Source organism: Delphinus delphis, chromosome 16, assembly GCF_949987515.2.
Source record: "Delphinus delphis chromosome 16, mDelDel1.2, whole genome shotgun sequence".
Lineage (NCBI taxonomy): Eukaryota > Metazoa > Chordata > Mammalia > Artiodactyla > Delphinidae > Delphinus > Delphinus delphis.
In genome coordinates this window covers 6,842,708-6,914,796 of record NC_082698.1, presented here as the reverse complement: position 1 = coordinate 6,914,796, position 72,089 = coordinate 6,842,708, and the positions used below count along the sequence as shown (strand labels likewise).

General features: G+C 42.3%; 1 pseudogene; it reads left to right on the top strand.

Moving 5' to 3' along the window:
* The first annotated feature begins 40,568 nt into the window (after window positions 1-40,568).
* On the top strand, window positions 40,569-40,980 carry LOC132439259 (cytochrome c oxidase copper chaperone pseudogene; annotated as a pseudogene).
* Window positions 40,981-72,089: the final 31,109 nt, after the last annotated feature.

The window sequence follows — 72,089 nt, the reverse complement described above, 5'->3', positions numbered from 1 at the left end:
TCATCATCCAAAGAGTCAATCTAGAGTAACGTATCCAGTAAAATATCTTTCAAGAAAACTGAGAGACTTTGCAGTCTCTCAGTAGAGTTCTTTTAGAATTTCCTTTTAGAAGGAAGTTCTAAAAGATGGACTTTAGGCAGAAGGAAATTGGTCCAGATGGAAGGTTCGAGATGTAAGAAGGAACTAAGAGTGAATAAAGTATGTGCAGCTTAACAAACATGGACTGAATAAAACAATATTAACAATTTTTCCCTGGACTGATAAAAAGATAAGAACTTACAAAATAGCACTAATGTCTGGAGGGGATGATCACAATTAAAGTGTTGTTAGGTCCTGTATTGTTTGAGAGGAGAGTAAAGATAGCTGTTAGTTACACATTTTGGTAAATTAAATGTGCGTGTTAAAATCTCCAGGGTAATGATTAAAATAATGAAAATGAGATTTATACTTTCTAAAGTAATAGAAGGAAAAGGGAAGAACCCAAGTAAAAAAAGTCTAAAAATAAACAAAAAATATATTTTGTTTAGGGATACAAATGCACGATAAAATTATTTAAAAATAAGAATGATAAACACCGAAGTCAGGACCATGGTTACTTGGTGGGAAGTGGAAGGAATCAGAAGATCAGGGAGGGACAGGCAGGGGAGTGACTTCAAACATAATTGGAAAAATTTTTTTCTTAAACTGGGTGATGGGTACATGATCACTGAATTGTTGTTACTTACATCTTAAATGTAATTCATAATTTTTATACCTACTCAAATTTGATTACAAAAAGATTTTCAAAAGGAAAGGAAAAAAATACTCCCAAACACTTTCCATTTTTTTGTAGACACTAATAACTCTAAGGACTCAGATTTCCATAAAGGGCTCAGCGTCTCCCCTAAGCCCTCTGCGGACAGATACAATCCTGCTCCATCAGCACCTCAGCGCACTGCACAGAGAAGGGGTTCAACACATGCTGCTGTGTTTGAGTTTAGATAGGAGCTATAGTTATCAGTAGGATGACTGTGCTCAGAAGTTAAAGGGACTTAATTTAATTATTTGAATTATTTAAATGGACAGTTTTTCATAGCAAAGCTTCAATAGTGTCGCATCTCTTTAGGGGGCTGTCTGGATTTGGGTTCCTCTAGAAGCAGATCCTGAGATAAGAATTGAAGGGATAAGTAGTTTATTTGGGAGGCAATCCCAGGAAATACTGTCAGGGGCATAGGGAAGCGAGGCAGGGAAGGGAAGGAAGCCACAAAGGAGGAATTATCGAGCCAGTCACTGGGGTGGGCTCAGTCCCTCTGTGGCTCCGTAAAAAGGGAGCAGTGTGCCTCAGAGTTAACCCAACCACGGGGCCTGGCCGCTGGGTATTCTCACCACCTCCCACGTCACCAGGTGAAGCTGCTTCCTGAGCATCCCCTCTTGCAAACTTCTGGCCTGTCCTGTGCACAGCCCAGACCTCTGCCTGGCTGGAGCTAAAGCCCCCTGGCAGAGAGCTGCAGTGTTTGCAGTAAGCCTCCTTCGGCTTGTTGAGGTGAAAACTCAGGAGGCATGGGCAGGACACCCACAGCATCTGCTAGAGCACTAGAGGCCTTTTGGGTAGAAAGCCAGACATGTGAGTGGTGGCAAGCCTGGCAAACCTGTCTCCCCATTCAGTCTTCGGGCAAAATTTAAGGGGTTAGAGGCAGAAGACTAGATTGGCTAGTCTCCAATCAGTCCATGTCAACTACTCCGGCTGCTGGAAGCCAGCTTGTCCTCTCTGAAAGACTTCTCTCTCCGTAAAGGGCTCCAGTAGCAGCATTTCTATTCTTTGAGTTCCCATCCTAGAGACATGGGATCCTGTCTCTGCTAAATGACTCCAGGTTTGCTTGATCAACAACCTGTTTTAAGGAAGCAAAACCAGCTTCAGCTGGTTCAGTGTTCTACGTGCTGCTTCAGCAGCATTTGGGACTGCTAACCAGGCCTCATCTCTTTGATTTGTTAGTTACAAGAACCAGTATGTTCCATTTATTATTTAAACAAGTTTGAGTTGGGTTTTTAAAAATTATATCAGTGCATTTTTTAGTATTTATCTTTGCTTGTTATTTTACTTTATTTTTTATTTTATTTATTTATTTTTGGCTGCATTGGGTCTTTGTTGCTGTGCGTGGGCTTTCTCTAGTTGTGGCGTGCATGCGGTGCGTGGGCTTCTCACTGCAGTGGATTCTCTTATTGCAGAGCACAGGCTCTAGGCACACGGGCTTCAGTAGTTGCTGCACGCGGGCTCAGTAGTTGCGGCACATGGGCTCCATAGTTGCAGTACTCAGGCTCTAGAGCACAGGCTCAGTATTTGTGGTGCACGGGCTTAGTTGCTCCATGGCATGTGGGATCTTCCTGGACCAGGGCTCTAACCTGTGTTCCCTGCATTGGCAGGTGGATTCTTAACAACTGCACCACCCGGGAAGCCCTCGAGTTGGGTTTTCTATCACTTGCAATGTGAAGAGTTTTCACTAACACAAAAAGTATAGTACACAATTACGATTAAATTGTCATAATCTTTATTAACTAAGTAAAACTAATCACTGAAATATATAAAGGAAAACTCAAGAAACGCAGGAGAAATAAAATCGTAATGGAAGACTTTAAAACTCCTTTTTAGGGACCAAAAAGAAAACAAAAGTGAGCATGTGGAAGTCTGAATACTATAATTAACAAGGCAGATCTAATAGATGTATTAACTTTACAATGTATACCTGTGCAGGTGCCAATGGTACACTTACAGATTTTTCATGATTAAACTGCAACAAAACTTAATGTGTTCCCTAAAGAAGAAAAAGTACCACAGTCTCTGCCAAATATTCTGGGAGCTCATAACAATGGTGGACAAGAAACAATCCCCCCAAGCCTCTAAACCAAACAAGAGCTGTCCTTTCTAAACCATTTTTTGAACCAAAAAGGAAATAAAACTTTTAACTATAGAATATCTGGGAAATAACTACAATAAGAGTACGACTTTAAAACCTTTGAGAGATAGCTGGAGTTGGACTCTAAGGGCATTTTCTATTAATTAAAATAAGAAAATAAATAAAAGAAAAAACCCACATAACTCAAGTATCCAAGTCAAGTAATAAAAAGAATCTGTACTTTCTGCTCAATTTTGCTATGAATCTGAAAATGCTCTAAAGAAAATAAAATCTGTTAAAGATTTCATAAACCTTAGGAAAATGGAAATAGAAAACTGAGACATAAAACTAAATATTGATTAATTATAAAATGGTATCACTAATAAATAAACACAACAGATATTTCTTGGGAGGTAAGGATCAATGCATTGTATTAAACTACTAATTAGCTTAGTCAAGAACTAAGAAAGAAAGCCCAAATACACAAAACTAGGAATCAAACAGGGAAATGAAACATGGAGACTGATAAAATTTGAAGGATTCTAAGATACCACTTTGCTTAATTTTATGCCAATCCACTTAAATATAAGAATGAAATAAATGACTTCCAAGGAAAATACCCAAGTCCACAATCAATGGAAAGATAATCAGAAGATCTAAATGGGCTGATAACCAAGGAAAGAGGAAGTAGTTTAAGAAGTCTTAGCCTACGCAGGTTCCAGACCCAGAGGGTTTCATGGGCAATTCATTTAGACCTTCAAGGAACAGATAATTTCTATGCTTTTTGAGCTCTTTCAGACCACAGAGAAACAAGAAACACCTCTTAGAAAGCCAGAATTTGTAAAAGACAGCATGTAACAAACCAGCCAGACTACTGACAAACAGCAGGACAATTTCACTTAATGCCTAGGTGAAAATTGGAATCCTCTACTGAAATACAGAGTCCATGGGATATTAAAGGAATTATGACCAAGAGGAAGTCTCAGTAGAAGGGTAAAGATGGTTTAATAGTATGAAATCTATTAAGATATTCCACCATATATTATCAATAGATACCAAAAGCTCATCTGATACGTTTCAATAGCTACTCCTATTTTTACAAAGCCCATGCTAAAATAGAAATAAATGGATACTTGCTAGATATAATTTTATGTGTGTGTGTGGTGTATGTGTGTGGTGTGTATTTTGTAACACAAAACAATAGCCAATATCCTGCTTACTAATAATACACTGGAAGTAACGCCCATTAAAGTCAATAAAAGACAAGAGTGCTGTTATTATTATAATTTGAGAGTTACCACTAAATTCCCATGCAACAAGGTTTTAGCAGTTTATACTCACATCAACTGAATATGAAAGTGCCTGTAAACCTACACTCTTAACTACATTATATATTATAACCCTTTTAAATCTTTGTCAACTTGATGTAGATTAATTATCATTTCCTTAAGTATCAGTAAGCTGAATTTTTACATGTTTAAAAGCCATTTGTACTTTTGTGACTAACCTATTCAAGTCCTTTGCCCATTTTTCTTTTTGGTATTGTTTGATATTGTTGAATCTGTAAATTAACAATATTAATCCTTTGTCATGGAGCTTATAAATATTCTTCTGTTGTCTTTAATCCTATGTTTTTGACGTGAAGAAATTTAAGTGTTTTTATATAATAAAATATTCAATCACCTCTAAAGTTTTCGGCCTTGGTGTTTATATTGAGAAAGGATCTCTTCCAAGAGCATAAAAATATTCCCCACTGTTTCTCTAACAGTTTTATAGTTATAGTTACAGTTTTACATTGAACCCTCTGAACCACCTGTAATTTATTTTGGTGTAAGGACGGAGGTAAGGCTACAAAGAGCTACCAAGTTTTCCCATCTCCACTTAATGAGTAATTCATTTTCACTCATTGATTTCAGGCATTGTCCTTAAACACTATTTTCTTTTGTAACCTCAGGTTTGCTTGTGTATATTCCACTTGTCTGATTATTGCTGTGCCAGTACATATTGTTTTAGAAGCCAGCATTATTGGTTCTAATATTTGCCAGAGAAAGTGCGCCATTATTCTTGTATTTCACATTTTTTCTTGTTATTCTCACAAGATGGTTCTTCTAGGTGAGCTCCAGAATTATTTTTTCAAGTTCCAAAAAAAGTTCTGTTGGCATTGTGACTGAGACTATTGAATTCTAGTTTGATTTAGAAAGAAGTACTGTATTGAGTATTTCTACCTAGGAGTGAAATATATTTCTCTACCTTAAAAATCATTTTTATGTTCCTCAGTGGAGTTTTATAATGCTATTCATGTATATCCTATGCATTCTTCACTAACTTTATTCTTAGGTGTATTATATCTTTGATATTAGTGTGGATTTTCCATTTTATTTCTTTAAATCATGTTTTGAAACTGGTTATTGCCTATATATTGAAAGCTATCTGTATATTAATTTTAACTGGTAACCTACATGGTAATATAAATAATATTATGAAAAATAACTATATTTTCTAAAAAAATTATAGTAAATAGAGTGGCATTGTTTTACATTTTTACAAATCCCTTTAATGTCTGGCTTAATGCAAGATGGCTTGATTCTCTTATCTGTTTCTGCAGTCAATTTATTGTATTATCACATATCATGTAGTCTCCGGAAAACTGTATTATATGCTAGTGAAAGAATGAGAGCGAAAAAAATCAAAAAACATCTTTATGTTATTATAATATTCTCAGGGACCTCCAGGGGTCCCCAAAACACACTTTGAGAACCACTGCTTATAACCACTATTATTAATTTTATTTACATAGGCTATAAAACACAATTAAAAAAAATTTACTGTTTGTTGAATGTCTACTTTGTGCTAGACCCTCTCCTGAAGTCTTCAGGATAATCCTTCAGGGTAGGCATTATTACCTCCTGCCCCATCTTCCTCTCCCTGGTTTAGAGATGAGCAAACTGAAACACAGAGACTCAACCATTTCTCCGAAGTCACACACTGGAGGACAGTGGTGCTAGAACCCATATCCAGGCTACCTGACTTCAAAGCTCAAACTCTTTCCATCATCCCTGTCTCTCAACATATTTCATTAAAAACACTATATTAAGGTGAATTAGACGACAGCAATTTCTTTGATTTCCTCCCTCAGTGCTCCGTTTAAATGCAACATGGTATTATGGTACTTTGTGTGGTCAGGACCCAAGCTGACCTAAGCCCTTCCCTGGCCCCATCTATGCAGGACAACCAAAGCTCCTCCACGTGCTTCACTGCCATTAATTCTGACGAATTGCTCAGAACATGCTTTTAGCATATTGCATCACACGCTTTGGCATAAGGACGATTATTCTGTAATAAATGAAAGGATCACATCCTCTCATGAAGAACAGGCAGCAGTGGAAGATCAATTTCTTAAAAAGATTTTCTCTTTATTACTGTCAAGGGGTTAGATCTAGGATAGTGTAGCATACAGATAATAAAGGTGAAATACAGGATACTTTGCAGATAACTACTATCCACTTTCTTTTTTCTGACAGTTATGGAGGGAAAGGAAAACCACAGATGTCTGATAAGACCCAGAGACATCCTTTCATTATGTGTCTTAAGAGACAGGAACAAGTGAGAGTAGAGGAGATCACAGGAAAAAATTAGGAGGATAAAGAAAAAAACGGAAGAGTCCCGTATTATATGGGTGGTTTCTGATTACTGCACATCTGCAGACAATATTTGAGATTTATTTCTTCTCTCTGGAGCTTCCTTGCTGGACTGAAGTTGATGTCTGGAGCTATGTATAGCTTCTGTGAAAGGATCCCCTGGCAAATTAAATTCTACGGTTTTGTCTTCATTCATACTACATACTTTATACATCTCTGCAAACAACCATTGGAATTTAAACTAGAAAGCAACAAAATAGTCCTGGCTGTAGGTCTAAACAAAACTGGAACATTTGACTATTCTGAAGTCATCCCTGATCATCTTTTTCCTTTAACACTTTTCCCATTGAAACGGTTCTTTCTCGCTTTTAGAATGATCAACAGCGAAGAATGAAAACAAAGATGCTACTGCACAGTTTCTCAAAATAAGTCTCTATGCTAACATCATCCATATGAAAATAGGAAGAAAATTACCATAAAAATTTAAAAGGAAAGGAAAGAAAAAAGGAAAAAATACAAATTAATCTGCACTCCTTGCCCGCATTGGCCTGGCCTTGAGAACATAGTAAAAGTCCTTTACAAATGACCACAAGTAATTGTGGGCAGATTCAACTTTTTAATGGAATTATTTCAAGGTCTAAACACAAGGTTCCCATAAACACAATTCCAAATCTCAAAGTACTCCAAAGGCCTTCACCCCAGTCAAGAAGGAAAAGTAAGACACCCCTCACTATATAAACATCACTAAGACAGAAGCACGCCATGCTATAATATCGAAGGTGGGGTTCACGCTGATTATAATTGATGAACTGACCTGGTTTCAAGTCAGTTTGGGATCTGGGAAGTTTCTAGATACACTTTAAGTTCAGGTAACAATTTGTTCTTTTTCTGTATTTATTTTTAAGTGATCAGTTAACTGAAAGAAAGAGAAATAAGAGTATAGATTACAAAGAAATTATGAAACAAAGCACATGAAAATAAACATAAATGTAACAGCAACTAGAGAAAAAAGGGAAAACAATTATCCATAATTTCACCATCTTAACACTACTATTTGTAGCATTTTAATTTTTTCCCTTCTGGTCTTTTTTGCTATGTGCTTATGTATGTACACACTCTCTTTTGTTTTTAAAAAAAAAATGGTCGTAAAGTGAGAGAGTGGCATGGACATATATACACTACCAAACATAAAACAGATAGCTAGTGGGAAGCAGCCGCATAGCACAAGGAGATCAGCTTGTGGTTTGTGACCACCTAGAGGGGTGGGATAGGGAGGGTGGGAGGGAGGGAGACGCAAGAGGGAAGAGATATGGGAACATATGTATATGTATAACTGATTCACTTTGTTATAAAGCAGAAACTAACACACCCCTGCAAAGCAATTATACTCCAATAAAGATGTTTAAAAAAAAAAGCAAAAAAAAAAGGTCGTATTCATATTGTGATATAATTTGTATCTTGTTTTTTAAAATTTAGCATTTAGTATCATTAGCACTCACAAAGTTCCTACATAATTTTAATAATTCATTTAGTGGATGTACCATAATTGATTATTCCCTTACGACTGTTAAGTGCATGTTGCATCTAAACTTTGTGTGTGTGTATATAGAATATCTTCATGCATACTGCTTTCCCTTTTTTCTCTTTCTCTTTCCTTTTTTCATCTTTTATTTTATCCCTAATTCCCACTTCCTCATTTCTTACTTTCTTCACTAAGGTTAAGATCCATCCACATTGCTGTGTTGTTGTTTCTGGCTGCAGTAAACATTCCTTGGTGTGCAATCATCCCACTCTATGTAAGCTGTCCACTCTCTAGGGCTGGGACCCCGGGTTATCTCCAACTCCCCTCCACTACCAATAACCCTGTCCTTTACATGTCCCTTTTGGGAACATACTTATAATGTCCCTTTTTTAATGTGTTTGAGAACTTCTTGGGAAGGTGTATCCAGGGTGAGATTGCTGGATCATAGGGCTTGTAATACTAACTTTGACTAAGAACAGCTGAGGTTGCTTTCAGAATGGTTGTGACTTTCTATGTTCTTACCAGGAGTACATGGAAATATTGTATCTCCATGTCTTTTCCAACACTTGAAGTCATCTCACTTTCTAATTTTTGCCAATCTTGTAGATGTAAAGTGGTATCTCATGGCTGCTTTAATTGTCACCTCCTGATTTCTAATAAATTTGAGTGCCTTTAAATTGGCCTGCTAGCCTTTTGGGATTCCTCTTCCGTAAATTGCCTTTCCATATCTTTCCCCCATTTTTCTACTGGGGCTGTCCTTTTCTTTAGATTTGCGGGAATTCCTTCACTATCCCAGATATCTTTTGTTGGTTTTAGGCACTGCAAATAAATTCTATGCTATCATCTTACTTTAATCTTTATCTATAATGTCTTTCATGGACCAGAAATCCTTTCTTTTGATGTAATTAAATTCATCTTACACTTTACGATTTGTGCTACTGAAGTTTCATTTATAAAGTCATTCCCTTCTCCTAGATCATAAATACACTGTCGTATACTTTATTGTATGGACTTTATGATTTCATATTTACAATTAGGTTTGATCTGTAGTCCACTTTTGAATGTGGTGATAGGTAGGAATCTGATTTTTTTTCTCCATATAGTGAGCAATTTCCCCAATCCTATACAATAAAATAACCTGTCCTGTTCATATTGATTTGTGCCACCTTTGTCATATATTAGGTTCTCATATATACATGGATCTGTCTCTATCACATTAGTCAGGCTGTTGTCTGCTCTTATACTAATTTCACATTTTGTTTCTTTGTAGTACGTTCAAACCAATGTTAACTTTTCTTTTTCACAGTTAATTTATCTAATCATGGATTTTTTTTTCCTATTTATATGTCAGAATAAGTGTCCTGAGTTCCTAAAAAATTCCAGATGGAACTCTGGTTGATATTACTCTGAATTTACACAGTAATTTGGGACAGTTGACATTTTTGTAATATTAAATCATCCTACCCAAGAGCATGAAAGTCACTCTATTTATGCAACTTATGATCTATGCACTTTATTGGAGTTTTAAAGTTTCCTCCAGAAAGCTCTTGTATATTCTTTGTTAATTCCTAGGTACATTGTAGTTTTTCTACTGCAAAGAGTATCTTATTTTTAAAATTAAATCTTCTAGTTGGTTATTGCTGGTATCTCCTAATCTAGCAAACTTGCTGAACTCTTTTATTAGTTCTTTTACTGATTATTTTAAATAAAAATAGTTAATAATTATTTCATCAAAGTTTTAAAATTTAGTTGCACACAGTTGTTCATAATTTTCTTTCATTACATTACATTTAAAATTTCTATTATGACTACTAATTCTGTCCTATACGTTTGATATTTTGCTTACTAATTTTGCTCTTTTCAAGTAGATGAGTATGCCATCTATACATAATGACAGATTAATCTCTTCTCTTCTAATCCTATGTCTCTGTAGTGATGTGAGACAATACTAGTTAAGAGTGGGCTTTCTTGTCTTGTTTCTTTCTTAAAGGGAATGACTAAAATTTCTTCATTGAGTATAAGTTTTGGTGGAGGTTTCTGACACATAACCTCTACTAAGTTAACACGTACTCCTATTCCTAGTTTGCTAAGAACTATTTTAAAAACCATAAATAAGTGTGTTTTTGTCATATAATTTTTAGGAATCAATTTTGATAATCAATTGCTATTTCTCCTTTAATTCATGAATGTGCTGAATTACATTCATAGGTATTCTGAGGATGAACCATCCTTGCAGTTCTGATGTAAACCCTACTTGATGATAATTTATTAGCTTTGGTTCAGTTAATACTTTACTTGTCCATCTATGTTCATAAGTGAAGTGAACATGCAACTTTCTTTTCCTGTGTTTTTCTTATCTAGTTTGGGAATCAAGCATACACTAGCCTCATCAAATCATGTAGGTAGCCATTTCTGACTTCTGGAACAACTTGTTTAAGATAAAAAGGAATTATTCTAGGACTTCCCTGGTGGCACAGTGGTTAAGAATCCGATCCCTGGTCCAGGAAGATCCCACATGCCGTGGAGCAACTAAGCCCGTGCGCCACAACTACTGATCCTGTGCTCTAGAGCCCGTGAGCCACAACTACTGAGCCCACGTGCCACAACTACTGAAGCCCGCAGGCTCTAGGGCCCGTGCTCCGCAACAAGAGAAGCCACTGCAATGAGAAGCCCGAGAGCACACCACAACGAAGAGTAGCCCCCGCTTGCTGCCACTAGAGAAAGCCCACGCAGCAGTGAAGACCCAATGCAGGCAAAAAAAAAAAAAAAAAAAAAATTATTATTCTATAAAAAATTGGCACAACACCTTCATAAAACCATCAGGTACTTTTTTTTGAGGGAGGGGAGATGAGGTCTTTGAACACCTTTTCTATTTATTTAACATTTATTTCATTAAAGTTTTAAGATGTACTTGCACACTGTTGTTCAAAACTCTTTTTTATTACATTTTAAAATATGCACTGTGCCAGTAGTAATTTTGTCCCTTACAGTTGATAATCCCTTTTTTCATTTCTTTTTTTCTCTCAGTCAGTATTGCCAAGGCCTGTCAGACTTATTAATCTTTCAAAAGAAGTTTTGTTTTTCTTTAATCTTATTTTTTTAATTATATTAAATTATATTCTATTCATTATTTCTCACCTTATTTGGTTTGGTTTGGATTGCTCTGTAAGCTTGTTTTCCAATTTCTCACCTTAGCTTTACTTTAATTTTTTGTTTCACCTTTAAAGTTTGGTTTTCTTTTTGTTTTTGTTTTTTTTTGCGGTATGAAGGCCTCTCACTGTTGTGGCCTCTCCCGTTGCAGAGCACAGGCTCGAGACGCGCAGGCTCAGCAGCCATGGCTCATGGGCCCAGACGCTCCGCGGCATGTGGGATCCTCCCAGACCGGGGCACGAACCCGTGTCCCCTGCATTGGCAGGCGAACTCTCAAGCACTGTGCCACCAGGGAACCCCTAAAATTTGTTTTTATTGAGGCATAATTTACATACAGTGAAATGAATGATGTTTGTGTATAGTGTGATGAATATTGACAATTATATACTCCTATATACCCCAAACCCCAATCAAGATATAGAGCATTTCTGTGATCCCAGAAGTCTCCTCCTGCCTTTTTCCACTCAATCTTCACCAGCCCCCTAAGAGGCAAATACTACTATGATTTCCATCACCACGTATCAGTTTTGCCTTTTCTTCAACATTGTGTAAATGAAATCATACAGCAGGTACTCGTGTTTGGCTACTTTTGCTCAGCATGTTTTGAGATCCACCCTTATATTACTAAAATGTATTCACTGTATAATTAAAATCATGATTTGTTTATTCATTCACCTGCTAATGGACATTTTGAGGGTTTTTTTTCCCCTCCAGATGATCATGAATAAATCTTCCAAGAATATTTTGTACAAGTCTTTTTGGGGACGTATGTTTTTGTTTTCTTGGGTAAATCCCTGAAAATAAAATTACTGAGTCATAGGTCAGATATACGTTTAATTTATAAGAAACTACCTATGTGTTTTCCAAAGTATTTATACAATGTGACACTTCCACTACCAATGTAGGAGAGTTTGAGTGCTCTGTATCCTTGCCAACATTTAATGTTGTTAGTCTTTTTGACTTTAGCCAAGCTAGTGAGCATGAAGTTGGTTTCTTGTTGTGCTTTCAATTTGTATTTCCCTCATGAGTAATGACATTAAACACCTTATGTGCTTATTCACCATTCATTATCTTCTTTTTTTAAGTATCTGTTTATGTACTTAGCCTATTTTTAATTGGATTGATTATATTTTTATTATTGAGTTGTGGAAAATATTTGCACAGTCTGGATTCAAATATTTTGCCAGATATATGTATTAAGATTATTTTAATCAATCAAAAGAAAAGGCAAGTTTTCAGTGACTTGCCTTTTCTTTTTCTTGATAGTATCTATTGATGACCAGAAGTTTAAAATTTTGATGAAATACAATTTATCAATATTTCTTTCATAGTTTGATCCTTTTTTTGGTTCCTGCTAACAAATATTTGGTAAGATATTCTCCTGTATTTTTTTTTTAAATAAATTTACTTATTTATTTATTTTTGGCTGCATTGGGTCTTGGTTGCTGCACACGGGCTTTCTCTAGTTGTGGTGAGCAGGGGCAACTCTTTGTTGCGGTGCATGGGCTTCTCACTGCGGTGGCTTCTCTTGTTGCAGAGCACGGGCTCTAGGTGCATGGGCTTCAGTAGTTGTGGCACGTGGGCTCAGTAGTTGTGGCTCACGGGATCTAGAGGGCAGGCTCAGTAGTGGTGGCACCCTCAGTAGTGGTGGCTTAGCTGCTCCGCGGCATGTGAGATCTCCCCGGACCAGGGCGTGAACCCGTGTCCCCTGCATTGGCAGGCAGATTCTTAACCACTGCACCACCAGAGAAGTCCCTCTCCTGTATTTTCTTAAAATTAAGTTTTATATAGGATGAGCAAGAGGGTAGCAGTACATTGTTTTCTTCATATACAGTCAGTCCCTGACTTAAAATGGTTCAAGTTATTTTTTAAATCATTTTATTGATATTTTCAAAGAACTAGCTTTTGGATTCACTGATTTCTTTTTACTATTTGTTTAACATTTTATTGATTTCCATTTATATCTTTATTATTTCCTACCATTTACTTCGTATTTGTTTTTCTTTTTTCCATATTCTTAAAGGGGAAGCATAGATCATTAAGATTAGACTATTATTCCTTTCTAAAACAAGCATTTAAATTTACACAATTTTCTCTAACCACTGCTTTAACTTCAACCCCCAAAGTTTGATATGTTGCATTTTCAATAAAATTCAGTTTAAAATTTTTCTAATTTTTCCTGTGACTGTTTCTTTGCCTCATGTGTTATTTAGAAGTGTATTGTTTAATTTCAAAATATTGGAGCATTTTATATTTGCAGACAGTGAGACTGACAAGGGCTTAATTTCCAAAATATACAAATAGCTCATATAACTCAACCAAAAAAAAAAACAAACAACCCATTTGAAAAATGGGCAGAAGACCTAAATAGGCATTTCTCCAAAGAAGAAATACAAATGGCCAATATGCTCATGAAAAGATGCTCAACATCACTAATTATTAGAGAAATGAAAATCAAAACTACAATGAGGTACCACCTCACACTGGTCAGAATGGTCATCATTAAAAATTCTACAAATAACAAATGCTGGAGAGGATGTGGAGAGAAGGTAACCCTCCCACATTGCTGGTGGGAATGTAAGTTGGTAGAGCCACTATGGAAAACAGTATGCAGGTTCCTCAGAAAACTGAAAACAGAAATACCACATGACCCAGCAATCCCACTCCTGGGCACATATCCAGACAAAACCCTAATTCAAAAAGATGCATGCACTCCTATGTTCATAGTAGCACTATTCACAATAGCCCAAACACAGAAACAACCTAAATGTCCACCAACAGATGAATGGATAAAGAAGATGTGGTAAATATATACAATGGAGTACTACTCAGCTGTAAAAAAAAGAATGAAATAATGCCATTTGCAGCAACATGGATGCAACTAGAGGTTATTATACTAAGTGATATAAGTCAGAAAGAGAAAGACAAATACCATGTGATATCACCTATATGTGGAATCTAAAATATGATACAATTGAACCTATCTACGAGACAGAAACAGCCTCACAAACATAGAAAAGAGACTTGTGGTTGCCAAGGGGGTGGGGGGTGGTAGAGGAGGGATGGATTGGGAGTTTGGGGTTAGCAGATGCAAACTATTATGTATAGAGTGGATAAACAACAAGGTCCTACTATATAGCACAGAGAACTATATTCAATATCCGATAATACAGCATAATGGAAAAGAATATTAAAAAAGAATGTATATATATGTATAACCGAATCACTTTGCTGTACAGCAGAAATTAACACAACACTGTAAATCAACTATACTTCAATGAAAAATGGAGCATTTTAAAGATATTTGTATTGATTTCTAATATAATTCTATAGTGGTTAGAGAACTTACTATGCATAATTTCAAATTTAGCAAGACTTGTTTTGACCTCTGTGTCCACTTAAAAAGAACTTGTATTTTGCAGTTGTTGGGTGAATTTTGTCATAAATATCATCAACTTAAGCTTGATAATGCTATTATCTCTAGCATTATCTATTTGCCAACTATAATAGCAAATGCTATTATAATAGCTATTATAATGCTATTATTATGTTATAATGCTATGCTCTTATTTGTCTGACGTTTTGTCTACTGGTCCATCAATTACTGAGACTGGAGTGTTAAAATCATTAACTATACTTTTTCCGCCTACTTCTCCCTACAGCTATTTTGTTTTTAATGTGTTCTCATGCTCTGATTGGGTTCATACACATTTAGGATTGTTAGGTCTTTCTGATTAGTGGATCCCTTTTCATTAAAAATCTCCCTCTTTATCTCTTGTAGTACTCCTTGTCTTTAATTTTATGTTTAATATCAATAGAGCCACACCAGTTTTCCTATAATTTATAATATACAGTTAAGATTTTGATATCTTTTTCTATCCTTTTACTTTTGACCCACTAATGCCTTTATAGCCTTTATCTTTAAGGTGAAACTCTTGTAAAGAGCAACTAGGTCTTGCTTTTTTTTTTTTTTTTTAATCCAATGGAATTAGGCTAAAGTCAACTGAGAATAAAGAATACATTACACCAAAATGGGTCCAGGAAACTAGTAGGAAAGTGAGAATTGTTTTAGTAACCAAGGTGTCTGGCTAATATGAAAAGAAGAACATTTTAAATCCAATTATCCAGGTGGCCTGAATTTACTAAGCTATTTCTTAACCTCTAGTTTCATGTTTTCTTGACAGTCCTGATTCAAGAATGCATTACAGGAGGGCGGAAGTCACTTAATTTTAACCTTTTAGGGGAAAAACAGCAAGTAAAAAAATCAAGTAAGAAATTTTTTGCTTGTTCCTCTTTAGAACCCTGCCCATTACTGAAGATGTGTTCACTGGATAATTAAGTACTCTAGCGATAATTGGGGCATTAAGACGCTGGAACAGAAAGACGAGATTTCATTATTTTCCAATAACCTGTAGTCTTTAGGCTGTGGTGCTCCTACAATCAATATTTTTATCTCTGTGAGGGCAGTGTGCATTCATTTTGTTACACATCTAGCATTTCCAAAGAGGCCATTGTTTCACACAAATAGAGTCAGCCCAGTACTCTGTTATTATAATGAATTCTCCTCCAAGAGGCATAAAGTACTAGGAAAATTGCAAACTTCTGTTTTAACCAGCATGATTTCCAGCAGTTTTAATGGATTTTTTTTTAAAAAAGAAGAGGGCTTCCCTGGTGGCGCAGTGGTTGAGAGTCCGCCTGCTGAGGCAGGGGACATGGGTTTGTGCCCCGGTCCGGGAAGATCCCACATGCCGCGGGCGGCTGGGCCTGTGAGCCACGGCCGCTGAGCCTGCGCTTCCGGAGCCTGTGCTCCGCAACGGGAGAGGCCACAACAGTGAGAGGCCCGCATACCGCAGAAAAAAAAAAAAAGAAGAAAAAAATCACCCTGACAACAAACAGTTGTGTTTATCATCTCTGCCACGAAATAGTAAAGATCTGACTGCTGTTCAGGTAATCAATTTCCATGAATTACTAATAACAGTTATAAGACCGATTAAGTCTCCCAGGCTCAGCAACTCAACAGTTGTGTGTAAGCTGTAATTTGCATTAAAAATAGTCATCTCATGATACAAATCCTGAGACCATACTAACTGCTAACTTTTATGTAAGAGATATGGTTTGTTATTTATACAACATGTGCTTGCACCTAATTGCACAACTAAAGCTTATCACAGAATTTTTACATATCAAACATTTTAATTTAACCTCAAAATTTAGTTTCTCAGCTCTCAACCTACCATGGAAATCATGTTTTTAAAATTTGCAGTTGTAACATAGTACAGACTGATTTTTTTGAAGGAGTTTGCTAAATAATTAGAAGAATATTAATTTAAAATTCAGTCTTCAAGAAACATACTGGATCATAACTTGAAGTGCTGTTTACAAAACTCTCCCTGAATTGTGTTAATGTTTGCTTCATGAAACAGGTTCTGTGCCTTGCTGCCTTTGAAATCTGAAAGAGGAAGATTTTGTTGTTTTTATTGTCTTCTGACTATATATTTGCATGCCTCTGACTTTGATTCACTCTGCTCTCTGCATGTGAAAAATGAAAAGGCCATGTTTATGTGACACTCACTAGGACAATGGCCAGGTCCCTCTTGGTAGCTGAAAATCTAGATCATGAATCTTGATGGAGAAAGATGTCATTCCATAAATATGTAGGATGTCCTTAAGCCGAGAGATCTATCATGTTGGCCTTATTTGTCAGATGCAGAAGAGCAAAGCTGTTCTCCTGAGATGCTGGGGGGTCCCAGCAGAGGCTCCCTTCTGGAAAGAAGACTTCCACAGGAAGCTGGTCAGAAGACTGTTTTCTTCCCGGCTATGCTTCCCAAAGAATGTCCGTCAAAGTGAAAGACAAAGCAGCATTATTTAAACTGTGCAGAGAAAACCCCAGAATCAATACCATCTACAACCCTAATCTTTTCAATAAGTTAGGCTGCGAAATTTGGTTAGAAGATCGATTTAGGTATGTTTTCATTTTAGGTGTGAAGTGTGTCTTATCTTGACGTGTGGAATTTCACCTTTTACTGTTAGTTATGAATACAAATCAGAGGTCAGAGCTGAAAATTTGGGCTTGGAGTAATTTCCCCATTAGTCCTATGTAATGCCAGCCTTCCAAACATTTAAGCATTTTGAGATAACATATACGAAATGTGCAGCATAAATTTCTAAACGTAGCCTTCTATGAAAATGATTACACATAATACCAAATGACTACAATTTATGGTTCTCTGAGAAAACAGGAGGAATCAAATTATTCTTGAAGTCAGATTTCACATGGCTATCAATGGGCTGTATGAGACCAAGTGACAGGTGAAAATGGTACCCGTCACCACCAAGTAGATAATGTGACCTTAAGTTCCTTTATACTCCACGCACTCCTATATTTGAGCGTGTTTTCTAAATTCTAAAATAGAATGGCCATGAGAATATACACTGCCCATAACCCAGTTATATTTAGGAAATGATACTCTTTGCTACCATATGCATTTGTGAATGTGTAGGGGAATATTTATCAGGGAGGTGGCCGTGGGGTGAGGGGAACAGTTTGGAAATTAAATTGTACAAGTTAAAAAAATTTTAAAAGACAAACCAGTCATCTATATTCTGAAGAAAGCTTGTATCTATTTTTGCTTTTCACTAATGAATGTTGGATACAACCATTGTAACTTAGACACATTTTCAACAAATTTTTTTTTGTCTTTTAATTTCAAAGTCTTAAAATGCTAAAGCAGGTTGGGATGACTGAAACTGTGTAGTTCAGGGTTCCCCTCGAGGCAGGAATTTCTTAGGGAACAAACATTCCTACAAATAGTTATCCAGAAGCCACTCGAACCTTCTGTGAGACCCACACTTCTTCCCTTGTGAGGCAGGCTGCACAACCGTTGCTGGCGGAAGAGTCTTCCTCGTTTGCCACGGAAGGTCCCTCTCTGTGACATGCATTCTACCATGGCGCCACATCCTCTTTAACAACAGAGAGGAGCTTTTCACAGGACTCTTCAACCTTGGGAGAGGGGATTCTAGCACCTTCAAACCTTCCCTTTTCCAGGCTAAAGAGGGTTTCACATTCTTTCCTTTAAAAAGCATAGTAAAGGGCTTCCTGGTGGCGCAGTGGTTGAGAGTCCGCCTGCTGATGCAGGGGACGCGGGTTTGTGCCCCGGTCTGGGAAGATCCCACATGCCGCGGAGCGGCTGGGCCCCTGAGCCATGGCCGCTGAGAGCCTGCGTGTCCGGAGCCTGTGCTCCGCAACGGGAGAGGCCACAGCAGTGAAAGGCCCACGTACTGGAAAAAAAAAAAAAAAAAAAGCATAGTAAAGGGAGCAAAACTGGCTCTCAACCTTGTTGGGTCATTGTTCCCTTGGAAAATCAGATGCAAGCTGGCTTCCGTTCCCTTTCTAAAGCAAATAGACACATGCACTTGCCCTTAAAAATGGATGGCAATCTCAGGGGTTGCAAGAGTACAGGTTGAGAACTGCTGGGTCTCGTAGGGGGTGCTCTGGTTGTCGCAGGGAGCACCAGAGGCCAGCGAGCAGCACTCGGCATGGAGGTGTAAGAGGGCAGCGATCCGCTGAGGGAGCACGGGGCACAGGGAGCCATGAGGACGTTTGTTTTTATTTTGATTCTTTTCAGTGAAACCACTGACACTGGGGTGTTTTGTTTGAAAAACTAAATGCAGATGAATTCTGGTTCACTAAGGGCTGTGGATATGCTGAGGATCTGACTGTGATTGCGGGTGCATGTTAGTGTCTGGCTCGGCCAGCATCACACATTAACCTGGCAGGAGGCCCCAGTGACTGAGAGCTCTCTTCCTTCCCGCCACCATCCTTACTGTTACATGGCCATCATCATCGGAAGAGCAGCCAATCTCTCCTCAATACAGCATCTTATGCTTTAGAATGAACAGCAATGATGCTACAGCCTCATAATAACAAGTAAGGAACAATTTCATTTTCCTTTTACAGATGAGGAAACCAATCCTCTGAGAAGATAAACGACTTGCTCAGCATCACGGGGGTGAATGGGTCCAGGACCCAGCTGGCCGGATTCCCCGTTACCCCACCCAGCTCTTTTATCCACACAAAGCCAACTCCCACCTACTAACCCAGTGAGCTGCACAATACTCTCACTAAAATAGAATGAAAAGAGCCATATCCAAGCCTTTCCAAACCTCACTTGTCTAAGGCAGTGTGTTCACACAAGTGGGTTTGAAGCCCTAGGAGTGAATCCTTCACTTCTGGTGCCAGAGGAACAAGGATGACCAGATGGGAGGAGCAGCCTTGGCAAGGGGGAGTGACCCATGGAAGGAGGTGATGCCGTCCCCTGCGAGGAGGGGATCTGCTTGACCCCCAGCTTCAGGAGAACAAGTGGCCTTCCCTGAGACTTTGTTCGGGGGGCCAGATAACATCTAACAGTAAACAAAATCCTTAAGAAATCACATCTTGCCCCTAGCCCCACCCAAGAAGTATGAGGATGACAGCCAGCTCCACAGAGAAAACAAAAACAAAAACACAAACACAAAACCCACACACATGAGGAGATGCGTTAGGCTGGCGACCAGCCGTGTGTAGCTAATCTCTGCTTTGGGGTGTCTGATGCCAGCGTCTGTTGGACTTCAGCAATGTCTGCTCCATATTTATGCTCTTCACTTTCTTTTCTGACCTTGAAGACGCATGGAAATACTTTCCTCCGCCACCGTTCGGAGCTTCAGAGGTGAAGTCCATTCACGGCAAGGAGGGAGAACTGGTTGTTCAGGCTTTGTGCTGGAAAGCTCTGTAGCAAATCAAATGCCCTCCCGATATGAGACAGAAGGCACATCCCAGAGAGGCCTCCTAGGCTGGCCAGAGAGTGGAAGTAAGTGCTCCTGTGTGCTGCCTTTCAGGCTCTCCAAACAGCTTGAGGCCACGTGACCAGGAGGCCTGAGCAGGGCAGGCGTGCCACTCAAGCAGAAACCAACCCATCAGGGCCCGTTGCAGAGACTCTGAGGGGGGACCCCATGTTTTGCCAGTTTGGGGATGGCCCTGGCCTCACCCCACACAACGCAGGATACTTTGGGTGCTGCGGTGGGGCTTTTACTAGGAAAACAGATGCAAGTGTGTTGTAGGTGGGCCCAGTGCAGGACCCTGCTCACTGCCGGCACGTGCCTCAGGCACGACTTACAGGAGGGAAGCACTGCCCACTGTCTGGAAGCGCCGGCTCTGGGGCTGCTGCGCACCTCGCTTCCTCAACCCAGGCTTCTGTTAGAGATGCCAGCTGAGCCTTGGAGGACGGACGAGGTGGTTAATCTTTTGTGTCAACTTGACTGGGCCACGGGGTGCCCAGATTATTATCGCTGGGTGTGCCTGTGAGGGTGCGTCTGCATGAGATTAGCATTTGAATCTGTGGACTCAATAAAGCAGTTTGCCCTCCCCAGTGTGGGTGGGCATCTTCCAATCCACTGAGGGTCTGGAGAGAAGAACAAAAAGGCAGAGGAAGGAGGAATTCGCCCCCTTTGCTTCCTGCCTCACTGACTGAACCGGGATATCTATATTCTCCTGCCACTGCACTGGAATTTACCCCACTGGCTCCTCTGGTTCTCAGTGTTTGGGGCCCCGACGGGAATTGTACCACTGGCTTTCCCGGGTCTCCAGCTGCAGACGGCAGATCATGGGATTTCTCAGCCTCCACAGTCATATAAGCCAACTCCTCATAATAAATAGATAGACAGATAAATAGACAGATAGAGAGATAGATAATTTCCTGCTGGTTCTGTTTCCCTGGAGAATCTGAGTAACCCAGAGGACTTGGGACCATGGGACTCTTTCTAGAGTCAGGGCTCAGACCTGGGTCTTCAAAACACAAAGCCAGCACTCTTCTGACTGGCCACACTGCCCCAGAGCCAGTAAGATGGCAATATTCACAATAGGACGGTCTCCCCCACCTACTCACAGGGCCCGAGATGACCAGAGAGGAGGCTGAGCCGGATGTGCAAAGCCCCTCAGATGGTTTTAGGTGAGGCACCAAGACGGGCAATGCTACCAGCGCACTCACTCAGGGACAAAGTGATTCCGTTTCCAATTCCCTCTGGATCACTTTGGTTCCAGTCAGGAACAAAATCCCAGTTGGGTGTTAGTCTTTAACACTTTTCCAACGCCCCAGGCTCAGAGCCTTCTGCAGACAACAGCTTCAGGCCAGCTGTTAATAACACTTTTTTGCGTTCACTGCATTTGCTTTTATAGTTATTTTTTTCCCCATTTGTGACAAGTGATACTTATTTTTCACTTACAGAAGTGACATAACATTTAAAAAACCACATATTATTTTACAAAAGGTAATCAATTTAAAGAAAAATTCTAATTAATTGAGAGGACAAATGGTGCACAAATTTCACCAAGGTTTGGAAAACACTAGTATTAAGACCTAAGGTGCAATCTTGGTTTTGAACCCTGGCTCTGCTGTTCCCTAATCATGTAGCTTTGTACAGATCACCTAATTATTGTTAAATAATGAGATACTGAAAACGGAGTTCTCCTTGGAGTATAAAATAATAATCAATTATTTATTGCTATTGTTATTGAATAGTTATATTTAAGAGTATCACATCTCAGTCATGCTTGTAGTTGTCATTTGTTGCTACGACAACTATGGGTGGACAAGCAGTGTGCAGACAGTGCCCAGATACTGTAGGATCTCGGAAGGAGGCGTGAGGGCTGAGACCCGGGCAGGGAGGGAAGAGGCTCACTGTCCTGCTTGGCAGTAGGAATTGCAGAGCTCTTCATCAGAGAAATGGATTCCTGATGGCATCACAAGGACAATACGGTGTTTGTCAGCTGGGCCAGGGACACAGGCTCCTGCTCTCTTGGGGAATGAAAGGGTCTCTGCCAAAGGGGGATCCAGAGAGGGGCTTCAGGGAAACCCAGAGCTAGATGCCTGTCGCTCTGTTACAGGTGGGGGTATGTCAGCCAGCAGCACTCCCCGCAACAGAAAAGCCAGCCCTTCACGGGGAGGGGGTCCCAGTGTCCATCCGAGTCCACAGGGAGATGCTTGGATCTACTCCTTCGGGCGCCTCTGGGAGATGCTCCCACAGCTTCCTGTTGGCCTTGTCCTGGGAAAACTTAGAAGAGGAAGGTTCTCGGCATATTGTGTAGCTCTTCCCACAGTTTTGGGGTCACGACTCATACTATTTTTCTGACTCATCTACTGCTTTGTTTCACTTTTTAAAAAAACAACTTTCTGAGGTAAAGTTGACACATAATAAACTACACATATTTAAAGGGTAAAATTCGATGAACTTTGGCGTATGTACACACCCACAAAACCATGTGCACAGTCAGGACAATGAACGTGACTGTTTCCCCCAAAGTTTTCTTAGTCATCTGTCCCCCAATCCTCTCTGCACCTCCATCCCCAGACAGATCTGCTTTCTGTCATTACAGATGAGTGTGCATTTCACAGAATTTTATATAAACAGAATATCACAGTATATATTCTTTCTTTGTCTCCCTTCTCTCAGCATAAAAAAATCATCAGTGCTGTTGTAATAGTTCATTCCATTATATTGCTGAGTCCATCATATGGATATATCACAACTTGATAATATGTTCATGCGTTGATGGACATTTGTACTTTTTTCCAGCTTTTGACTATTATAAATAAAGCCACTCTGAATGTTTGAGTACAGTCTTTGTATGAACATATGCTTTCATTTCTTTGGGGTAAATGCCTAGGAATGGCATGGCAGGTTTGTATAGCAGGTCTGTTTAACTTTTGAAGAAACTGCAAAAATGTTTTCAGAAGTAGTTGTATCATTTTATATTCCAACTACTCATGTATGAGGATTCATTCCGGTTCTTACAAATCCTCCCCAGCACTTGGTGTGGTCAGTCTTTTCCTGTTAGCCATTCTAGTAGACATGTAATGGTATCACATCATGGTTTTAATTTGTATTTCCCTAATTGAGCACTGATGCTAAGCACTTTTTCACGTGCTTATCTGTCATCTGCACATCTTTTCATAAAGTGTCCGTTTAAATATTTTCCCATTTTTAAATTGGGTTGTCTTATTATTCAGTTATAAAAGTTCTTTAAGTATTCTAGATACAAGTCCTTTGTCAGATAAATTTTTACAAATATTTTCTCCCAGTTTGTGGCTTGCCTTTTCATTTTCAAAACAGAGACTTCTGAAGAGCAAAAGTTTTAGTTTTAATGAAATCAATGTACTACATTTTTTTATTATATTGTGCTGTTTGTTTGTTTTTGTTATATTTAAGATATCTTTGCCAAATCTACATCATTAGGGTTTTCACTTACGTTTTCTTTAGAAGTTTTATAATCTTAGCTCTTACATTTAGATATATATTTCACGTTAATTCTTATATATGGTGTGAGGTAAGTGTTGGGGTTCTTTTTGGCATATAAATCCAATTGCTCCAGCACCATTATCCTTTCCCTATTAAATTGCCTTGGCCCCTCTGTTGAAAAGCAATTGATCATGTATATGTGGGTTGAACTTCTGGACTCTATTCTGTTCCATTGATCTCTACGTCTATGTTTATGGCATGTTTACGGCAGGACCACACTGTCTTGATGACTGTAGCATTTTTCTTTTTTTTTTAATTAAAAAAATTTTTTTATTATTTTTTTTTGGGTGTGTTGGGTCTTCGTTGCTGTGCACAGGCTTTCTCTAGTTGCGGCGAGCAGGGGCTACTCTTCATTGTGGTGCTCTCGGGCTTCTCATTCTCTTGTTGCAGAGCACGGGCTCTAGGTGCGCAGGCTTCAGTAGTTGTAGCATGTGGGCTCAGTAGTTGTGGCTCGCGGGCTCCAGAGGGCAGGCTCAATAGGTGTGGCACACGGGCTTAGTTGCCCCGCAGCATGTGGGATCTTCCCGGACCAGGGATTGAACCTGTGTCCCCTGCACTGGCAGGCAGATTCTTAACCACTGCACCACCAGGGAAGTCCCATGACTGTAGCTTTTAAATGAGTCTTGTAATCAGGGAGTGTACATTCTCCAATTTTGTTCGTTTTTTTTTTTTTCAAAATTGTTTTGGATATTCTAGGTCCTTTGTATTTCCACGTAAATTTTAGGGTCAGTTTTCCAGTTTTAACTTGCCTTCCTGCATGATGCTCGGTCTAGGCATTTTTGGTTTACTTGGGCACCTAGGAAAGGTGGTGAGTGCAGCCCCTCTGGTCCATGAAATAATGGGCTAGGGAAAACACCTGTGTCTCTGTCTCTCTCTTTCCCTGCACCCCTGCTCCTAACTTGTATAATTATTCAAGGAATACTTCTGGCAATTAAAATTCTTGTTATATAGTCATAGTCTATGTCAACCATGTCTTCATGGTTGAATCTCTTTGTCTCATCTGGATGCCAGCAATCAGGATTCGTGGTACAGATGAAGACGGTGGAACACTTATTTTAATAAGCTAGAAGACTTCCCGGCATGTTTTGAGTAAATTGTGCTACAGTCATGCAGAACTGGATTAATGTCTGTTTTATAAATAAGAACCAAATGGTATCACTTTGCCTGTAAAGTGTAACAGCCAGTGTCACCCGGTTACATCTCCGTCTGCTGTGTTAGGAAGCATTATCGTCCTTACTGTTTTATGTTTCTCTCTGAAGTACCAGGAAAGGACTTTATGTGACTCAGTCCAAGAGAGCTTTGTATCACAGCCTAGAGCTGACAAGCACGGAATCCAACCCCACTGGCCACAGGACACAGGGCTGGGCCTAGGGTAAAGCTGTGAGGTACCTGGGGCATGACATGTACTAGCCGTCGGGTGGCCCTGAAAGTGAGTGCCACAGGAAAGCTTGTACCCTGGGGGCCTCCCTCTCCTCACCCTAGTCCCGATTTGCAGGACAGTTGGCCGGGGAATATTTTGAAAACCGAAGTGGATCTTAGTCATCAAGGACTCGCGTTTTCAGCCTAGCGTCATGCATTTTCTATACTCTTTTTAAATTAAAAAAAAAAAAATCTTGGCCTCCTTATGCTTCTCCCACCTCCCAAGTCAAACCAAACCGAAACAAAAAAGACACAACTCATTCCCTGAACTGAGTTCACATAGTGGGTTTTAATTAATTTAATTTTTCATAAATCAAACTTTTCTTTTGGGAGGTTTCTACTTTGTGCCAGGCCCTGGGCTATGACAGGAAAGGCTGGGGTGGCCCCCGCCTTCCAGGAGGGAATAACCTCATAGGACGAGGAATAAACCCATAAATCATTAAAGGCAAAAGGGAACTGGAAGATGCTGCAAGAGAGGGGCAGGTGCCTTCCATCCTTGCTCAGGGCAGGGAGGGAGCTCTTCTACCTCCAGGGAGAGTCTCAGGGGAGAGGAGGTGAAGGTTAGCACCCATCAGTTTCTATCACCCGGTTAATGGCGCACAATTATGACAACACGGCATCACAGGTAGGGAACTACAGGCACCCGTATCTGCTAAGTGCTTTATGGCACTTTCTCCTTTAATCCCCGTAAGAATCTGATGCACGCACGTACACACACGTGTACACATGTATACACATATATATTATATCTAATGTATTGTGTATGTATATTTCCCCCACTTTACAGATAAGAAAACTAAGGCTTGGAGAGAGGCTAAGTCACTTAATTGGGATTTATCATTATTAGCAGCTAGTAAGGATAAAAGCCAAGACTTGAACCAGCAGTCTCATGTCATAGCCCAAACATTAGCAGAGAAAAACGTTTCTTTACGTTAAATGGACTCATGTTGAGCCTTGAGTGGAACTATTTTGGCTCTTTTTATTTGGAATGTTACAATATTTAAGTGTGTTGAAAGGTATAGCTCGAAGCGTACTTTCCATCCTAAAGCGTGCGCGCTGACGGTCGTGAGGCTTCTGCTCTCACACAGGCGTGCGGGAGGACAGACCACACCACCCCTTTGTCCTTACATGTATTCATGGAGCTAAATAAGACTTTACCAGCTACAATAACACCCGTCAGTTATCTGTGCTATAGTGTAAACAATGAAATTCTTATTATGTACTCAGAAACCACAAAGCCATTTCCATGGAAACTCTGTTTTCATGTCATATCTTTAATGAATAGGTAATGAAAGAAATGCTGCATTTACAACTTCATTACTAGTTCAAAAAAGTAGAAAGCACACACTCACACACATACAAACCCAGCCGTAAATTTGAATTATGGTCATTGTCATGTTTTAGAACACAGTGAACATCATAGGGGAATTTTCAAGGCTGTCATTTTGGATTGAGTGGATGGAGGGAAGACGAAAAAGAAAATATGTGGCCAAAAGCCTACCCACCATGCCAACAACTTGCAGTGTTAGTCTCACTCTTTATCTCATTATGATTTTAATAATTTTGGCACAGAATGAGTCCCCATGCCCAGGAACAAGTATGTTTGGGAGTGGAGAAGGGAAATGTCAAATAAAACCCTTGTTTCCTTCAGATACCCACAGCTGACCTGCCTCTTTTTTTAAGAGGATATGTTAAAAATGGTAGCCTTCTTTGAGCCTCTCCCATCACGAGAAGGTTGACGAGATAGGAATCTGATTTGCTGTTAAAGGATTGCTTTAATGTAACATAAAAGATTATCTATTCACTGCATCTAATTGCCGAGGGGAATCAGTTCTGTGACATCAGTGCAAGTATCTTAAAAAAGCCTTTTACAAGAATTATTAACAAAGAATGTGTAGCCTCCATTCTGATGGTCTGATCAAGACGTGTGAGCAGGTCTGAAGGGACAGTGATAGAACCGCAGGGTGACAGGGAAGAGGAAGAGGCCATGACGCCGCCTCCACACACTCAGCTGCCCACCACCTCCCGGACAAGTAGACTGGTGCTTCCCTGCCACTGCCCACACCCCTCTCCACCCCGTGCCATGGATGGAATGTGCAGATGGGGTAAAACATCTCAGGGGCAATTTGATTGGCACAGAAAATTATATAAAATCTTATTCCCATTCCATCAAACCGTCCTGTCTTCCGATCCTTGCCCAGGTCAAGTGTCTGATAGCTCAGGAAATGTCTCATGTTTCCCAGCATGGTTATGTACCATCAGGCGACCTAGAAATGACGTCCAGTAGTTCATGGAGCAGCACGTCCTCATTCACTAGACCCCATCATTTGAGGTTTGTGATAATCTCAACGATAACTGGGCTGAAACTCATCTTCATCCATTACTGAAGAGAGCATGCTAAGAAAATCCACAGGGAAAGAAAGATTTCAGAAAAGATACATATACTTCTTTCAAATGCCCTTGGTGGCGGGTGGGGGAATGCTCATTTGTCTAGAAAACATAACTTATCTGTTCATTAAAGTTCTTTCCCTGAGAGCTTTGGACAGGTGATTTTTTCTAGTGTAACTCTGAGTACTTGAAAATCATAAAGCTGCATTTCTTTAATAATCCTCTACGGATGAGAGGCATCATGCTGTAATAAAGAAAAATATTGTTTGGGCTCCCTTTGAACTTGCTGTGTGGCCTCGGAAATTCCCTCCTCTGGGTTGTTTCCTTATCTATACATTGAATGGGTAGGACAAGATGGTCTCTGAGGTTTAATGTCTTGTGAATTCATGTGCTTTTCACCAAACCCCAGGCTGACCCACCTCTACTAGGCTGAAGCACAGAGGTGGCTGTGTGAGAAGCAGCTGGACACAAACACTGCCACTGGCAGGACCCCCAGGGCTCCCGACCTCATGGAAGCTCCTGCTCCTCAGCTCTGTCCACGGTCACTGCACTCTTTGTCCACACACGCCCATGGGGAGCTTCAGCCTCCCTGGGAGATGCTGTCCTGTGTCTTTGAGGCACCTTGATGTGAACTTATAAGGGCTACATTGTCAGTATTATATGAGCCAGCCTCTAACACACCCTCCAAACTCAGGACAATCCATCCAGCCATTTCTGTGGGATAAACAGGAGCATCGACTCTGCAGGGGGTGGGGGGAGGTCACGGCCCTGGACTTGCTGTCAGACCTTCTGGGCTTGGGGTCCAGCTCTGTGGACCTGGACAAATCACTCCAAGCTTCTCTCTGCAAGTGAGAACACCAATACCTACCCCCAAATATGTCTCTAGGTAGATCTGAGGACCACCCAAGAAAGTGGGGGTGGAATTGATTAATAAACTGTAAAGTGAAATACAAGTATTACAGAAAAAACAGAGCAGACACACTCATCTCCCTCTTAGACTCAACAGGTTGCCAGCTGCTGTCAGTCCCAGCACTGACCCCCTGCGGGCACCTACCATATTCAAGTTAGGTCGGGTCATGGCTATATTCTGCCACATTCCTCTGTTTAACGCTTTCTTTTTCCTTCTTTCTTTTTATAGATTAGCCTTTTTCTTTCCTTAGTTCTACTCATAGCACCTTCCACAGTGTTGGGCAGAAAGAATTCCACAATTATAATACTTTACATATGTTTTGGTCATTTGACAACAAACAATTATAGAATCTATACAAAATACAAAGTGGTGGGCTTCCCTGGTGGCGCAGTGGCTGGGAGTCCGCCTGCCGATGCAGGGGATGCGGGTTCGTGCCCCGGCCGGGAGGATCCCACATGCCGCAGAGCTGCTGGGCCCATGAGCCATGGCTGCTGGGCCTGCGCGTCTGGAGCCTGTGCTCCGCGGCGGGAGGGGCCACAGCAGTGAGAGGCCCGCGTACCGCAAAAAAAAAAATACAAAGTGGTTTTTCCCTATAGATGAGGCACATTCTAAAGGGCAAAAGATCCTTTAGATGAGCACTTTCATTTCTGGAATTCTACCCTAAGGATATAATCCAAAATATATAAAAAATTTATATGTAAATATGTTCATTGAAGAGTTATTTATAATAGGGAAAATTTTAATTAATATAAATGTCCAAAAGAGGAAAAGGAGTCAATAAATTTGAGTGTCTCAACTATGTAGATTATAGTGCAGCCATTGGAAACAGTATCTGAAAGAGTAGAAGTGCTACAGTTTCACATGCAGGCAGGAAAAAAACAGAATGCAGAATTATAGACTCACCCCTAATCCATTTATTCAACAAACATCTCTTGAGCACGTGCCATGTACCAGGCATTGTTACAGGCTTGGAAGTAGAGCCTTGCACAAGGCATGTGGTCTCCAAGCTCTAGTGGAAGAAACTTCACACCAGCGTAGGGGGGAATGGGTAGAGATCTAAAATAAGCCAGCAAATAAACAAACAAGAGAAATGCCAGGTGGTGAGAGAGCTGCACAGAGAGAAAGGACTGGAGCCATCAGGGAAAGCCTCTCTGTGGATGGGATATCTGAGCTGAGGTCTGAATTACAATCCGGAAACACACCTGACAATACCAATAGGACAAGCACTCCAGGCAGAGGAAAGAGCCAGTGCAAAGGTCCTGAGGTGGGAACAAGGGTGGATCATTTGAGGAATAGACAGAGGGCACAGTGGCCAGGGGGACATTTATGAGTGAAGGTTGGAAAGGAAAGCAGGGCCATGTTCTGAGGCCTTATTAGTAGGGGAGTCAGCCAGGAGGCTGAGATGAAGATAGAAGGAACCACAGGAGAGGGTGGTATGTGGGACCCCAGGTGGGGGATGGAACACTCAGCTGAGGGCCATGCAGCAAGGGGTCAGAGGGGTGGGAACAGAGAAGAGCACGTTTTCACAACACGGAGACAGTTGAGGACACCAGTAAGAGACATGTATCTCCCTGACACCAAATCAGAAGCCTGGCTGGAGCAGGTCAAGGACATGGGGACAGAGACTGCAGTCAGTTCTTCCAAGGAGTTCTGATGAGATGGGAGTAGAGAACAGGGTAATAGGTAGAGGTGATGCAGGGCCCTGGGAAGCCTTTTCCCTGCCAAGATAAGCACTAGTGGAGCTCTTTTATGCTGTTGGGAGTGAGGAGGGAGACGCCGATGATTCAGGAGAGGAGAAGCGAGTCACTGAGAGGGTGCTCAGGTAGGAGAAGGACCGGCCTGGATGCACATGGTGGGGGGCAGGGGCCACTGGGTTGGTGGTGCTGGTCATGGGAAGATGGGGCCATGACTCTCACTGCTCCTATTTCCCCAACTAAGAATAGTTACCAGGTAAGACAGGAGAGCTGTGTGTGTGTGTGTGTGTAAGTGATTTCAGAAGGAAGAAGTTATGAAGCAGGGACACGTTGGGTGTCCATTAGGATTCGTCACTGTGAGTTTTACACTCTGGTGAGAATGGCCATCATCAAAAAGCCTATAAACAATAAATGCTGGAGATGGTGTGGAGAAAAGGGAACCTCCTGCACTGCTGGTGGGAATGTGAATTGGTGCAGACACTATGGAGGCTCCTTAAAAAACTACAAATAGAGCTACCATATGATCCTGCAGTCCCACTCCTGGGCATATATCCAGAGAAAAACATACTTTGAAAAGTTACATGCACCCCAATGTTCATTGCAGCACTGTTTACAATAGCCAAGACATGGAAGCAACCTAAATATCTACCAACAGATAAATGGATAAAGAAGATGTGGTACATATATACAGTGGAATATTACTCGGCCATAAAAAGGAATGAAATAGTGCCATTTGCAGCAACATGGATGGACCTAGAGATTGTCATACTGAGTGAAGTAAGTCAGAGAAAGACAAATATCATATGATATTGCTTATATGTGGAATCTAAAAAAATGACACAAATAAACTTACTTACAAAAGAGAAATAGACTCACAGACTTAGAAAACAAACTTATGGTTACCAAGGTGAAAGGTCAGGGGGAGGGATAAATTAGGAGGTTTGGGTTAACATATATACACTACTATATATATAATAGATAATCAATAAGGACCTACTATATAGCACAAGGAACTCTATTCAATACTCTGTAATAGCCTATATGGGAAAAGAATCTGAAAAAGAATGGATATATGTATATGTATAACTAAATCACTTTGCTGTACACCTGAAACTAACACAACATTGTAAATCAAATTTACTGCAATATAAAAAAAAATTTATGGCTGAGGGTTTTGAAGTCTCCCCCACCGCCAGCATGACTGTGAGCTTCTCTCTAACAATGTCCAGCTGCTCAGGTGGGCATGGGGTGGGAGGTGTGACCAGGATGCTTACATGTACCTAATGCCCAAACCAAAAAATGGTGAGGAGATAGACCAAAACGCTTGTGGTGGGTGTCTTTCAGTGGTGAGATCATGGTGAGATTTCTTTTCTCCTTTCAATTTTATATATCTTCCAAATTTCCTATATGGAGTTTTAATAATAGTGGGAAAATAATTATAGTTTTTAAAAGAAAAAATATGGATGAGGGTGGTTACAACTCCCCATATGTCAGATATTTTTCATCTGGCAGGGTTGCTCAGTGATGGTCCAGCAAAATATTCAAATCAGCTGGAGAGTATTTCCAATTCACTTTTTTTTTTTCGGTACGTGGGCCTCTCACTGCCATGGCCTCTCCCGCTGCGGAGCACAGGCTCCGGACGCGCAGGCTCAGCGGCCATGGCTCACGGGCCCAGCCGCCCGCGGCATGTGAGATCTTCCTGGACCGGGGCACGAACCCGTGTCCTCTGCATCGGCAGGCGGACTCTCAACCACTGCGTCACCAGGGAAGCCCTCCAATTCACTTTTTAAAAGTCAACTTTGTATTCTGTGTAATTTGAGATTTAAAGAAAAGTTGCAAAGATAGAGAGTTTCTATGTACCATTCATCCAGATTCCATAAATTGACAACATCTTACATAAACATGCTGCATTTGTCAAAATTAAGAAACTATCACTGGTGCAGTACTATAAACTAAGTCACAGACTGTAATTGAATTTTGCCGGTTTTCCCACTAACATCCTCTTTCTCTTCCAGGATCTAATCTGGGAAACCACATTGCATTTAGCCAATTAGCTCTAAAAGATTCCTTGGCCAATGTGCAAAAATTGTTAGTTTTATCTACTCCATAGTGTCACTGTGAGAATTAACTGAAGAAATCTGTAGGAAAAAGCTGTGTAAACTGAAAAGTGTGACACTGTACTGAATGATGATGATGATGATGATACAAACTTCACATTGTTAAACCCGTGTGCTGAAATTGAAGGGGAAATGAGAATAGAAACTTGCATTTGTAGACCATCTTGTACTTCTTTAAGTGCCTCAAAGTCTCATCTGCTAATAAAAAGCCATCATATATTGTTTACTGTATATGTCAAGCACTGTGTTGTGCGTATATTAGTTTCCTGATGCTGCTGTAACAAAGTGCCACAAACTGGGTAGCTTAAAACAGCGTAAGTTTACGGTCTCACAGTTCCAGAGGCGGAAGTGCAAAATGAAGGTGTTAGCAGGGTTGCATCCTTTTCGGTGGCTCTGAGGGAGAATCTCTTCCATGCCTCTATTTTAGCTTCTTGGGGTTGCCGGCAATCCCTGGCTTTTTTTGGATTGTAGAAGCATCATTCAAATCTTTGCTTCTGTCATCACAGGTGTTCTCTCTCTCTCTCTCTCTCTGTCTTTCTCTGTGGCTCTGTGTCCAAATTTCTCACTTCCTATAAGGGCACCAGGCATTGGAATAGGGCCCACCGTTATACAGCACAACCTCATTGTAACTGTTATGTCTGCAAAGACCTTATTTCCAAACAAAGTCACATGCACAGGTTCTGGGTGGGCCTGAATTTTAGGGGGACACTAGTCAACCCAGTACAGAGCTCTAATTCATTAACTCATTTCATAAGACTCATCAACTTTACGAGGCAGATACTTTTATTACTCCCAATTTATAGACAGAAAAACTGAGGCTTAGAAATTAGAAAGGTCAGTAACTTGCCCGAAGTCCAATAGCCTTAAGTGGCCATGAGCAAACCGGTCTCTCAAGCTCCGTCTTCTTTACCACTATCCCAGTGTTTCTCAAACTGGGGTTAAAGGTCATATTCTTGGGATTCTTCTAAGTCTCAACGATAAGTTAAAGTTTTTGTTCTTTTATTCTGACAATACTCTCCTAAAACCCACGTCAACATATTACGGAAACTTGCCATGTAACCAAATGCTGTGCCCAGTGCCCAGCCTTGTAATTGTGGGTAGGATGGAGTTGGGGTCAGGGCCAACCACGAGCAAACAGAGGACGGCACATGTAAAGAACACCTCTCGCCAGGTGAAGCCCAGATGATGTCATGACATGCCAGGCAAGTTCAGGATCCCGGGGAGGTGAACTTGGAAAAGCTACTGTGACAGGGGGAGGTGAGGGGGCATCAGAGGCAGACACTCAGGAGTCGAGACCTTGAGAACCCCCAGCCCCGCCTGCCCAGGAGCACCCCAAGGAGAGTCAGGCGGTTTAATTCGGGCACAGCAACATCATCTGCAACGTTAAACTCAAGCTTTTAATTGGACTTCTATAGTTTCCTGGTTTTGTTTGTATTGAATCTTTAAATTTGCTTTGGTTTTTATAGATGTATAAGAGCTATAACCATAAGGAAATTGTACCTAATTTATGTTTGCACATATCTGAGTAATATTATAATAAAAAGAATTAAGGTCAACCCAAGGAATTCATGAAGTTTTGTTCTAGATGGAGAAAAACCAGCCTCTGCTCTGTCTTGCTTCCCGGTTTCACTCCTGCCAGGACCTACCAAGGACAATGTGCTCTCACCCCACTTTGCGGGGAGGAAACCTTGTCCCCAGGAAGGCAGGTAAGTTCCCAAGTGACATCACACAGGTGGTTTATAGGAGAGCTGCGAGGACCCACCAATCGGTCAGGACTCCAAGCAGTATGGGGCAGAAAACTCAATTCAAACCAGCTAAAAATTTAAAGGGAATTTATTGGTGCATATGACTACATAAATCAGGAGTAAAGCTTACTTTGGGTTGGTTTTGTTATGGGGTTCAGTATATGACCAGGACTTGGGTTACCTCTTCTTCTTAGCTCCTCCACTATTTCCCAGGTCAGCTTTGTCCCCAGGGTCCCAAGATGGCCAACAGCAGCTTCCTGGACTTGGTGCTTCTCCACTCAAGCCCAGTGGGGACATAGCAGCCTAGAGGAAACCCCCATGCACCCTCTTGGCTCTGACTGGGCTGCATGCCCATATCCAAAGCAACCCTAGACCCAGGGGAAAATGTGCGCTAGTTGCCTTACATCTAGGTTATGTGCTCCTCTCAGAGCCAGGAGCGTGGATAAGGCCACCAGAAGTGCATGGACTGGGGGTGACATTCCCCAGAAGGGAACTGCGTGAAGTTACTGAGAAAAGAGTAAATGGAGGCTGGACACAAACCTAACAGACGTTAATGTGAAAAAACACAGTGGTTGCAAGCTCTTATCTGAGTTTTTATCCCAACTCTACCACTTTTCTTGTTGTGCAACCTTGAGCATCTTGACTTCTCAATACCTCAGTGTCTTCAGCTGTCAAATGCGGATCATGATAATATCTATATCTTAGTGTTTGGGGGGCAGGGTAAAAATTAAATCAGATAATACTGATCAGCCCAGCATCTGGGAAATAGAAGTCCTCACCAAATGTCAGCTGTTATTCACACCAGTTTTTAATCTGGTCCCAAAACACAGAGGCCAATAGTGAGGATAATAATGTCCAGGGTAAGGGCTGGTGGGGGATCCTGAGCTTGACAGGTGAAAAACCTGTACTTACTCAGAAGAAATACACCTCGCTCATCCCCTAATCATAAAACCTCTTAAAACTGGTGTTGGTGGAATAAACAAATGAAACTTAATTTAACTTAAAAGCTGTTGCACAGCAAAGGAAACCATCAACAAAACGGAAAGACAACAACTGAATGGGAGAAAATATTTGCAAATGATATGACTGATAAGGGCTTAATATCCAAAATATATAAACAGCTCATACAACTCAATATCAAAGAAAACAAACAACCCAGTGAAAAAAAAATAGGCAGAAGACCTGAATAGATATTTTTCCAAAGAAGACATACAGATGTGCAACAGGTACATGAAAATATGCTCAACATCACTAATCATCAGAGAAATGCAAATCAAAACCACAATGAGATATCACCTCACACCAGTCAGAATGGCTATCATCAAAGAGTCTATAAATAACAAATGTTGGCAAGGATGTGGAGAAAAGGGAGCCCTCCAACACTGCTGATGGGATTGTGAATTTGTGCAGCCATTATGAAAACAGTATGGAGGTTCCTCAAAAAACTAAATATAGAACTACTATATAATCCAGCAATTCCACTCCTGGGTATATAACTGAAGAAAATGAAACACTAATTTGAAAGAATACATGCACACCAATGTTCATAGCAGTATTATTTACAATTGCCAAGATATGGAAGCAACCTAAGTATCCATCAACAGATGAATGGATAAAGAAGATATGACATATATATATATAATATATATATACACATATATAACATATACACAATGGAATATTACTCAGCCATAAGAAGAGTGAAATTCTGCCATTTGTAACAACATGGATGGACCTAGAGGGTATTATGCTTCATGGGTATTATTAATTAGTATTATGCTTAGAGGGTATTATTATGCTAAGTCAGACAGAGAAAGACTATATAAATACTCTATGTTATCACTTATATGTGGAACCTAAAAAAAAAAACCACAAACAAATGAATGTATATAACAATACAGAAACAGACGCAGATATAGAGAACAAACTAGTGGTCACCAGTGGGGAGAGGGAAGGAGGGAGGGGAAAGAGAGGAGTATGGGATTAAGAGATGTAAACTACTACGTATAAATCAGATAAGCAACAAGGATATATTGTACAGCACAGGGAAATATAGTCATTATTTTGTAATAACTTTAAATGGAGTTTAATCTATAAAAATATTGAATCACTATGTGGTACACCTGAAACTAATATAATATTGTAAATCAACTATACTTATGTTAAAAAAGTGGGGTTGGTGGCAAGGTTTCCTTAAAGGTGGAGAAGTTCAGGTTCATAGATGTCCTGTGTCAACAACGCAATGCATGCCCCTGTGTGGGCGGGTGTGCATGGGTGTGTGCATGTATGTAGAACATGTGTGTGAGTATATGGACATGTGAGAGTGTGTGTGTGTGTGTGTGTGTGTGTGTGTGTGTGTAGGGGATCTGGAATAGTGATTTTTTAAAAATTGGGGTATAGTTGCTTTACAATGTTGTGTTAGTTTCTGCTAGTTTCTGCTGTACAATGAAGTGAATCAGCTATACATATACATATATCCCCTCCCTCTTGGACCTCCCTCCTACTGCCCCCCATCCCACCCATCTAGGTCACCACAGAGCACCAAGCTGAGCTCCCCGTGCTATACAGCAGGTTCCCACTAGCTATCTAACTTACACATGGTAGTGTCTATATGTCAATCCCAATCTCCTGATTCATTACCCCTTCCCCCCACCTCCCGGTGTCCACACATCTGTTCTCTACGTCTGTGTCTCTATTCCTGCCCTGCAAATAGGTTCATCTGTACCATTTTTCTAGGAATAGTGATTTGAGGTCCTCAGAGCAAGCTCAGTTTTGGAACCACGCAGGTAAGAGGATACCAAAGGGCAGGTGGTCTGTGGGGACAAAAGCCTATGAACCCTGGAAACTGCCAGAGGCAAACGTATGGCTCAGGGACCCCCAGGCCTCGCCTTTCTCCCTCCCAGTGAGGCTGTGATCTTGCTGCTACTGACTCTGGTTCAAGGACCAGAAGGACCCCAGGTGTAAAACTGTCCCTTAAACAGAAGTGACTGGAGAGAATGTGTGAGTCTCTCAGCATGTGGTGGGAATCTGAGTATAAACAGGCAGTGGAGTAGCAGGAATTCCTCTGTTTTCTTTGCAACTCTGTTGGGACCCAGCTGTGCCCTGCAGGGAATGAGGTGAATGGGAAAGGCCAAAACCCAAATCCAAACCCCAAACCAAAGCAAACAGCAAAATCTTTGCCAGTGCACTTCGCACCTGCTTCTGCTCTGTGGAGCTGCCCCGCTCCTCACACCAGGTTCTGAATCCTGGGGACTTTTACCAGGGTGTGTGTGTGTGCGTGTGTGGTGTGTGTGTGTGTGTGTGGTGTGTGTGTGTGTGTGTGTGTGTGGTGTGTGTGTGAGTGTGTGTGTGTGTGTGTGTCACTCCCTTGGCTGCCGAGGCAGTATCTTTCCCTAGGCTGCATGGGGTGATGTGCCAATGAGCAATATTCCTTAGGATGGGGACAGAGAACACTCTTCAGCCTTGTTCATCTGTAAAAAGGATGTTCTGTTTCAACTAGTTCCAGGTGATCACAGAAATTCACCAAGGTGATTTAGATGCCTTAAACATTCTGTTAAAAGTTTTGGTTTTCTAGATAGGGTTCTAATTCAACCTCATGTTGAAAATTTAATTAAAAACCATGAAAAGGAAATGCAGGGAATAAATCAGTGAGGGGGCTGCTCAGGCGAGCACATCTTTTTAACGGCAGGTTTCTTTCTGATAGGCAATCTGAGGATCTGCTGCATGAAGGATTGAGAATCGTTCTTAAAGATGAAACTGCAAAAAATAATGTGTGGTAATGCCTTCTCAGAGTCATCTGATTCATAACCAGGGTAAAAATGGAAGGGCATATTACTGCTGTGCACCAAAATTTATGTAAAGAAGGTTTATCGTTGCGCATTCATAGTGCTGAAAATTGGGAAATAATCTAACTTTCTAAAATAGGAAAACAGTTAAATCATGTTATTTTCACATGCTGGTCTTTCATGTAGTTATTAAGAATCAAATTTGAAAAATATTTAATGAAAGGCAAATACCTATGACTCAATGCCCAGTTTAAAAAAGGAGGGTTCAAAACTCTGTATATTGTATGATCCCAATTTTGTGTTAAAATATACAGAGAAAAGACTGGAAGGAAATCTTTAATATGATAACAATGGAAGTGAAATGTATGTCTTCACTGCTGAGTGGGGAAATTGGTGGTATTCTTCTTTCTTCTTCATGCTTTCTTTACAAAACTTTTGCAAATGCACATATGTGTGCATATATATATATACGTGTATACATCATACATATAATGTGATATAAACATTATGTATATATCACATTTATAATCAGAAGGCATTTGTTTTTTTTTTTTAATTTGGCCATGCAGGGCAGCATGTAGGATCTTAGTTCCCTGACCAGGGATCGAACCCGTGTCCCCTACGTTGGAAGCATGGAGCCTTAACCACTGGACCGCCAGGGAAGTCCCTCAGAAGGCAGTTTTGAAGATATTCAGAATAATGGGAAATGGACACTGGGGCTACAAGTACATATTATCAGTAGATTAAGAGCTTGGACAGTTATCTTGAGAACCCTCACTGAGCTGTGGGAAAATTCAAAAAATCAAGTCTTCCTGACTCTAAAAAAGCTTCCCTTCACTCTGCCTCTTGCTGATGACTGCAAAGTTTTGCCTTCCTCCTTCCTTTTACACCGAGCCTTCTTTTTTTTTTTTTAAACTTTTTATTTTATATTGGAGTAGAATTGATTAACAGTGTTGTGTTAGTTTCAGGTGTACAACAAAGTGATTCGGTTATACATATACATGTATCTATTCTTTTTCAAATTCTTTTCCTAATAAGGTTGTTATAGAATATTGTGCAGCGTTCCCTGTGCTGTACAGTAGGTCCTTGTTGGTTATCCATTTTAAATATAGCCGTGTGGACATGTCAATCCCAAACACCCAGCCGTCCTGAGCTTCCCACGTGCACCATCTCTCTGCACCTCCGCTTCTCTGACCTGGTGGTGATTTGACTTCTACTCCTCAGCTCCATGGACAGTCTTCTCCTTTAGAACGCTGGTGACCTCCTGATGTTTGAATCCTCATTTGTCTTAGTCAGCTTGGGCTGCCGTAACAGACCCAGAACCTGGTGGCCTTAAACAACAGATACTTATTCTCACACAGTTCTGGAGGCTGGATGTACAAGATCAAGATGCTGGCAGGTTTGGTTTCTGGTGAGACCTCTCTCCCTGGTTTGCAGATAGTCACCGTCTCGTTGTGTCCTCACATGGCCTTTCCTTTGTACATGCACACTCTTTGTGTCTCTTTCTCTTCTTAAAAGGACACCAGTCCTATTGGCTTAGGGGCCCACCCTTACAACTGCATTTAACTTTACCTCCTTAAAGGCCCTATCTCCAAATACAGTTACAGTGGGAGTCAGGGCTTCAACATGTGGATTTTAGGGGGGACACCATTCAGTCCATGACACCATCCTGCCAGCACTGACAGCTCTGTGTCCACCATCTTCCACTTAGCTTCTAGGTACCATGCTCTTCTGCTTCTGTCTGCCTCTCTGGTATTTCTTCTCTAGCTTATTCACTATTATACTTTTTTTTTTTTTTGGCTGCATTGGGTCTTAGTTGCAGCATGCGGGATCTTTGCTGTGGCATGCAGGGATCTTTCGTTGTGTCACAGGGGTTTCTCTCTAGTTGTGCTGCGTGGGCTTCTCTCTAGTCGTGGCATGTGGGTTTTCTCTCTCTAGTTGTGGCGTGCAGGCTCCAGGGCACATGGGCTCTGTAGTGGCACGCGGGTTCCAGAGTGCCTGGGCTCTGTAGTTTGTGGCATGCAGGCTTCTAGTTGAGGCGTGTGAGCTCGGTAGTTGTGGTGCGCGGGCTTAGTTGCCCCGAGGCATGTGGGATCTTAGTTCCCTGACCAGGGATCAAAACTGCATCCTGCATTGGAAGGCAGATTCTTTTCCAGTGGACCACTGGGGAAGTCCCACTATTACACATTTTGAATTTGCTTCTTAAATGTTCAGGCTCCTGGGGCCCTCCCTGGCCCCGCTGTTGTCTTATCCTGAGTGATCTCATCAATCTCTGGAGGTCTGTGTGCTGATGATGCCCAAATCTCCACCTCTGACTCTCAACTTCTCTCCCCAGCTCCTGTCCCAACATTCGTACTGCCTACACCAGTCATTCTTAACTGGGGACAATTCTGTCTCGCAGGGGACATTTGGCCATGTCTGCAGATGTTTTTGGTCATCTCAGCTGGGGCTGGGGGCGCTACTGGCATCTGTGGTTGCTGCTAAACATCCTACAGTGCAGAGGACAGAATGATCCAGCCCCCAAAGTCAACAGTACTGAGGCCGAGAAACCCTAGCTACACCTTGGCTGAAAGTGTCCCCATCTCCTCTGTTTCCCAAACACGAACCTTCCTTTCCAAGCTGTGCCCCTCACACCAAGGTCATCCAGATGAATTCCCAGCTCCCACACCCTCTTCACCCACTGCCTCAGCTGGGGGATCATTTAGTCTCCCTGATGCTGCAAATTCTTTGGGCTCAAGACTCGCTCCTCTCTACATGCTGTTTTTCTGCTTCTGGAAGATCTTTTTTTTTTCAATTTGAAAAATATGTCAAAGCATACATTGGGGAAAAAAATCATCACAATCTCACACTTGATAGGTGAAGTAAAGAGCCCTTCAGTCCCTCTAATTTCACCCCTGACAGATAACCACTGATGATAGTTTGGAGTGTACCCTCCTAGTTATTTTTTCTGAAAGGATATGACTATAGACATGCACACTTAAAAAAAATAAATAGGGGCTAATCGGCGGCGTTTGCGGAGGCTGAAGAGTTTAGGGCGTCTGTACTAGTTGCTGCTTTTGGCGCGAAAAATGCTGGGTCTGGCGGCCGCAAGCCCTGCCCCGTCGAGTCGCAGGAGAAGAAGCCTCTGAAGCCCTGCTGCGCCTGCCCGGAGACCAAGAAGGCGCACGATGCGTGCATCATTGAGAAAGGAGAAGAGAACTGTGGACCCCTAATTGAGGCCCACAAGGAATGCATGAGAGCCCTGGGATTTAAGATATGAAATGGTGGTCTGCTCTGGGAATTAATAATTCCTGAAAAATGAAGAAGATTTAATAACTTTGGGAGCTCTTTGATGAACATTGATAAATTTAAAAATATTTATAACTTATTAAAAAAAAAGAGAATATCCCTGGTAAAATATAAATAAATAAATAAAAGGGAATTGTGCTATATGTATTGTTCTGCAAATCGTTTTCGTCCTTTAAAATTATATCATTTCCCAGGTCAGTATATACAGCTTTTCCTCATTCTTTCTTTCTTTCTTTTTTTTTTTTTTTTTTTTGCGGTACGCGGGCCTCTCACTGTTGTGGCCTCTCCCGTTGCGGAGCACAGGCTCCGGACGCGCAGGCTCAGCGGCCATGGCTCACAGGCCCAGCCGCCCGCGGCATGTGGGATCTTCCCGGACCGGGGCACGAACCCGTGTCCCCTGCATCGGCAAGCGGAGTCTCAACCACTGCGCCACCAGGGAAGCCCTTCCTCATTCTTTTTAACAGTATCTGGTGGTACTGTTCCGCTCTTGTAATACTACAAACTTTTGTGATGTAAAATAACATGTTCATGACTAGGACTAATAAATTATTATGAAGGAACTATAACCCCGGTAAAGAGCTATGGGCCTAAACTATTGGCTAAGTCAGAAAATGTGTCAAAATGCACTGTCACTTGCAAAAAATTGGTTTGCATTTGAAAATAAAACCTCCCTGCCCCACCTTCCCTCCCCCCGCACCCCGCCCCGGGCTTTTTTTAAAGCTCATGTGCTACCTATTGGAGATTACTGCGGTAGTCTGACATTTATCAACGAAGTTTACAAAAGCTTGGAATGAGAAACTCTCTTCCTCAGAGAGCTTGCTAAAGAGGAGGCAAGCCCCACGCACCCCAGTCCTCCCTCCCACTCCCGTTCACCCATTCTCAGCCCATGAAACTTAAGCATAATTCTGCCTTCAGCGCACTACCAAAAACAAGTCATTTCAATGCATTTGAGAAGAGCGGGTGGACGGCCTTCTGAACTGTTTGGGAATTTCTGAGTTATGAGTCCCTGACATACACAAATACTACAAATAAATTACCAAACAAGCATGAAGTGCTCAGAATCCTTTGCTTCCAAGTATACTTGTTTATAAACAATTAGATTCAGCAGAACCATAGAAGGATATTTTTGTTCTATTCTACTGAATCCAACAATGAAGTCTGGTGGGATAAAGAAGTCCTTGCTCCATATAAAAAGTAACAAAAGCTCAGTGTACCTCAGCGATGTTTGTCTTAACACGATTCCTGGAATTTGTACTGTTTATGTTGAGAACATACTACTCAGTTCATTTATAAAGTCAGCTACCCAGTGGCCATGAGAAAAACAGTACCCTATAGAGTTTCAAGACTGAATTTCTTTCAGAAGATATGTGGGTGTTATTGAATCACAGAGACCCAAAACAGCAGATTAACTGACCAAAGCTACCTAGCACTACAGTTGGGGTAGTAAAATACCATAGGAATTTGGATTATGCACTCGAACCTAAAGGGTCTTTCAGGCTAATCTCTTCCTTTCGCCTCAGTGGTCTTTCTAATACATGTGGGTAATTGAAACAATCTGCATTTTGACTGTGAGTGGTCTGAAAATGAAGTGACTGCAAGTTAGAAATAAGACCGTGTAGGGTCAGGTGGTCTTTAATACATCAGGTGATGAAATGAGATCTTTCTTGATCTTGAGGGCATACATGTTTATTCAGAGTTTCCTTAGTGTTTGCTTAGAACTGGAAGGGCTCTGGGGGGGTCACCTCGTCCCACCCTCAATGCCTGACTTTACAAATGGGGAATCTGAATGTCAGGATGTCAACAAGTCATTTGGCTGCTCAGGGGTAGAAATGAGTTTGATGCGAGTCTCCTGAGGAAAGTTCAGTATTCATCAGAGGGCAGAACTTGAACTTGGCAGGGAAACTGGAAGTGTAGTGGCCATGGAGAGTCCTAAAGTCTGAGCACAAACTTTGTCTAAATCCTTGGCTAGTTTCTGAGCTATGGCAAGCATGTTCTTTTAACACTCGTAAGGTGGATGCAAGGGCACTAGGTGCTGTTGTAGCTCGTACACACTGTGGCTGATTTACCAGCTCACCTTGTTGATGGGGTGGGTGTAGCTAGGTCTGCAGCTCCATCATTCCTGCCAGGTCCCTGCAGCTTCTCTGGTCCAAGCCCATGCTGAGATGCAGAGGCAGCAAATGGACATAAAGTGTCTGATGATCCCCTATAATTACTTAAAGTCAAATCCCTTAGAAAAATTGCATATTCTCTGTCATTCTTATTGGTTCTTATTGTTGTTGCTTTAAAATCACACCCTGAGTGATATAGCATTCAAACAGAAAAAAATAAGAAAGCTGCGGTGACTATATTAATGTTAGAAGAAATAAATTTTAAGTCAAAGAGAATTATTAGAGACCAAGATGGATAATTCATAATGGCAACAAGGTTGGTACAGCAGCAAGGAAGATACAACGGTTACACTAAATGTGGGTCCATATAGTAACAGAGTTACAAAATACATGAAGCAAAATGGACAGAACTAAAAACAGAAATAGACTAATCCACAATTATAGTTGGAGATTTCAATACTCCCATTTTAATATTGATTTAAAAAAAGCAGTAAAGATGGACAAGATTTGATGAACACTATCAACCAACTGGACCTGTTGACATTTATTCCATTCAATAAGAGCAGAATGCACTTTTTTTTTTCAAGGACATGTGGAACATTTACTAAGATAAACTGTAAAACAAGTCTCAATAAATTTGAAAATGTTAAAACAATAATCACAAGAGAATTAAACTAGCAATCAATAACAGAATGATCTTTGGAATATCCCCTAATATTTGGAAGTTAACCACTTCTAAATAATCAATGGATCATGGAAAAACTTTCAAGAGAAATTAGACAATATTTTGAGCTGAATGAAAATGAAAACACAATTTATCAAAATTAGTGAGATACAGTAAAAGCAGTGCATAAAGTAAAATGAATATCTTTAAATGCTTATGTTAGAGAAACAAAATGTTCTCAAACCAGTAACCTAAGCTTCCATTTTAAAAAGCTAGAATTAGGTAAGCAAATTAAACCCAAAGTAAGTAGAAAGCAGGAAATAATGAGGAGTGGAAATCAATGAAACAGAAAACAAAAAACATAAGACAAAATAATTAAAACCAAAAGCTTATTTTTGGAAAAATATCAATAAATTTAATAAACATCTACCTAGACTGATCAAGAAAGAAAGAAAGAAGGGAAATTGGTTCAAGATGGCAGAGCAGAAGGACGTGTGCTCAATCCCTCTTGCGAGAGCACTGGAATCACAACTAACTGCTGAACAAACATAGACAGGAAGACACTGGAACTCACCAAAAAAAGACACCCCACATCCAAAGACAAAGGAGAAGCCACAATGAGATGGTAGGAGGGGCGCAATCACAATAAAATCAAATCCCATAACTGCTGGGTGGGTGACTCACAAATTGGAGAACACTTATACCACAGAAGTCCACCCACTGGACTGAAGGTTCTGAGCCCCACGTCAGGCTTCCCAACCTGGGGGTCCGGCAATGGGAGGAGGAATTCCTAGAGAATCAGACTTTGAAGGCTAGCAGGAGTTGATTGCAGGACTTTGACAGGACTGGGGGAAACAGAGACTCCACTCTTGGAGGGCACACACAAAGTAGTGTGCTCATCGGGACCCAGGGGAAGGAGCAGTGACCCCATAGAAGACTGAACCAGACCTACCTGCTAGTGTTGGAGGGCCTCCTGCAGAGGCGGGGGGTGGCTGTGGCTCACCATGAGGACAAGGATACTGGCAGCTGAAGTTCTGGGAAGTGCTCCTTGGCGTGAGCCCTCCCAGGGTCCGCCATTAGCCCCACCAAAGACCAGGTAGGCTCCAGTGTTGGGTCACCTCAGGCCAAACAACCAGCAGGGAGGGAACCCAGCCCCATCCATCAGCAGACAAGCAGATTAAAGTTTTACTGAGCTCCACCCACCAGAGCAACAGCCAGCTCTACCAACCACCAGTCCCTCCCATCAGAAAACTTGCACAAGCCTCTTAGATAGCCTCATCCGCCAGAGGGCAGATAGCAGAAGCAAGAAGAACTACAATCCTGCAGCCTGTGGAACTAAAACCACATTCACAGAAAGAAAGACAAGATGAAAAGGCAGAGGGCTACGTACCAGATGAAGGAACAAGATAAAACCCCAGAAAAACAACTAAATGAAGTAGAGATAGGCAATCTTCCAGAAAAAGAATTCAGAATAATGACAGTGAAGATGATCCAGGACCTTGGAAAAAGAATGGAGGCAAAGATTGAGAAAATGCAGAAATGTTTAACAAAGACCAAGAAGAATTAAAGAACACCTAGAAAGATTAAAGAACAAACAAACAGAAATGAACAATACAATAACTGAAATGAAAAATACACCTGAAGGAATCAATAGCAGAATAACTGAGGCAGAAGAACAGATACGTGACCTGGAAGACAGAATGGGGGAATTCACTGCCCTGGAACAGAATAAAGAAAAAAGAATGAAAAGAAATAAAGACAGCATAAGAGACCTCCGGGACAACATTAAACATGACAACATTTGCATTATAGGGGTCCCAGAAGGAGAAGAGAGAGAGAAAGGACCCGAGAAAATATTTGAAGTGATTAGAGTCGAAAACTTCCCTAACATGAGAAAGGAAATAGCCACCCAGGTCCGGGAAGCACAATGAGTCCCAGACAGGATAAACCCAAGGAGAAACACACTGTGACACACAGTAATCAAACTGACAAAAATTAAAGACAAAGAAAAATTATTGAAAGCAACAAGGGAAAAACAACAAATAACATACAAGGGAACTCCCATAAGGTTAACAGCTGATTTCTCAGCAGAAACTCTACAAGCCAGAAGAGAGTGGCATGATATTTAAAGTGATGAAAGGGAAAAAACTACAACCAAGATTACTCTACCCAGCAAGGATCTCATTCAGATTCGACGGAGAAATCAAAAGCTTTACAAGCAAGCAAACGCTAAGAGAATTAAGCACCACCAAACCAGCTCTACAACAAATGCTAAAGGAACTTCTCTAAGTGGGAAACCCAAGAGAAGAAAGGGACCTACAAAAACAAACCCATAAAATTAAGAAAATGGTAACAGGAACATACATATCAATAATTACCTTAAACGTTAATGGGTTAAATGCTCCAACCAAAAGACACAGGCTCGCTGAATGGATACAAAAACAAGACCCATATATATGCTGTCACCAAGAGACCCACTTCAGACCTAGGGACACATACAGACTGAAAGTGAGGGGATGGAAAAAGATATTCCATGCAAATGGAAACCAAAAGAAAGCTGGAGTAGCCATACTCATATCAGATAAAATAGACTTTGAAATAAAGAATGTTACAAGAGACAAGGACATTACATAATGATCAAGGGATCAATCCAAGAAGAAGATATAACAATTATAAATATATATGCACCCAATATAGGAGCACCTCAATACATAAGGCAACTGCTAACAGCTATAAAAGAGGAAATCGACAGTAACACAATAATAATGGGGGACTTTAACACCTCACTTACACCAATGGACAGGTCATCCAAACAGAAAATTAATAAGGAAACATAACCTTTAAATGACACAACAGACCAGATATATTTGATATTTATAGGACATTCCAACCAAAAACAGCAAATTACACTTCAAGAAAAAAAACGGAGAGGACTCAAATCAGTAAAATTAGAAACAAAGAAGGAGAAGTTACTACTGACCCTATAGAAATACCAAGGATCACAAGAGACTACAAGCATCTGTATGACAATAAAATGGACACCCTGGAAGAAATGGACAAATTCTTAGAAAGGTAAATCTCCCAAGACTGAACCAGAAAGAAACAGAAAATATGAACAGACCAATCACAAGTAATGAAATTGAAACTGATTTAAAAACTCCAAGAAACAAAAGTCCAGGACCAGATGGCTTCACAGATGAATTGTTTCAAACATATAGAGAAGAGGTAACATCTATCCTTCTGAAACAGTTCCAAAAATTGCACAGGAAGGAAACCTCCCAAACTCATTCTATGAGGCCACCATCACCCTGATATCAAAACCAGAAAAAGATATCACAAAAAAAGGAAAATTATAGACCAATATCACTGATGAATATAGATGCAAAAGTCCTCAACAAAATACTAGCAAACAGAATCCAGCAACACACTGAAAGGATCATACACCATGATCAAGTGGGATTTATCCCAGGGATGTAAGGATTCTTCAATATACACAAATCAATCAATGTGATACACCATATTAACAAATTGAATGATAAAAACCATATGATCATCTCAAAAGATGCAGAAAAAGCTTTTTACAAAATTCAACACCCATTTATGATAAAAACTCTCCACAAAGTGGGCATAGATGGAACCTACCTCAACATAATAAAGGCCATATACAACAAACCCACAGCAAACATCATTCTCAATGGTGAAAAACTGAAAGCATTTCCTCTAAGATCAGGAACAAGACAAGGATGTCCACTCTTGCCACTATTATTCAACATAGTTTTGGAAGTCCTAGCCATGGCAATCAGAAAAGAAAAATAAATAAAAGAATCCAACTCAGAAAAGCAGAAGTAAAACTGTCACTGTTTGCAGATGACATGATACTATACCTAGCGAATTCTAAAGATGCCACCAGAAAACTACTAGAGTTAATCAATGAATTTGTTAAAGTTGCAGGATACAGAATTAATGCACAGAAATCTCTTGCATTCCTGTACACTAACAATGAAAGATGAGAAAGAGAAATTAAGGAAACAATCCCATTCACCGTTGCAACAAAAAGAATAAAATACCTATGAATAAAGCTACCTAAGGAGGTAAAAAACCCGTACTCAGAAAACTATAAGACACTAATGAAAGAAATCAAAGATGATACAAACAGGTGGAGAGATATACCATGTTCTTGGATTGGAAGAATCAAGATTGTGAAAATGACTCTACTACCCAAAGCAATCTACAGATTCAATGCAATCCCTATCAAATTACCAGTGGCAGTTTTTACAGAACTAGAAGAAAAAATCTTAAAATTTGTATGGAGACACAAAAGACCCTGAATAGCCAAAGCAGTCCTGAGGGAAAAAAAAGGAGCTGGAGAAATCAGACTCCCTGGCTTCAGACTATACTACAAGGCTACAGTAATCAAGACAATATGGTACTGGCACAAAAACAGAAACATAGATCAATGGAATAAGATAGAAAGCCCAGAGATAAACCCACACACCTATGGTCAACTAATCTATGACAAAGGAGGCAAGGATATACAATGGAGAAAAGACAGCCTTTTCAATAAGTAGTGCTGGGAAAACTGGACAGCTACATGTAAAAGAATGAAATTAGCACACTCCCTAACACCACACACAAAAATAAACTCAAAATGGATTCAAGACCTAAATGTAAGACTGGACACTATAAAACTCATAGAGGAAAACATAGGAAGAACACTCTTTGACATAAATCACAGCAAGACCTTTTTTGATCCACTTCCTAGAGTAATGCTAATAACAGCAAAAATAAACAAATGGGACCCAATGAAACTTCAAAGCTTTTGTACAGCAAAGGAAACCATAAACAAGACGAAAACACAACCCTCAGAATGGGAGAAAATATTTGCAAATGAAGTGACTGACAAAGGATTAATCTCCAAAATTTATAAACAGCTCATGTAGCTCAATATTAAAAAAACAAACAACCCAATCCAAAATGGGCAGAAGACCTATATAGACATTTCTCCAACAAAGACATAGAGATGGCCAAGAAGCAAATGAAAAGCTGCTCAACATCACTAATTATTAGAGAAATGAAAATCAAAACTACAATGAGGTATCACCTCACACCAGTTAGAATGGGCATCATTAGAAAATCTACAAACAACAAATGCTGGGGAGAGTGTGGAGAAAAAGGAACCGTCTTGCACTGTTGGTGGGAATGTAAATTGATACACTATGGAGAACAGTATGGAGGTTCCTTAAAAAACTAAAAATAGAATTACCATATGACCCAGCAATCCCACTACTGGGCATGTACCCAGAGAAAACCATAATTCAAAAAGACACACGCACCCCAATACTCACTGCAGCACTATTTACAAATAGCCAGGTCATGGAAGCAACCTAAATGCCCATCGACAGACGAATGGATGAAGAAGATGTGGTACATATATACAATGGAATATTACTCAGTCGTAAAAAGGAACGAAATCGGGTCATTTGTAGAGACATGGATGGATCTAGAGACTGTCATACAGAGTGAAGTAAGTCAGAAAGAGAAAAACAAATATCGTATATTAACGCATGTATGTGGAACCTAGAAAAATGGTACAGATGAACCAGTTGCAGGGCAGAAATAGAGACACAGATGTAGAGGACAAACGTACGGACACCAAGGGGGGAAAGTGGTGGCGGGGGAGGTGTGATGAATTGGGAGATTGGGATTGACATATATACACTAATATGTATAAAATGGATAACTAATAAGAACCTGCTGCATAAAAAAATAAATAAAATAAAATTCAAAAAAAAAGAAAGAACAAACGCAAAATGTACCATTATGATGAATGAGAGAAGGGATTCCATGGGTATTTAAAAAAAGAAGGAACTATTGATATTAGGAAGAACTTTATGCCAATGAGTGTGATAACAGATGAAATGTACAAATCCCTTGAAAGACATGGATTACCAAATGAACTCAAGAAGAAACTAAAAAGATGAAAAAGTGAATTCTCTATTAAAATCAGTCCTGCAGAGAAGATTCTAGCCACTCATGACTTTACTGGTGAATTCTATCAAATACTGAAGGCAGAAATAATACCAATCTTATAAAAAATCTTTCAGAAAATACAGAGAGAACACATCCAACTTACCTTATGAAGCCAGAATTACCCTGATACCAACCCAGAGAAAGACATCAGAAGAAAAAATATTAGGAAATCGAATCCACTAAAGCAACAACAACAAAACAAATACTAGGAATGCAAGGTTGGTTTATCATTAGAAAATTAACCACTGTAAACCATTATATTAAAAGAATAAGGGGAAGACCATACAATTATCTAAATAGAGGCAGAAAATCACGTGGTAAAATACAACACCTGTTTCTGAAAACTCTTTGCAAACCAGCAATAAGATAAAACTTCCTCAAACTGATAAAGAGAATTTACAAAAAAACCTACAGCAAATATCATACTTAATGATGAAATAGTGAACACTTTCCTCTCTGAAATCGGGGATGGTCAAAGGACGTCCGCTCTCACCACATCTATTTAGCCTTATACTGGAAATCCTAGCAAGCGCCATAGGGTGCACACACACACACACACACACACACACACACGCACGCACACAGATCGAAAAGGAAGAAGTAAAACTATTTTTTATTCTCAGGACACATGATTGTGTACATAAAAAAATTATTCCCAAGGGATCTCCAAAAAGGTACTAGAACTAATCAGTGATGTTAGTAGGATCCCAAAATATAAGGTCAGTATAAGATTCAATGATATTTTTATGTACTAGCAATGAACAATCGAAAAATAAAATTTTAAGTATCATTTACAGCAGTATAAAAATATGAAGTATTTAGGCATAAATTTACTAAAATATGTACAAGAGCTATACACTTCAAAATACTGGTGGGATAAATTTAAAAACATTAAGAAAAGGTGAGGTATAACATGTGCATGGATTGGAAGATTCAATATTGTGAAGATGTCAGTGTTCCCCAAATTGATCTACAGATTCAACAGAATTCTGATCAAATTCTTCGCAGTTCTTTCTGTAGAAACTGACAAGCTAAACTAAAATTTATATGGAAATTCAAAGGACCTAGAACAGCCAAAATAATTATTTAAAAAGAACAAGGTTGGAGGACTCACACTACCTGATCTCAAGATTTAATATAAAGTCACAGAAATGAAGACAGTATGGTATTGGCATAAGGATAGACATATAGGCCAAGACTCTTATTTATACAGTTAATTGTTTTGCACAAGGTAATTCAATGTGAACTTTGGGTTTTTTCAAAAGAACAGTTGGATAGCCGTATAGAAAAAGTGAAACTCAATCCTTCTCTCTCACCATATTAAAAGATTAATGTAAAATAGATCATAGACATAACTGTATGACCTTAAAACTATAAAACTTCTGTAAGTCAGCATCAGAGAAACATTTGTGACTGTTGGTTTAAAAAGATTTCTTAAAAAGCTAAACAAAAACAAACAAATAAAAAAACTAAAAACAAAAAAACCCTTTTGTTCTTCATCGAAGTGGAGAAAATGAAAAGGTAAGCCACCGCCCAGGAGAAAATATTTGTAAAGCAAATATAACAAGCGGCTGGTGTTAAGAATATGTAGAGAACTCTTACAACACAAATAATAATAACAAAAACGAACAACCCAATTTAAAAAAAAAAAAGGAGCAAAAGATCTGAACAGAAATTTCATAAAAGAAGATTGACAAATGGCCAATAAACAAATGAAAAGATGCTCACAGAAACAAATTAAAACCACAATGAGAGACCACTAATCAACCATCTGAATGGTTAAACAACTAATGATATCAAGTATTAGTGAAGATGTGGAACAAGTGGAACTTTAATACATGGCTGATGAAAATAAAAAATGGTGCAGCCACTTTGAAAAACAGTTTGGCAGTTTTACTGAAGGTAAACGTACTTGCCAAATGACCATCAATACCACTTGTAGATGTCTACACAAAGACTTGTACATGAATGTCTGTAGCAGCATTATTCATTATAGCCCAAAACTAGAAACAACCCAGATGTCTTCATACGGTTAATGGATAAAAACATTGTTGTTTATCCAGTCAATGGAGTATAACTCAGCAATGAAAAGGAGCAAGCTATTGATATAACAATACAGATTTATCTCAAAAAAAAACGAAAGAAGCCAGACATAGAAGAATATAGGCTGACAATTCTATTTATATAAAATTCTAGAGAAGGTGAAACTATAGTGACACCAAATAGGTTGCCAGGGGTCAGGGTTGGCGGGGGCGGACTGACTGCAGCAGGGAACTTTTAGAGTGATGAATATGTTCTATGTCGTGATTGTGGTGGAGGTTATGTGACTATGTACATTTGCCCAAACTCATTCACTGTGTACTTAACAGGGGTGAATTTTATTGTATGTAAACTATACTCCCCAAATGTGTCCCCCCAAAAGTAAGAATAATTTCTGGACAGACAAGGACTTCAAATAGGAAATTTCCAAAAAATTACATGTTCTCCTCCCTTGTTGTACATACACAGTCTATCACTGAGGAAGCAATAAGCTGATTCTTGCTTAAGATTAAGAGACACTAGGCAGAGTTTATGAATCCCATCATTACATGGGATATCAGAGGACTGTTCCCATGGATCTCCCACACCCCTGTGCAGTAAGTGTGTCTATCTTTTCCCTCTCTCCTCCAATAGCTTCAAATCTCAGAGACTTTGGCTCAAAATGAGTTGTACACCTGCAACTTTTTCCTCTTGTCTAGCATACCTTCAGGCAGGACCAACCCAATAAAACTATTTTATTTTCACAGTTTACCTAGGGGCATTTGAACTTCCCTGGTACCGATTTCACTGCCAATTCCTCCTTATCTACTCCAAATCCTTAACGACTCCATTTTCTCTCATTCCCTTCCTTTTCTCCTCTGAAAGCCAATGAAGCAAAGCTTATAACCATCTTCTGTAAAATAACCGTTCACACCCCTGAGGTATGATCATTCAATCACACTCCATCCTTGCACACTGAGCTAAATACTCCTTGTGTTCATGCTTTTCATATTTCCCCATATTTCTCCCCAGAGAAAGCCACCCTGGGCCTCTGGTTGAGGGTGCACTCTGGGAAAAATCACTGTTTTCCAGGAGCCCAGGATTTTGTGTTCCAGGAAGTGAGGAATGGGTTCTGCTACTTATTCATTGCACAGCCTTGGGGCAAGTGGCCTCTCTGAGCCTCAGTCTCTTCATCTGATTATTGGAAATCATAATATCTATGAGAGGTGCTGCTGATGAGCACATACTAATTTTCCTCCTCCACTCTTGCTTCCCAATCCAGAAACGTGCTAACTTCCCTTGTACCTTGGAAAGTGTCCCTTGGCAAGTACTATGACTAAACTCTACTTATGTAGGTGATTAAGATATTGCTTAGACACTGTATTTTTGAAAATTAATGAAGCAAGATAATAATAGCTAGTATTGATATAGTCTTTGGTCTGTTATCTTAATTATGCTTTATGAAGCTACTATAAAACTGTTAAGTAAGATTACTGCAAGTTAATTAATATTTATTATACTCCTGGAAGCAAAGTAGAGCCTTTATAAATCAGGTACAGTGAACTAAAGAAAATTCTTCCTGAGTTTGCAGGATCCAGCGCCACTGATGCTGTTGATCTGCAGCTAAATTAACCCTCAATTTTCAGCCAGCACTGCTGAAATAAGCAGGGACCCTCATGTATGAGACCTGGTGTGAACTAAGAACCAAGAAGAAAGAACTAAGAAGTCATTGAGGACCTGCAAATTACAGTACTTGAGATAATGCCTGCAAAATGACAGTAACAGCCCTTTTTTCCTTTTTATCTCCTACTTTTCCTTTAGTCTTGTCACCAACTTCCCAATTTGTTGTCTTTCTATTAGTATACACCTATTCTTTCAGGGGAAGGGAAAAGAGGGGGTGGCAGGGGTAGGGAGGGAATGAAAGATGTGGAAGCACTGCATTAAAAGTAGCTAATGACTTGTCAATCAAACTTTGATTTTGTGCTTCATCAATGTTCCATTTACCTGTTCTTGCTTTATGCTACGTGGCCTGGTGGTGGTCTGTGATTTGGTGACTTAATGAGTAGTAATATTTGGTGTCCGTACATGCTTTAATTTACATGATCTTATAGCTGCCTTTGATAAAGCTAAACATGCTTTACATATAGCCTCTCTCACCCTTACCATCGCAGATTTTCTATTCAAGTTTGTTTCAGAATTGGTTTACGTTTAACTATCTAATGGAATGTTGACCAATCTGAGGACAGAGGGGTTGATTACCTTGTATCTAAAAGCCTACCCTGCACTCAGAATAGACAGGTGTGTGTGTTTACTCATATGCACATGTAAGTCATTTATAAATATTTACATATTACCATATGTACAAACCATATTTCTAGAATTTGTCTAGATGTGGGATTTACCTACATTGTGGTATCGGGGAAGGAATATGACATCTAGCAGAACAGCCCTGAGAGCCAATCCTGCCTCTAACACTCACTAGCTATGTAACGATGGAAGATCATTGTGTACTCTTACTGCCGCAGTTTCCTCTTCCTTAAAATGAGGACCATAACAACACAATAACAATAATTCCACCCATCGCTCCAATCTTATACCTTATTATATTTTCCAGGCACAAAAACCATGCGTTTGAAAAATGCAAAATTCCGCCCAAGGCTAGTTATTGCTTCCAGATTTTATGGTAAGATGGATATCCAGGTTGTCAGACTGTAATTGAATTTGGTACAATCTGAATACAAAATCTCTCTAATGATTTTAAAAGATTTAAATTCCATGCTTTTCTAAGATAAGTTTCTACTTCACAACTATTAGGATGACTATTATAAGAAATATTTTTAAGCCCACAAAACAACTAATATTGGCAAGGATGTTGAGAAATTAGAACCCTCGTGCATTGCTGGTGGGAATATAAAATGATAAAGCTGCTGTGGAAAAGAGTATGGTGGTTCTTTAAAGAAATTAAACATAAAATTACCATATGATCCAGCAATTCCAATTCTGGGTATGTATCCAAAAGAATTGAAAATAAGGACTTGAACAGATATTTGTAAACCAATGATCATAAGAGCATTGTTCACACTAGCCAAAAGATGGAAGTGGATAAACAAAATGCGTTCTCTCCATATGATGGAATATCATTCAGCCTGAAGAAGGAATGAAGTTCTGACACACTCTACAACAGGGTGAAACTGGAGGACATTATTCAAAGTGAAAGTAGTCAGACACAAAAGGACAAATATTGTGATTCCACTTATAGGAAGTACCTGGAATAGTCAAATTCATAGAGACAGAAAGTAGAATAGAGGCTTCCAGGGACTGGCAGAAGTGGAGACTGACTTAACGGGTACAGAGTTTCAGTCTGGGAGAACGAAAAGTGCTGGAGACGGATGATGGTGATGCTTGCACAGCAACGTGAACGCACTTAATTCCACTTATTTTAAAATGGGTAAAAGGTAAATTTTGTTATGTATATTTTACCACAATTAAAAACTTTTCCCATGCTTTTTTTCCTGATCTAGCTACTTTATTTTAACTATCGGTCTTTTAAATACTACATTTCAAAGTTACCCAACTTGAAAGGCCCAGTGGAAACTGGCTAACAAGAGAAATTACTGGGGTGGGACCTTGGTCATGTAACTTCATCCCCCCGCACCAAGTCGTGAAATGCTTTCTCTCAGCTGTGGTAGCTCTTATTTTAAAGTATAACCATGTGTTCAAGTTTTATACATACCTATATATATATCCCATTCCATAGTACTATCTGTATCCTATTCCATACCTTTTAAAAAAAAAACAAAACTTGGGTTTCCCTGGTGGCACAGTGGTTGAGAGTCCGCCTGCCGATGCAGGGGACGCGGGTTCGTGCCCCGGTCCGGGAGGATCCCACATGCCGCGGAGCGGCTGGGCCTGTGAGCCATGGCCGCTGAGCCTGCGCGTCCGGAGCCTGTGCTCTGCAACGGGAGAGGCCACAACAGTGAGAGGCCCACGTTCCGCAAAAAAAACAAAAAAACTTTTATTTATTTTATTTTATTTTTAATAAATTTAATTATTTTTGGCTGCTTTGGGTCTTCGTTGCTGCGCGCAGGCTTTCTCTAGTTGCGGCGAGCAGGGGCTACTCTTCGTTGCGGTGCGCAGGCTTCTCACTGTGGTGGCTTCTCTTGTTGCTGAGCACGGGCTCTAGGTGTGTGGGCTTCAATAGTTATGGCTTGCGGGCTTAGTTGCTCCGCGGCATGTGGGATCTTCCCGGACCAGGGCTCGAACCCATGTCCCCTGCATTGGCAGGCAGATTCTTAACCACTGCACCACCCCGGAAGTCCCCATACCTTTTTAAAAACTATTTTATTTATTTGGTTGCACAGGGTCTTTGTTGAGGTAGTCAGCCTCCTTAGTTGCGGCATGCGAACTCTTAGGTGTGGCAGGCATGTGGGATCTAGTTCCCTGACCAGGGATTGAACCTGGGCCCCTGGCATTGGGAGCACGAAATCTTATCCACTGTGCCACCAGGGAAGTCCCCATACCTTTTAAAAATAGGTGGACATGCACCCTTTTTAAAAAGTGTTCATTTTATTTTGTTGCTGGGTTTGGTTTTGTTGGGGTGGTGGCGGCTTTTGTGTTTTCTTCCTTGTTTTGCTTCCTTTCACGGCAACACGCTTTGCACTATATGGTCACGCCTTCGTTTCCACCACTGTCCTTTCTCACCCTTCACTTGTCCTGACTCTCGAAGCCTCTCAGCTAATTTATCGTGCATCAGTGAAAACGTAACCCTTCACCTGCATCGTACTTTCAGACAATCTCAGATCCGTCTGGTTTTCTTCCAAGGAACTTCTAACTCACCAGCCGCCCCACAGCTGCGTTGTGTTACTTCCTCTCTTCTCCCACCCGAAGGCCCTGTCTTCCTCAACCAAGACCTTTTCCCTGATAGGTCCCTGTTCACCTTCGGGACTGGAGCATTCCCTCATTTCTCGGTACATTTTCCTCCATGTCCACCTCTGCCCTGGAACTAAGTGCTCTCCCAACACTGTTCACTCAGGTCGAATGCACCACAATGTGCGTGTGTATCGGCTCCTTTTCTCTCCTTCCCCTGCCAAGAAATTTCTCTGCCTAGCATCCTATCTGTTCTCAAGTTCATTTTCATTTCGCTCTGCTGGTGCTCTTTACATAATGTTTCTAAATAGGAAATTGGAAATTTAAGAACGTTTTCTATGTTCTTTTTTTTTTTTTTTTCCAAATGATATTGTAGCATGAAAAACATCTGATTCCCAAGAAAACCTCTGAATTTCATGATGGTTCCTCTCCATTGTTGGGCTAAATTCGCTGCCTTTTCATCACCTTGGCGTTTAGTCACATTAGCCTGATTGTTCCACGAGACGATTTCAGTCTCTGCCTTGCCTTTTATTGGCCCTGGTCCCGAGCAGCCTTCATGGGAGGGTGGATTTGAACGTGGTGGTCTGCTGTGTCCTGGGCAGGGAGGCAGCTCAGCACTGCAGTTCAAAACATGGCTCTGAGCCAGACGTGCAGGTTTGGGCCCTACATCCACCACTTGCTGCACCACTGTCAGCTCTGTGAACGTGGACAGATAACTCAGCCTCTGTGAGCTTCTGCTTCCTCATCTGTAACATGAAGGGGCTTTATAGTATCTACCTCTCTGTGGGAACTGATGAGCTAACACCCAAAGGTCAGTGCCATGAGTTGACAATCACCCAGTATCTGGACTGCACGCTCCCCTGGGCAGGACCTCGCTTTCCCCGCCTTGTCCCTGGGCGGGGATACAGGGTGCCACGCGCAACCTGCCTGGCTGGCACACAGCGGAGTATGAAGGGGGCAGGTGAGGGATTAAGACAGGCGATGCTCTCTGGTGCCATGCTTGCCTGACCCTCAGGGCCTTCCCTTTATGACACTCGCCACCCCCTTGGTGGGTGCCTCATTCACGAGCCCACACTAGAAACACGTACACCTTTCTTGTGCAGCCTCCTCCCTTCAGTTCCAGCACGTGCTTCGTACCAGACGTCACGTTTCTTCTCAACCTGGACGCCCTCAGACTTTTCTCTTGTGTCATCCCGGGAAAGCTTGCTCGTCCTGCAGGTCCAGACCCAGTCCCCAGTCTGGGCTCCTCAAACAGCTAACCTCTTCTTTCACCTCTTACACCCCTGGGTCTCTCTCCAGGAAAGGAAATCTGGGCTCTGCCTGCCTTGCATTGTTTGGAAACCATGTCAACCTTTATAATGAAAAGCTTGTGCAGTTATAATCTGATTTTAATAACACAGGGGCTTCCCGTCTTGGAGACAAGGCTTTTCCCATTTTAAAGCATGTCTCAGCCACTGCCCTTCCTGTGAAGGTCACACCAGAGTGCAGGCTCTGGCACTGGGCAGTCTGGGCTGGAGTCCAGATCTCCTACTCTTGAGCTGTGTAACCCGGGGCAAGGTACTTAACTTCTCTGTGCCTCATTCGTACAACGGGCTTTTACATCTCACAGGTTGTTGTGGGGATTAAATGAGATAATGCCTGTAGGATGCTTAGTGTTTACAACGTAGTAACGTTCCCAGTAAATATTTCCGAGACTCCTACCGCCAGTAGCAAGTCTTGCCGCGCTTTCTACTTTCTGCTTTTTGTTCAGCCAAGCCACCCAGAATCACAAGGAGACGCTGCGCTGGGCAGAGCTCACATCCAGTTTCCGCCCTGGTCAGCACCCACATCCGTCCTTCCGTCCTGTCGTCTTCTCCCCTGGGCATTGCCACGGGAGCTGGCAGCACTGCGTAAGGACTCACGGACGCTTCCTCTAGGCACCCGGGGCAGCTGAGCAGCTCGACTGAAATCTGTCCTCCCGTCTCTGTGCCTACAGCAATGGCCACCGTCAGTTACTGGGCCAACAGTGAGAGCCGGCACAGGGCGAGGTGACACGGACGGTCTCCGGAACGCGTGGTGGTGACAGATACATACGTGAAGCTTCAGAAACCGACGCGGAGGCTCAGCGAGAGGGGTCTGCAGTGGGGGCAGGTGGGCGTGCAAACCACCTGGGGGTGGAGGCCACAGAGGGCCGGGAGGGCGTGATGCGGAGGTGGGGCCTTGGGGGCAGCGCATTCCAGGCAGAGGGAAGGATTTGAGGGAAGCCCAGAACTAAATGCAGCCAAGTGTTACTGGAGTGTGAGGGACAGAACGCTGTGACTCCGACTGAAGTCGATCAAAGTACCAGCTGGATGGTTGATAAAACCTCCTGGAGAACGTAGCTTGATCCTCAGGCTGGCTCCCTAATAAATCCGCCCCCCCCCAAAAAAAATTACCTCCCCAAACTGCTGGCCTCTTCCTCAGGGTAGAACCTGCCCAGGTGTCACACCACACGGGATGAGACAGATCCAGAGGGGCCACGTGAGTGTCACCCCTCTCCTTGTCCCATCCCCGCTGCCGTGTGGGAGAGACTTCTCTCTGGGAACTGCGGAGTGGAGATGTTGGCTCTGCACTGATGCGCCCACCACCACCCACCGTCTCCATGCTGCCCTCCCTGCTGCATGCGGAGCCCAGGGTTCACCCCTCTGTAGAAGCTCTGTCTACACTGGGAATTCTTGCCTGTCCTACCAACGCTGGGAGCCAGAATCCTGACTGCAGGGTCCACTGTTGTGTACCAGGAGCAGACACGAATGTGTAACGTTACTTGCACTAATTTCAGAGTCAGAACTTCATAAAGAAAACCAAAGGATGTATTGAAATATCATGTAGGCACCTCGAACTCACAGTCCTTCTCTGTAACCAGGTCCTCTTTCAGTGTCGCCTGTTTCAATGAATTGCTGCACCAGCCAAGCACGGCAGAGCCATCCTTAACACTTCCTCTTCCATCCACTACCAAGTCCTGCCCATCCTACCTCCCAAATGTCTTCCCAATCCATGTGCACCTTTTCCTCTTCCTCGAAAACCCCAGTCCAAGCTACCACCACTTCCTTCCTGGACTCCTAAGAAAGCCACATGCCATCTTGAACATCCCCAATCCATTTTCCAGCCAAAACCAGGGTGATTGTTTTCAAACTAGAAACCTAGCGGTGTCTCCACCACCCATTCCCTCCTCTGCCTCTCTCTGCTCCTAGGATGGAGATCCAAGTTCTCACCAGGACCAATGGGGTTTGCATGGTCCCAGCCTCCTGCCTCTGCTTGTTCCTATACAGAGGCTTCCTCTCTCCCTTCTCCCCTATCCCCTGGACCTCTGCTCACCTTCTACCTGGGAGCTTCCTCACCCTCACTGTCAGGCCGATGCAGCCCTCAGAACTCTGCCCATACGGAATTCCCTCAGGGAAGCTGCCCTGACATTCCCAGCGACCTCAGGTACCTGGTCACCTGTCCTTGGAGCCCCTGTTCCCGTCCAGCTCTCACCAGGTTTCCGTGATCATGCTGCAATCAGCATGACCTTTCCATCTCTCCCACCAGCTTGTAGGTTCCCTGAGGAGGGCTTTGCTCCCCTCAGTCTCCCCAGGGCCTAGGACTGTAGTAGAGACACAATATAAATTAATGAACTCCTCACTGTGAATTTAGAGGCCGTCAAAAAGAGTCCTACCAGTGGGCTCCTTAAGTATGAAATCTAATGCCAAATCCCTATGTAATTTTAAACAGGTCTTTCACTAGAATTGGGGGAGAAATGTCATAATGAGAGCTACATGGAGGGTACATTTTGCATACATTTGCAGAAGTGGAGAGGTGTGTAAAATGATCTTCTCTGGAAAAATTCCCAGACTATTAATATTAACCCAAGGTTAAAACGAAAAGTTATTTCCCTGGTGAGTTGCACTGAACAGGAAAGTAACACATGAGGGTGGAGCATCATCTCACAGACCTCTGAGCTCTTCATGACTTTGGAGGAGGGAAAAGAAACTTCTCAGAGCAGGCAAGAGTGGGCCAGTAAATGTCTTTGCAGCTACTGCTCTAACAGATTTATTTGCGGTTATAAGATGGTGCAATACAGACACGGAATTCGTTGTATCTATCATGAGGGTGCTAATGAGAAAACATCACATACATATCACCTCAAAGCTGCAATTGAAAGAATCACTGTATCACTGGAAGGAGCTAGAAATGGAGTAATCAACATCAACAAAATCTATTGTTCCCAGGGTGCAAAACTGAGGGATTATTTCTACTGCAAGTCAGAATGAAACCTGTTTACGTTTGTCAGCAAAATGATCACATTTTACACCATTAACATTTGGCAAGACGGAGCACCCTCCATTAGCTAATCTGCAGATGCCCCAACCACGGATTTGGGAAAACAAAGAGCCTGGCGGTGCTGACTGGTCCCCACCGAGCCGGAACGATGAGTGAGGGCTGTGTCTGGGTTACAACTCAGGTAAGGCGGCATCCTGGTGGGTAAAATGGAATGGTTCATTAAAACAATTCAGGATCTGGTGACTGCTGGGAAAAATGTCACCAGCATGCACTAAATGTCAGGAGGTACTCAGGCGCGGACTGCTGGCACATTCAGATATGCACGGGGTGGCCATAAAAGGCTTGGGACATAGCAGTAAATGAGATAAACACCCCTCATTAACTAACGTCCCAAGGATAGAGAGCAGGCTCCATGTATTTGGCTCTAAACATCGCCGCTTGAGCCCCCAGTGCCAAATGCTGAGCTGGGACCCCTCCCCATCCTCCACCCCGGCTTTCTCCTGGGCATGTGGCCACTTGACAATGTCCTCTGGTTTCAGTCCTTCTTGGTGGAATCTAGCAAATGACTTTTCCCAGCTTCACCTGGCCTCCAGTCCCAGCTGTCCTTCTTGGCTCAAAACTCATTTGTCATCTGGGAAGTAAGGTTCACAGGAACCACCCACCTGCGGGCCACTGGACACTCTCCCCAGGGAGAGAAGCCCTCACAAAATGCTGCAAAGCAGAACTTGCCTGGTGTGGGGATAGATGTGGCTGAACAGCGAGCACGTCATGGAACACAGAGGATACTTACTCCTAATGACTTGCTGGAAATTATCCAACAGATCCATCAACAGTGCCAAGACTGAAAACTAACCATTGGTCCCCAAATTTTCCTTGATAAATGGATTTGTGGAGTTTTATACATGTGAATCTAAGAGAACATTTTGAAATAGAAACAAGATTTATTAAGAAAGCATCGTAACTCAGAATCTGTGCTGACACATAATGGGTGCTCAAGTATTTATTGAACAAACAAATGAACGAGTGAATCCTGATTCCAAGAACAGACGTGTTACCATGGAGTAAAGTAAAGCATTCCATCTTATTACGCAAACTGTTCTTAGCAGAAGTATGACAAAAACCAATACACATGAAGCAAATAAATGCAGGGCCCTGGGAGCAGGGCTGCCGCAGGTATTTTTATGCGGAAAGATTAGCAATTGTGGAAACTAAGAGCCATCGAGGTAAACGAACTTTAGTCAGCAAACGGGGCCATTTAATATGTACTAGCTGGACAGCTTACAATTGTCCATGGTTGGGCTAAAATCCAAACTGGAATCTTCTAGCACAGGAGATTCCACTAATGGATTTTTCCAATGTGATCCCTACTACCATGATGAAACATCAGATTGATGTGAGCTCTAGACAATGGTATCTCTACTTTGCATTTGCATGGTGCTTTGAAAAAGTACTTCTATCCATTATGTCATTTGCACACACAGTATCTCTGGGAGGAGAGTGAGGGTGATATTGCCCTCTGCAGAGATGGAAAACCGAAGCTCCAGGAAGCGTCCCTTGCCCTTGGGGGCCCCGGGGTCAAGGGGGAGCTGGACAGAACCTCCACCCCTCCTCTCAGCTCTGTCTGTGTCACAGCAGGCAGGTAGCTACATATGAACAGAGAAAGGGGCACAGGGGCCAAACGGCAGGAAACCATGCAGCTTGCAAACAGCAGGGGTCCATGGGCAAAGAAAAGCAGAAACTTCCAGACTGACAGTAAACCACACGTTAGGGTAATAAGTGTCCTGGAGACAGACAAAGAAAGGTAGGAAAAGGGGGGAATCTCCAGCGCCTCAGTGTAACTTGTTGCTCATTATGCTTCATTACAATAAAATGAGACTTGCAGATAATAAGTACCCATCAGGCACCGAAGCCATGACACTTCCGATCAAAGCTAAATAAGGACGAAAATCCCTCCTCCCCTGGGGAAGGTGGCGGTGAGATGAAACCCAGGGAATACAACCCCCAAACCCCTCCCTTTCCAGTGAACATTCTGCCCCTTCATTTCTATGCCCCACATACACAGCTTGCCAAAGAAACTCAGGGCAGCTATTCACCTGAAACTGCCTGCTCTCTCTTCAAGAGTGTACTATCACTTAAATTTTCACTTTGCTTTCTTAACTTCCCTGTCTCGTCTCTGAATTCTTTCTGCCATGAGAGATAAGAACCTTTTACCAGGAACATCTGGACCTAGCAAGAGACCAAGTCCCACTGGGACACTAAATTCTTCCCACCTCTGGCTACTTGTCTGTGTTCCCTCTGCTTAGAAAACACCCTTCCCCACCCCATCCCCACATTCTGTAGGTGGAGAACTTCACATCTCAGCTTAAACAAACTTTTCAGAGAGGCATTCACAGGTCACCCCATCCAAATTTGTCCTACTCTTCGTGTCCTTCTCAGAATTCATCAAACTGTGTAATGACCTATTTATTTCTGTGTATAAATATCTGCCCACCTCAGGAGCCCTAAGCTGCACAAAGGGCAGAGACCCTTTCGGGTTTGTTCCCTGATATAACCTGCTTCACTGGCATCATCCCCACCTGCACTGTGTCTGTTATCAAGCTCTGTGTCTAACCTCCAAACCCAGCCGCCATATTCCCCTTGGAGTCGGGGGCTGTTTCTGCAAACACCAGCTCTCCTTTGCCAGCTGGTCTCAATAGGGGGCGCTAGAGAGAGCCTGGGCAGGCGGCAGGTGGCAGGAGGAGGGAGGAGGGATTTGCTCCTTCTTGCTGGCTCTTCCTGCCAGAGTTTCCCAAGCAGTTTCCAGGTTTTGTTTTCTTTTTTTTTTTCCTTTCTACATTCCCTGAGGTTTTCATCATGCCCTTAGGCATTCACTCCCCAACCCAGAGGTCTGAGTCCCAGCTCTGTAGGTTCTCTCCACCAAGGGCACAGGTCGCATAATGTATATAATTATATATATATTATATGCATAATCATCTCAATGTTCCCCCAGCCCCAGTGGGTGGTGGCTGCTTCCTGCAGTTACTACCTGCATTCCCCTTCACTTCTGTCCACCAATCCTTGCTAACCAGTTTCTCATATTAAATTCTCTCTGTTAAGATAACTAGTGTAGTTTCTGTTTCCCTGACTGGACCCCTGCTGATACAATCACCATAGTCATCATCATGGTCAATATTTACTGAGTGTTTATTACACACCAAACACTGTTCCAAGGGTTTCACCTGAATTCTTCTAATTTTCCCAATCAATTGAGGTAGGCACCAGTCCCTGAAACTTACAAAAAGAAATGGAGAAACAGATTCAGAAGTTGCCTAAGATTTCACAGCCAGTAAAAAACAGAGCCAGGACTCTCCTGAATGAATGAATGAATGAATGAGGGAATGAAGCCCTCCGCGCCATGACCAAAGGCACATTGCCGTGCAGTGAGCCATCCTGGGGTCCACTGCCCACACCCTTCCCACTTAGAAGCCCTTAATGTAGTTTGGTCTCCAGTCTGAACACTTCCAGGTACTGCTGTTTAGCCCATTCTTAGAGATTGGCCCGAACAGGACAAGAAAATCTCCTTCCCTAAACCTCAGTCTCTGTGTTCAGCCGCCTCGGTCACGGAAGGTGAGGGAAGCAGTGAGCACCAGGCAGGTGATGGGAGGCGGAGCCAGGGGCCATCTCAGGTGGTACCTAAAGGGATGTGGTGTCCATCACATAACCCCTGAGCTGTCTTGCTTCTGCCTCACAAAGTCCTGGAGGGCCACCAGGAAAAGCAGAGTGCTTACTGGAGGCATAATGTAGAGGGATGAAGCTTCAAAACGTTGGTGGACGCCTAACGCTGAAGAGGAATTACGCTTTGGAGTGAGGTTGTTAGGGGTTACCTTGCCGCGCTCGGGCTGAGGGTGCGCGCTGGAGCAGAAGAGGCTTCCCTCCACTCTGCAAGATAATTATTTCAATTTCCTTCACTCACATGGATGTTTAATTTTATAACATTGCTACTGGGCCCAGGAAAAATCCCCTCAGAGCCCATTATTAACTTCCTGAAAATGGAAAGCATCATCTCAGAACAAATAGCTAAAATAATATTTTGCCAGCATTTTATTTTTGTGTTGTGAAGGGGAAAGCTAAGCAGTCTTTTGGAGTCTGGTGTGTTAGAACAAAGTGCTTTACAAACAAAGGAAACTGAACCAAATGGTAAGGGAGATGCGGGGAGACTTTTCTCCTCCCGACAACCTTGGAGCCCAGTCATCACTCTTCAGAGAGGGAATAGTGGACCAGGGCAGAGGCGAGACCTGACCCCGAGGAGATCCCGGCCTCCCGCGCCATGCCTGGTGCTCCTGTGTGGCAGTGTGGACCCTGGACTCTTCCCCATCCACTCTGCCTCTTGCATCCACAAGCTCAGAATTTGGCATCTCTGTTACACCCTCAAATAATCAACTCGTGTTAACACACGGCACTCTCAGCCACAGCTGGGCTGAGCAACTACCCACACTGTCCTGTTTTCTGGGCCTTTGGGCTGGCAAATGGGATTCCATTTCTCAACACTCAGACTGAGAGTTTAGATCAGGCTTACCCCAGGGCCGGGGGCAGCTCGGTTCACTAACCATCCTGAAAGCAGAGAGAATGACAGGGGCTTTCTTCCTGCCCGAGCTCCCTTACTACCCCACGCTCACTGCTTCACTGCTCACCCATCACCGATCACCGAGGATTTACTGTGGGGCTTCCTGGGCCCACCTCTGCCTCAGCAGGTGTGAGTGTGGGGCATCCTGTCCTGCAGCCTGAGCCCCTCAGTGCAGGACATGAGTGCTTGACACATGGCTGGCCTGGCGGTCACCCTGAAGAAATGCATTTATTAATTTACTGGTATAGGAAGCACTCACTCTGAGACGTATTCAGAAACATGTTTTAAAACTATAATCCAGAAATGTAATCTAAATTTTAAATAAATACACTAACCAGTGCAATCAGAACAAGGCTGCAATGTGGTGAATTTAGGAATCGATGCTGACATTGATCTTGGGATTCCAGTCCCCCCCACCCCCTCAAAATGCCTGGGTTGTGGGTTGGATGAACTGGAGGTTGTGCAGGAACGTTCTAAGGATGCAGAAAGCTAGACACAGAAGACTTTCCTTGGGGGCAGAGGCCAAGAGAAAGGACTGGGCTGACCTGCCATGGGAACAAACTTGCTAATGCAGATGCTCATTTTCATTATACCTTCTGTGTTAGGCAGTAATACATTAGATGCTGAGTTAAACAGTCCCCTCCAGAGAAACTTCCCTCCTTCCTCACCACCCTCCTCCCCACCTCCCACTCTCCCATCCCCAAAGCCTCTTCCACACACGCTTCAAGCTTTATTTCATCCACTTAATGCACTCTGCTCTGTGCTCAGGTACTTAAAAATCTCCCATTACTATCACTCTGGCTCTTTTACGGCTTTTTTTATTTGCTCTATCATTTCACAGTCCAGTTGCTCTTTTTGGTCAGGTGGACTATAAAATACTCCGATAACAAGTTCACACCAGGAGCCCATGGCGGGCTCAATCCATAACGGCCGCAGACTCTTCTGTTACTAGTGTGTCCCAAGTCAACACTTCCCAAAGGCTGCACATTCTCCTCCTACCCGGAGAACTGCTTTCCTCACTCTTCTGTTGGCTGCTCAGAGGGTATCTCCTTTCATCCTAACAATTTTTCTTTCAAATAATCCAGCTTTTTCCAGCCTTACTTCTTAATTATCTCTCTTTTCTAAAGGTATTTTTATCTATTGCTATACACTTAATATTATTTCTCTCTACATTGACGCTGGTAACTATGAAATAAAATCGGTGATGTAGCTCGTCTCTGTGGAATGTCTTCACTGGCATGCTACCTTCGCCTCTATCTTCATAACACACCTTCGCCTCTATCTTCATAACACAACTTCGCAGGCTCAGTACCCACCTGGGGAGGGACAATGGCTAAGAGCGCCCCCCGCCCGGGGTCAAACCTCACACTACCTGTTCTGTGTGCCCTTGAGCCTAAGTCTGTTTTCCGTTTTATCTGTGAGATGGGAAGAATAATAGTTCCTCCCTTGGGGGTCGTCCTGAGGACAGGACTTGAGTAAGCACCTGGTTCACATGGGGCTTATTACCAGGGGTTAGACGGAGCATGTCTCTCTCCTGGGGGCACATCTCATAGAAGAACACAGTCCTTGCCGACCCCCTTCTTGCCTCAATCTCAACCAAGAATGGCCCAGCCAAAATTCAAAACCCCGCATCACTGCTGCCCGGCCAAGGCCAAACCTGCGTCAGCCAAATGCAGCTCGTCCTGAGTAATTATCCTCCGCATAAGGACGTGTGGCTGTTCACTTACTAATTCAGATCCAAGATGACTCTTAGGCTTCTATCACCTCATTTCATTAATCCAAATTTACTTTAAAGTTTATTTTCTGAAAGCATCTCCAAGGCTTATAATATCAGTAGAAATCTTGTATTAATGAGGCCAAATTTGAGAGTATTATTATCGCTATCTTTCTTCAAAAGAATTTTTTTATTACATATTAACTGTATACCAGACTAAGGGTGAGGTGCTCAGCAAGTATCTTAACTTGTAAAATGCTTTGAGGTGGGTGTTATTTTCACCCATTTTACAGATAAGGAAACTGAGCCGGAGAGAGGCTAAAAGTCTTTCTTTGCAATGTCACATCGCTGGAAAGCTAGTGGCAGATGGGATGCAAGCTTAAGCTTGTCTGACTCCTGCTCTTGGACATTCCCTCCCAAATCCGCCCTCTGGAAGAGGACTGCATCTCTCGGGCCCCACCTGGTCCCACGTGGGCTCACATACGCTGGCCTCTCATTTCCCACAGTCACTTGGAATTCCGATATCATGAGTTAGAAAGCGCCAGTGTATGAAAGTGTTGGTGGGTCCAGAACATCGGCTCTGTGTATGAAGGATGGAGTATTTATCACCTGCAATCATTCTTCACATTGAACCCCTGCCACACTGATTGCCAGCTGGAACATAATATGGATCTATCCAATGACAGCAGTACACTTATATCACACAAATATTTTACATAAAATTTGTGTACTTCTTCTATCAATTCATCCCATTACAAGTAATAACCTAAAATTGAGATTCTTGGGACTTCCCTGGTGGCATTGTGGTTAAGAATCCGCCTGCTAATGCAGGGGACATGGGTTCGAACCCTGGTCTGGGAAGAGTCCACATGCCGCGGAGCAACTAAGCCCGTGCTCCACAACTACTGAGCCTGTGCTCTAGAGCCTGGGAGCCACAACTACTGAGCCCGCATGTCACAACTACTGAAGCCTGCATGCCTAGAGCCCACGCTCTGTAACAAGAGAAGCCACCGCAATGAGAAGCCCGTACAACACAACGAAGAGTAGCCCCCACTTGCTGCAACTAGAGAAGGCCTGTATGCGCAGCAAAGAAGACCCAACGCAGCCAAAAATAAAAAGATTAATTAATTAAAACAAGAATAAAATTGAAATTCTTCTCTCTTCCATCTTATTTTTCTCCCAGATATTTTATCCTTTTCTGAATAGAGAACACCTTGAAAAAAAGATGAATGGATCAATTCATCAGTAGGACATGCAATCTACTTATTATCCCAGATAACTATATTTACTTACAATGTACCCCCATCCATTTCTAAAAATTATTTGAGGTGACTCATGGTAACAAATACACAGATGCCAAGTTCATTAAGACAAATTAAAAAAATTAAAGACTGCAGAGATGGAGAGGAACATATGGTATAGTCAGCCAAGTGAGACCCTCACAAGAGTGTTACGTCCAGTGGAGATTAATTGTGACAGTATCAGTCATTACATCTGCCATTTGTTAGCACATCCTCTGTTTCACTTGCTTTATATACACTATTTCATTAAAGCCACCCAACCAGTCTCCTGGCAGGTATTATGGTCCCTGGTTTCAAGACAGAGTGACAGTCCAGGGGTTACGGTAATTTGCCCAACGTCCCAACTTCCGCAGGCCCCGGGAATACTCTGATGGCCTTCCTGGCCTGGTCTGGTCTGAGAAGCTGGCACTGCCTCCTCTGGCCACACAGCAGCTCTGTCCAGCACGTCCAGCACTTCCCAAGCCTGTCTCTGAGCAGCACGTCCTCCCCGCACTCAAACAAGCCTCCATTGCCCTGAGCAAGCCTTGGTCTAGTCCTTAGCCCACTGACCAGCCACAGCCTGAGCTTCTGGACTGAATGTACTCTCCCCAAATTCATATGTTGAAATACAAGCCTCTAGGGGAATTCCCTGGTGGTCCAATGGTGGACTCCACATTTTTCACTGCCGAGGGCACAGGTTCAATCCCTGGTAGGGGAACTGAGATCCCACAAGCAGCACGGTGCAGTTAAAGAAAAAAAAAAAAAAAAAGAAATACGTCCAAGCCTCAAATGTGGTACTATTAGGAGGAGGGACCTGTGGGGTGATAAGTTCATGAGGATGGAGCCCTTAGGAATGGAATTAGTGTCCGTATAAAAGAGACCCCAGAGAGCTCCCTCACCCCTTCCTCCATGTAAGGATATGAGAAAAACGGCTGTCTGCAACCCAGAAGAGGGCCCTAACCTGACCATGATGGCACCCTGAGCACTTATGTACAGCCTCCAGAACTGTGAGAAATAAATTTCTGTTGTTAAGTTACCCAGTCTGTAGTATTCTATAACGGCAGCCCAAACTGACTAAAACACGTGCCAATGCATCCTCCTTTCCATCGGGCCACCAGCTTTCCACAGCTGCCCCTGGGTGACTTGTGTATTGGGAGGACCCAGTGAACATGCACTGAGTAACTGAATGAATCGCTAAGCGAGGGAAAGATGAATGGATGACTGGAGAAGCCACAGGATCACACCCCTGGATCCACACCCACGTGTGCCAGCGTCTCTAAGGTTCAGGCTCTTTTCTCTGTACCCTGGCCCCTTGGCATGCTGTGACCTCTCGGGCTGTACACAAATACGCCAGAGCTCTGAGTGCATTGCACAGTCTCAGGCCACTGTCCATTCTAGATTCCCTGGGGACCTGTCTCCTGCAGCTGTGTGTTGCTGCAGCCCTGCCCTCCCTTTGCCACCATCTCCACATTTTGCAGAGGCTCCTCGGCAGCAGAAAAGTCTAGCCACTGCAGTTCCAGAAGGCTGGACGTGCCCTGGTGCCCTGACACCTACAACAACGTCATATCTTGCTAAAGCACTGCTAGCCACTCCAAAGGGAAGGCCACGGGGTTTAGAGCTGTGGGACTCGAGGGACATTGTTCCAGCTAATGATTAAGAACTCTCCAGACAATAGGGGCTTCTTAGACAATGGGTGAATTTCCAGGATGTCCGGCCCCCTTCCGAGGAGGGAGATAACAAAATGTAAAAAAGGTGTCTGTCAAAGACCAATCAGGCAGCTGGGGAGAAGGAGGGAGATAACAAAATGTAAAAAAGGTGTCTGTCAAAGACCAATCAGGCAGCTGGGGACAAGTTCCCTCTCTGGTCCGAGCCTAAGCCGGGACCAATCAGCAGGAGAACACAACCAAATCTATAATTTACATACGGGGAAGTGGGAACCTATAAAACTGACATATTCGCGCCCAAAAGGGTTCCTTCTTCGACCTCCTGCGTGAGGACCAAGGAACCCCGGTGCACCGGCCTTCAATAAACCTCTTGCGTTTTGCATCGACTTCCGACTCTTGTTGTTTCCTGGGCGAGTCGAAACTCCTAGGAGACCGCGCAGGTCTAACATTTGGGGGCTCGTCCGGGATTCCACTCGCCCCGGACCACAAGAACACCGGGAGTTGGAGGTACCAGGTAAGCTCGAGCTTGATTGTCTGTTTGTCCCTTGTTCTTTGTGGGCCATTATCGGAGGAAAGCCGTAAGAATCGGCTTATTATGGAATCTGTATAGGACCTCTGGCTAGGCAGACGTGCTAATAGCCGGCGTCCATGAGCCCTAGGGGACGCCCTAGTGGCTCATCTGGAAGGAGAGGCAAACTCTGTCTCCCCTTCACTCGGTTTCGGCAGTTCCCTTGGTGGTAACTGGCATCTGAAGAAGTTTCGGTTTTGAAGCGAGCTCGCGGTGGCCCATACGTATATGTGTTTCGTGGAGTTTTAACTGTTTCTGTATTGTGGTCTATTCTTCTTCTCTGACGGACGACAATGGGACAAACTATGACGACTCCTCTTTCCCTTACCCTAAGCTATTGGACCGAAGTTCGGGCCAGAGCCCATAATTTTTCGGTAGAGGTAAAGAAAGGAAAGTGGCAGACTTTGTGTGCCTCTGAATGGCCAACATTTCAGATAGGATGGCCCCCCGAAGGATCCTTTTTATTAGACAAGATTAAGCTGCTGAAGTCTAAGATATTTAATATAGATCCCCACGGACATCCAGACCAAGTACCATATGTCTTGGTCTGGGAAGATTTAATTCTCTCCCCACCTCCGTGGGTCCGGCCCTTTGTTTCCTCAACAGGTACGTCCGCGCATACATCAGCAGCGTCGGAGATATTAGCCTTAAAGAAAAACCCCAACACGGAGAAGCTACCCGACGCCCCGGATCTACCGAAGGCGATTTATCCTGACCCGCAGTCCGATTTGCTTCTTTTGGATTCCCCACCCCCTTATCCTCCGGCCCCGAATCCCCTACCACCTAGAGGACCCCCAGCTCCACTGCCCTCGGCACCAAGGGAACCATCCATGATGGAAGAAGAAAGGGGTCCCTCAGTGGGCACTAGGAGCCGGAGGGCTATCTCCCCGGACTCCACTGCCCTACCTCTTAGAGAATATGGCCCCCGCGATGGCCAAGGGAATAGACCTCTCCAATATTGGCCCTTTTCCTCTGCAGATCTTTATAATTGGAAAATGCATAACCCAACTTTTTCCGAAAATCCACAGGCCCTTACCGCTTTAATAGAATCTCTTGTTTTCTCCCACCAGCCCACATGGGATGATTGTCAGCAGCTGCTCCAGACTCTCCTAACGACTGAGGAGAGGCAACGGGTTCTTTTGGAAGCCAGAAAAAATGTATTAGGCGCCAATGGGCAACCTACCCAGCTGCCTAATGAGATTGATGCTGGTTTCCCACTCGTCAGGCCAAACTGGGATTTCAATGCCCCGGAAGGTAGGGAGCGCCTGAAAATGTATCGCCAGGCTCTGGTGGCGGGTCTCCATGGAGCGGCCAGACGGCCCACTAATTTGGCTAAGGTAAGGGAAGTAACTCAGGGGCCCCAGGAATCGCCAACTGTGTTCCTGGAACGTTTAATGGAAGCCTTTAGACGCTTTACCCCTTATGATCCAACTTCGGAG